The 72,089-nt window shown below is 45.1% G+C and overlaps 2 protein-coding genes across 2 annotated transcripts; both read right to left on the bottom strand.

The window, feature by feature from the left end:
* Nucleotides 1–52,298: 52,298 nt before the first annotated feature.
* On the bottom strand, nucleotides 52,299–53,887 carry LOC119338355. The gene is made up of 4 exons (XM_037610666.1): nucleotides 53,332–53,887; nucleotides 53,161–53,245; nucleotides 52,851–52,978; nucleotides 52,299–52,776 (listed from the first exon to the last, which is right to left on the bottom strand). The coding sequence occupies exons 1-4, from the start codon at nucleotides 53,677–53,679 to the stop codon at nucleotides 52,552–52,554; spliced, it is 786 nt and encodes a 261-aa protein (XP_037466563.1). The 5' UTR covers nucleotides 53,680–53,887; the 3' UTR covers nucleotides 52,299–52,551.
* A 2,881-nt stretch (nucleotides 53,888–56,768) lies between these two features.
* On the bottom strand, nucleotides 56,769–57,825 carry LOC119340540. The gene has a single exon (XM_037612462.1). It carries the CDS (start codon nucleotides 57,781–57,783, stop codon nucleotides 57,076–57,078), a length of 708 nt encoding a protein of 235 aa, XP_037468359.1. The 5' UTR covers nucleotides 57,784–57,825; the 3' UTR covers nucleotides 56,769–57,075.
* Between the last annotated feature and the right edge of the window lie 14,264 nt (nucleotides 57,826–72,089).

The raw sequence follows: 72,089 nt of genomic DNA, 5'->3' as shown, positions 1-72,089 counted from the left end.
TAGCCTGTTTTGCGACAGCTACCACTGTTGCGACTGTCTCAGCTGATTTCTTCTCAACCGCAACCTCAACCTTCTTGTCGATGTTTTCTTCAATTAACCTCCATCTTTCCTTTCTCTCCTCTGTGGTCTCACGGTAGTACTTCTTCCATGTGGCGCCGTCTCTGACACCGTGCACGCATCCATACGACGTCCGGGTGTCCATTGGGAGTCGTTTCAATATGTTCAACACCCGGTTGAATGGGGTGTCCCACTTGGGCCTCGCCAACGCCTCATGTGGTGAGTCGCTTTCGGCCGCAATCCTGTGCTGCTCTCTCTGCAAAAGAAACAAGGATCGTTTACAAATATGACTAAACGTGCAGTCGAATTGATCAGAAACTAAAATTACCAGCAGTCTCATGAACTCCGTCGTGACCGGGTTCGTCTCGAAAACCTTGTTGATTGGGTCCCAATGGTACTAGGCCTTGAGGACATCATACTCCCGCGGGACGGTGAACTCCGCCAAGGGGTCTGGGATGCCCAGACTTTCGCGTTCCGCATTGATACGTCTCCAGCGTATCTAATTTTCCTAATGCTTTCCTCTTGTTTTGGACTCTAATTTGCATGATTTGAATAAAACTAACCCCAGACTGACGCTGTTTTCAGCAGAACTACCATGGTGTTGTTTTTGTGCAAAAATAAAAGTTCTCAGAATGGAACGAAACTTTGCGAGGATTTTTTATATCAATAAAGAGAAATTCTGGAGCCAAGAGATACCTGAGGGGGGCACCTGGGTGGCCCCCCCAGGGCATGCCTGCCCCCCCAGGCGCGCCCAGGTGGGTGTTGCCCACCTGGTGGCCCTGCTAACCCTGAAACCGATGCTATAAAATCACATTATTCCAGAAAATATCAAGGAGAAAGAATTATCACATTTCACGAGACAGAGCCACCGCCGTCTCCTGTTCTTCATTGGGAGGCAAGATCTAGAGTCCGTTTGGGGCTCCGGAGAGGGCGATCTTCGATCTTCATCATCACCAACACATCTCCATCGCTAATTCCATGATGCTCCCCACCGGGAGTGAGTAATTCCTTCGTAGGCTCACTGGTCAATGAGGAGTTGGATGAGATTCATCATGTAACCGAGTTAATTTTGTTAGGGCATGATCCCTAGTATCCATTATGTTCTGAGATTGATGTTGCTATGACTTTGCCATGCTTAACGCCTGTCACTTTGGGCCCGGGTGCCACGATTTCAGATCTGAACCGTTTATGTTATCACCATTATATCCATGTTCTAGATACGATCTTGCAAGTTATAGTCACCTACTACGTGTTATGATCCGGCAACCCCAGAGTGACAATAGTCGGGACCACTCCCGGTGATGACCGTAGTTTGAGGAGTTCATGTATTCACCGTGTGCTAATGCTTTGTTCCGGTTCTCTATTAAAAGGAGGCCTTAATATCTCTTAGTTTCCAATAGGACCCCGCTGCCATGGGAGGGTAGGACAAAAGATGTCATGCAAGTTCTTTCCATAAGCACGTATGACTATTTACGGAATACATGCCTACATTATATTTATGAACTGGAGCTAGTGCCGTATCGCCCTAGGTTATAACTATCTCATGATGAATATCATCCAAAAAATCACCGATCCAATGCCTACGAATTTATCTTATATTGTTCTTGCTAAGTTACTATTGTTGCTACTGCTACAAAATCACTGCTATCACTGTTACCGTTACCGTTGCTACTGCTGCTATCATCAAAACTATCATATTACTGTGGTACTAATCACTTTGCTGCAGATAAGTAATCTCCAGGTGTGGTTGAATTGACAACTCAGCTGCTGATACCTTCAAATATTCTTTGCCCCCCTGTGTCGAATCTATAAATTTGGGTTGAATACTCTGCCCTCGAAAACTATTGCGATCCCCTATACTTGTGGGTTATCAAGATCTTTTTCTGGCACCGTTGTCGGGGAGCATAGCAATATTTGTTGAGTCACTTGGGATTATTATCAATTATCACTATGAAGAATCTGAAACATGCTAAGACTAAGATTTTTCCCTCAAAGACGAGGGGAGATAAGGAACTGCCATCCAACTCTGCTTTAGATTCACCTTCTGTTATAAGTAAACTTGCAACACTACAACATGTTATTAATTCTGATATGTCGCAAGTTATTGATGATGCTACTTCTGCTATGAATGCTACTCATGATGATGCTAGTACCTTGCTTGATGATGATGTGCCACTAGGTGAATTTCTTGATGAACAAATTGCTAAAGTAAGACAACATGATATTGTTGAATCTGATGATGAACTTGAAACTGAAAATCCTGAAACACCTACTAGAACTAGTCCTCCTAGATATGAATTGCCAAAGGTACCGGAAGGTTATACTATGAGTGAGGAGGCTACTTGAGATATTCTTGCTTGTAAGGATAGAGATGATCTAGAGAAATTATTATGCAAGTATAAAGAAAGATCTCTGAATGCTAAAATGAAATGTGAACCTGAGTTTGCTACTTCACCTATTTTATTGATGATAAGGATTATGAATTCTCTGTCGACCCAGAGTTAATCACTTTCATTGAATCTGATCATTTCCATGGTTATGAAACTAAAACTGTTGTGGCACATCTTACTAAGTTGAATGACACAGCCACCCTTTTTGCTCATGATGAGAAGATTCGCTATTACTATACTCTCAAGTTATTTCTGTTCTCATTAATGGATGATGCTAAAGCTTGGTACAATACTCTTGCTCCTGGTTGTGTGCGTAGTCCCCAGGATATGATTTATTACTTCTATGAAAAATATTTTCCTGCTCATAAGAAACAAGCTGCCTTTCAGGAAATATTTAGCTTTGTGCAAATTGAAGAGAGTCTCTCACAAGCTTGGGGGAGGCTTCTCCAATTGCTTAATGCTTTGCCTGACCATGCTCCTAAGAAAAATGAAATATTTGATATCTTCTATAATGGACAAACCGATGCTTCTAGGGATTTCCTAGACAGCTGTGCTGGTTGTGTTTTCAGGGAACGAACTATTGGGCAAGCTGAAGAATTATTGGATAACATATTGAAAAATTATGATGATTGGACTCCTCCTGAAACACCTATTAAACCCACTCCGAAGAAGAGGGTTATCTTGTACCTCAGTCCTGAAGATATGCAAGAGGTAAATAAATCTATGAAGGAAAAAAGGTATTAAGGCCGAGGATGTTAAAAATGTAGCACCTATCGAAGAAATACATGGGCTTGAAGCACCACCACCACCTAAGGTGGTAGAGGTAGAATATTTAATGAAATTCAATGATAGTGATTGAGGGAGTCCTGGACTAGGGGGTGTCCGGATAGCCGAACTATCATCATCGGCCGGACTCCAAGACTATGAAGATACAAGATTGAAGACTTCGTCCCGTGTCCGGATGGGACTTTCCTTGGCGTGGAAGGCAAGCTTGGCGATACGGATATGTAGATCTCCTACCATTGTAACCGACTCTGTGTAACCCTAGCCCTCTCCGGTGTCTATATAAACCTGATGGTTTTAGTCCATAGGACGAACAACAATCATACCATAGGCTAGCTTCTAGGGTTTAGCCTCCTTGATCTCGTGGTTAGGGATGGAAAAAAAGCTCGAAGCTCGCGAGCTAAACGAGTAGCTCGTAACTCGGCTCGAATCAACTCGAACTCGAAGAATAACGAGTTGAGCCGAGCTTTAGTTTAAGATTGTTTATAGACCAAGTTAAACGAGCCAATCTCACGAGTACTCGTGTAACTTGTTAGGCTCGATACAAAAGATCAGCCACTCCCAATACAAAAAAGGATCAGCCACTCAGCACCCTATGTCCCAGGCGCACAACACAAGGTCTAGCCGTTGAAGGCCCAACCGCATAGGAGACTCATGTGTTACAAGGAAATTACTATTGTTTAGTGATATATATGTTTAATATATACATAATCATTTTGTAATATATGAGGGTTTTATGTTCATATCTTTAACGAGCTTAACAAGCTAAACAAGCCAGCTCGCGAGTTATACGAGTCGAGCCAATCTTGGATTTGAGCTCGTTATAATAACGAGTCGAGTCGAGTTAGCTCATTAACGAAACGAGCTCTAGCGAGTCGAGCCGAGCAGGCTCGACTCGGCTCGAATTCCAGCCCTACTCGTGGTAGATCTACTCTTGTAATACCCACATCATCAATATCAATCAAGCAGGACGTAGGGTTTTACCTCCATCAAGAGGGCCCGAACCTGGGTAAAACATCGTGTCCCTTGTCTCCTGTTACCATCTGCCTAGACGCACAGTTCGGGACCCCCTACCCGAGATCCGCCGGTTTTGACACCGACATTGGTGCTTTCATTGAGAGTTCCTCTGTGTCGTCACCGATAGGCTCGATGGCTTCTTCGATCATCAACAACGACGCAGTCCAGGGTGAGACTTTTCTCCCCGGACAGATCTTCGTATTCGGCAGCTTTGCACTACGGGCCAATTCGCTTGGCCATCTGGAGCAGATCGAAAGCTACGCCCCTGGCCGTTAGGTCGGATTTGGAAGTTTGAACTTCACGTCTGACATCCGCGGAGAATTGATCTTCGATGGATTCGAGCCACAGCCGAGCGTGCCGCACTGTCACGATGGGCATGATTTAGCTCTGCAGCCGGACAGTGCCCTGGAGGCCGCACACGAGCCCGGTCCGACCCTCAATTTGGAGCCGGCTGCGCAGATCGAGGACGGGTGGCTAGACACCGCCTCGGGGGATGCAACCTCTACAGCGATGGAGCCGAATACTGGCCTTGTCCCTTGTGAAGCTCGTGACTCCGAGGTGCCAGACTCCTCGCCGGACTCCGAACCTCCCGCGACCCCTCCAATCGAATCCGATTGGGCGCCGATCATGGAGTTCACCGCTGCGGACATCTTTCAACACGCACCTTTCGGCGACATCTTGAGTTCGCTAAAGTATCTCTCGTTATCAGGAGAGCCCTGGCCGGACTGCGGTTAGGACGGTTGGGATGCGGACGACGAAGAAATTCAAAGCCCACCCACCACCCACTTAGTAGCCACTGTCAACGATCTAACCGACATGCTATACTTTGACTCCGAAGACATCGACAGTATGGACGACGATGACGGAGACGACCAAGAACCAGCGCCTACTGGGCACTGGAAAGCCACCTCATCATATGACATATACATGGTGGATATCCCAAAGGATGGGAATGGAGAAGGAACAGCGGAGGATGACCCCTCCAAGAAACAGCCCAAGCGCCGGCGTCAGCGGCGCCGCTCTAAATCCCACCACATCAAGAATGGAGATTCCGGCAGCGGAGATAATAACACCCCAGACAGTGCCGAAGACAACCCCCTCCAGCAAGATTCAGCACAGGAGGACGGAGACGCCAACCCTCATGAGAGAGCGGCAGACGAAGAGGTAGAGGATTACATGCCTCCCTCCGGAGACGAGGCAAGCCTTGACGACAACGAATTTGTCGTGCCTGAGGACCCCGTCGAACAAGAGCGTTTTAAACGCAGGCTTATGGCCACGTCAAACAGCCTCAAGAAAAAGCAGCAACAACTTAGAGCAGATCAAGATCTGCTAGCCGACAGATGGACTGAAGTCCTTGCGGCCGAAGAGCATGAGCTCGAACGCCCCTCCAAACGCTACCCCAAATGCAAGCTGCTCCCCCGATTAGAGGAGGAGGCATATAAACCTGCATCACCAGCGCACGATACGGCTGACCGACCACCCCGTGGCCGCGACAGAGAGGCCTCTAGGCCCTCCACTAGAACCGTACCCCGACATCGCTCAAAAAGCACAAGACCACAGGGGAACACTCTGGACTTGTGAGATATATTGGAGGATAAGGCAAGACAATCAAGATCGATCTACGGATCGCGTGGGCGCCCCATGATACGTGACGACAACCGTCGCGCCGGACACAGCAAGTCCGGCCGGGCCGAACACAGTAGACAAAGCTCTTTTGAGCTTCGTCGTGATATAGCCCAATACAGAGGCGCCGCACACCCACTATGCTTCACAGATGAAGTAATGGATCATCAAATCCCCGAAGGGTTTAAACCCGTGAATATTGAATCTTATGATGGCACAACAGACCCCGCGGTTTGGATCGAAGACTATCTCCTTCATATCTACATGGCCCGCAGTGATGATCTTCACGCCATCAAATACCTCTAACTCAAGCTTAAAGGACCAGCTCGGCATTGGCTTAACAGCTTGCCAGCAGAATCAATTGGGTGTTGGGAGGACCTGGAAGCCGCATTCCTTGATAACTTCCAGGGCACGTATGTGCGACCACCAGACGCTGACGACCTAAGCCATATAATTCAGCAGCCAGACGAATTGGCCAGACAATTCTGGACACGGTTCTTAACTAAGAAAAATCAAATCGTCGATTGTCCGGATGCGGAGGCCCTCGCGGCCTTCAAACATAACATCCGCGATGAGTGGCTTGCCCGGCACCTGGGACAGGAAAAGCCGAAATCCATGGCAGCCCTCACATCACTCATGACCCGCTTCTACGCGGGAGAGGACAGCTGGCTAGCCCGCAGCAACAACCTCAGCAAAAATTCTGGCAGTCCGGATATCAAGGACCGCAATGGCAGGTCGCATCGCAACAAGAACAAACGCCGCATTAACGGCGACAATAATGAGGATACGGCAGTCAATGCCGGATTCAAAGGCTCCAAACCCGGTCAGCGGAAAAAGCCATTCAAAAAAACTACTCTGGGTCCGTCCAATTTGGACCGAATACTCGATCGCTCGTGCCAGATACATGGCACCCCCGAAAGGCCAGCTAACCACACCAACAGGGACTGTTGGGTATTCAAGCAGGCAGGCAAGCTAATTGCCAAAAACAACGACAAGGGGCTGCATAGCGATGACGAGGAAGAGACCCGACTGCCGAACAATAGAGGACAGAAGGGTTTCCCCCCACAAGTGCGGACGGTGAACATGATATACGTAACCCACATACCCAAAAGGGAGCGGAAGCGTGCACTCAGGGATGTATATGCGATGGAGCCAGTCGCCCCGAAGTTCAACCCATGGTCCTCCTGCCCGATCACTTTTGATCGAAGGGACCACCCCAGCAGCATCCGCCACGGCGGATTCACCGCATTGGTTTTAGACCCAATCGTCGATGGATTTCACCTCACCAGAGTCCTGATGGACGGCGGCAGCAGCCTGAACCTGCTTTATCAGGATACAGTGCGCAAAATGGGCATAGACCCCTCAAGGATTAAACCCACAAAGACGACCTTTAAAGGCGTCATACCAGGTGTAGAGGCCAAGTGTACAGGCTCTGTTACACTGTAAGTGGTCTTCGGATCCCCGGATAACTTCTGAAGCAAGGAGTTAATCTTCGACATAGTTCCGTTCCGCAGCGGCTATCATGCTCTGCTCGGACGTACCGCCTTTGCAAAGTTCAACGCGGTGCCGCACTACGCATACCTCAAGATCAAGATGCCAGGCCCTTGAGGAGTCATCACGGTCAACCGAAACACTGAACGCTCTCTCAGAATGGAGGAACATACAGCGGCTCTCGCGGTAGAAGTACAGTGCAGCCTCTTAAGGCAATTCTCGAGTCCGGCCGTTAAGCGACCGGACACGGCTAAACGCGCCCGGAGTAACCTACAACAAGACCACCTGGCACGTTCCGAGCACGCGTAGCAATGCGGCCCCAACCCCAGCCCCTGCAAAATTGCAAGACTGGTCCTTCGCGTACATCATTACGCTCTGGGGATACCATGGGCATAGGGGGAGGGGCACGACCACGATAGGCGCAGAGTGCGGCTTAACCACACCAGGGGCTCTCAAGTGTGTCGTTATTTTTTCTCTCTTTTTCCTTTTTTACCCACAGAACTCCGTTCATCAGAGGCCCTGTCCGGCAGTAGACCTGCCGAACTCATGATGCAACAGCCAGGGAAGGAGAAAGGCTACGACGAATATCCAGGTGGTCTCCATTACGAGCATTAAATCTGTTTTATACACCATTCCGCAGCCTACCCCTGGAGGGGGACATGTTTAGTAGTCCCATCCCTTGCTTACCGCACTATTTGTATCGTTCTGCATTCACGGCAGTATTTCTTGAATAAACAATGCAACACCCTTTTTGCTTATAATTGCATTTCTTTCTTATACATATGTTCATTTATGACATGCTGCATCCGTACACTTTGGTACGGCTAAATACACCAGGGGCTTATGTTTCCCGCATCATGGTGTGATAAGTCCGAACACTTTCACAAGTGCGGCACCCCGAACTTATAGCAATATATGCATCGGCTCCGAATCATGTCTTGGGTCAATAGTTGGGTTTGCCCGGCTCCCATGTTTTGATACCTTACGTTCCGTTGTATCGGCTAAGGTAGCACTGGGAGAACCACTGCGATTGCGCCCCAGTTGAGCTGGGCGAGCGCCTCAGTGGAGAAAGCTAAAACTGACCGTCATGATGAGGCGAGAGCCGGTCGCTCTTCGAGAGGTTTTTTTTCGAGTCCCTAAAGACTTATGCCGCTTAGAGCGAGGAACCGGCTTTGTTCGGCCCAGGCGTGGATAGCGCCCCAAATTCGGCCTTCCGAACACTAGGGGCTTCGCCGAAATTTAAAATTATAGAATTCTATGGCTAAGTGAGAGTGTTCAAGCATTATAAGTCTGGTTGCCTTGTTCGTTGTGTTGAGCGCCTCCCTAAATGGACCCAAAAATGGGAACAAGAGTGCTCAAATTTATCCCGAACACCCCAGCACTCGTGGCATGGGGGCTGAAGCCGACGACTTGCCATCTCTCAGATTTGATAAACGGCCGCACAGAAGGTAATATTTTAAATTAACAAGCGTTGCTTAGCGCATATGAACAAAGTTTTCAGCGCACAGGATAACAAAATGCGAGTCTACTAAAATATTACATCTTTGGAGCACTCACCCGCAATAATGCAGGCACCCTTCAGGACACTCTTATAATACATCTCGGGCGTGCGATACTCCTTGCCCGGCGGTGGCGCGTCCGTCACAAGCTTCTCAGCATCCATCTTGCCCCATTGCACCTTTGCGCGGGCAAGGGCCCGACGGGCACCTTCAATACAGGTGGAGTGCTTGATGACTTCAACCCATGGACACGCATCCAGCAGCCGCCGCACCAGGCCGAAGTAGCTCCCAGGCATGGCCTCCTTGGGCCATAGCCGAACTATGAGGCCCTTCATGGCCTGTTCGGCCACCTTGTGGAGCTTGACCAGCTGCTTCAGCTGGTCGCTAAGGGGCACTGGATGTCCGGCCTCAGCATACTGAGACCAGAAGACCTTCTCCGTCGAGGTACCCTCCTCGGCCCTATAGAAAGCGGCAACATCAGACACGCTGCGGGGCAGATCTGCGAACGCTCCTGGAGAGCTCCGAATTCGGGTAAGTGATAGGTATTCACACTCACATGCTTGCTTTGCATGAAAAATGCCTTACCCGCCGCTATTTTCTTCAACGCCTCGATTTCCTGGAGGGCCTTGTAGGCTTCGGCCTTAGCGGCTTTGGCACTCTCAAGAGCTGATGCAAGCTCGGACTCTCGAGTCTTCGAGTCGCGCTCCAAACTCTCATGTTGTTCCACGAGAGCCTGGAGCTCTTGTTGTACCTCCGCCACCCGCGCCTCCTGCTTCTCTCGCTCGGTGCGCTCCGTAGCCACATTACGTCGGCCACGGACACCGCCTCCTTCAGGGTCGCCACCTCGTTCGTGGCCCCTGCAATACCCACGTTATCCTTGTCATTCTTCTTGCAACCAAATCCTTTTCTGTAAGGTACAATTTTAATAAGGTGTTACTCACCTTCCTTGTCCTCGAGCTGCTTCTTGGCACGGCCGAGCTTGTTCTCGGACCGCTCGAGGCTTTGGTTCAAAGTATTGACCTCCGCAGTCAGTGCGGCAGAGGTCAGCAGCACAGCCTGCAATCCCATATTGACATATTTTTTATGACTCGTGCGTATATCTTTTTAGATCCTCAGTCCAGCTTTTCTTTCCGAACACCGAACCGAGCATCAGGGGCTACTGTCTATGCGGTACTATTTTACATATATCAAAATTCTTACCTCAAAGCCTGTTAAAAGGCTGCCGCAGGCTTCGGTCAGCCCGCTCTTGGCGAGCTGAACCTTCTGAATCACCGCACTCATGACGGTTCGGTGTTCCTCTTCGATGGAAGCGCCGTTGAGCGCCTCCAGCAAGCTATCCGGCGCCTCCGGTTGGACGGAGGCCGCCGGCGTCACGGTCTTGCCCTTCTTACGAAGGGGCCGCCCGCCGGACTCCGGAGCCACTACAGGTTCCGGTGCGGAGTCCGGTGCAAAGTCCGGGAGGTTGCCCTGCGGCACCTCCGGGGCCTCCTCCTCCTGGTGGGTCCCTTCCCGGGATCCCACCTCGGCATCGTCCGTATCACGGGGGGTGGAGGCAGTCAGAAGGGAATCCATATCCGACGCACCCAAGGACCCGCTCGACGAAGCGGGAAGATCATCCTTGGGCGGACTGCAGGGTTGTATGCGGCATTAGAAAGACACCATGTGTCAAAAAGAAAAATCATGAAGTTATTCGGGAGTCTGGATACTTACGATCTCGCCAGGGGCTTGGCCCTTGAAGGCCAATCCTCGTCGTCGTCGCCGGCGTTGGCAGAGCAGTCCGGGGGAAGAGTCCTTCCCTTCTTGGACCCTTCGGCCTCCCTCGTTGGGGAGGCCTTCCTTTTCTTCCCTCCCCCCGCTGGGGGAGAGGCCTCTTTCTTCTCCTCCTCGCCTTCGTGGGAGGAGTCCGCCTGGGAGTCACCGGACGATAAGTCCGATGACACCTGAAAACGGGAACTCTTTCGAGTGCCCGTGGCCTTCTTCTTGGCCTTCTTCTCCGGCACCACGTGGGGTGCCAGAACCAGCAGCCCCGTTGAGCGGGCGTCCGCTGGGTCTTCTAGCAAAGGGGCCGGACAGTTAGTCTGCTCGGCCTTCTTCAGCCAGTCCTGTTAAAGGAGAGGGAGTTTAGATCCCACATAGAGTCAAACTATGGAAAACAAGTGTCCCGTAAAGGGTAAAATCGCTTACCTCGCTAGCCGGACGCTGCGAGCTGAATCCACGATCTTCGGTAGCGGATGCGGGAGCCTCTGCGCCCTTAAACAGCACCCTCTAGGCCGCTTTGTACATAGTGTCGAAGAGCCCACTCAAAGTCTGGTGCTGCGCCGAATCGAACTCCCACATATTGAAGTCCCGTTGTTGGCACGGGAGAATCCGGCGGATGAGCATGACCTGGACTATGTTGACAAGCTTGAGCTTCTTGTTCACTAGCTTTTGGATGCAGGCTTGGAGTTCGGTCAGCTCCTCTGAATCACCCCATGTCCGGCCACTCTCTTTCCAGGAGGTGAGCCGTATGGGGATGCCAGATCTGAATTTGGGGGCCGCTGCCCATTCAGGGTCACGCGGCTCGGTGATGTAGAACCACCCCGATTGCCACCCCTTAATGGTTTCCACGAAGGTGCCCTCGAGCCAAGTAACGTTGGGCATCTTGCCCACCATGGCGCCTCCGCACTCCGCTTGGCTGCCCTTCACAACCTTCGGCTTGACATTGAAGGTCTTGAGCCACAAGCCGAAGTGGGGCTGGATGCAGAGGAAGGCCTCACACACGACGATAAACACCGAGATGTTGAGGATGAAATTCGGGGCCAGATCATGGAAATCCAGGCCGTAGTAGAACATGAGCCCCCAGACAAAGGGATGGAGTGGGAAGCCCAGTCCGCGGAGGAAATGGGAAAGGAATACTACCCTCTCATGGGGCCTGGGGGTGGGGATGAGCTCCCCCTCGTCAGGGAGCCGGTGCGCGATGTCGCTGGATAGATATGCGGCGCTGCGCAGCTTCTTGATGTGCCCCTCCGTAATGGAGGAGGCCATCCACTTGCCTCCCGCTCCGGACATAGTTGGAGAAGGTTGAGGTGAGATGTGCGGACTTGGGCGCTGGAGCTCGAGTTCGCGGAGATGGATAAGCAAAGGAGGAGGAAGGCGTAGGTAAAAGGGTGGATCTTTATCCCCTTATATGGGCGGACGAAACCATGCGTCCCCACCGGCCTGATAAAACTCGCTTATCTCCCAAGCGCCGCAATCAATGGCGCGGTTGGCTTACCCACGTCCGTATTGATGGGAATCCCGGAATAAGGGGAACACGATCTCTGCTTCGACAAGACGTGCCAAGGAAACCGCTTCGCTAAGCGTGCTGAGGTGGTACAATAAAAACAATTTGAGTAACGGCTTGGTGGTGGTGACGTCACGCCACAAAATATGTCAGCAGATTGAACTTTTGTAAATATTATTCTCTCTACGGTGGTATGTGGAATTTATTTTGCAGAGCCGGACACTATCCTGGTGTTCACAATCTTCTATAAACTATTCGGAGGAGGAACCCACCTTGCAATGCCGAAGACAATATGCGTGCCGGACTCGTCGTCATTGAAGCCTGGTTCAGGGGCTACTGAGGGAGTCCTGGACTAGGGGGTGTCCGGATAGCCAAACTATCATCATCGGCCAGACTCCAAGACTATGAAGATACAAGATTGAAGACTTCGTCCCGTGTCCGGATGGGACTTTCCTTGGCGTGGAAGGCAAGCTTGGCGATACGGATATGTAGATCTCCTACCATTGTAACCGACTCTGTGTAACCCTAGCCCTCTCCGGTGTCTATATAAACCGGATGGTTTTAGTCCATAGGACGAACAACAATCATACCATAGGCTAGCTTCTAGGGTTTAGCCTCCTTGATCTCGTGGTAGATCTACTCTTGTAATACCCACATCATCAATATCAATCAAGCAGGACGTAGGGTTTTACCTCCATCAAGAGGGCCCAAACCTGGGTAAAACATCGTGTCCCTTGTCTCCAGTTACCATCTACCTAGACGCACAGTTCGGGACCCCCTACCCGAGATCCGCCGGTTTTGACACCGACAGTGATGATCCTCGTAACAAACATCCTAGTCAATGCATCAATGAATTTGATAATTACATTAGAAAGAAAGATCACTTTAATGCAAATGTTATGAAACAATTGAAATACAACTCTGGTATGATTGCTCGCTTAAGTGACTTGTTATTTAGAATCTAAAATTATGTTAGAGGTGTAGGAAATCATGCCTCTATGGTTCAAACTCAATTAGAACAAGTTCCTAAATCTCAAAGAGAGTTAATTGATGGAATGAACAATAATATAAGTGACTTTGCTGTTAGAGTAGCAACTAGAGGAGGTAAAATGACTCAGGAACCACTTTATCCTGAGGGACATCCTAAGAGAATTGAATAAGACTCTCAAAGAATTAACACTGATGCACCTAGTCCTTCTAAAAAGAAAAAGAAGAAGAAAAATAATAGGACTTTGCCTGCCTCTAGTGAACCTGAAATAAAAAAACCTCCTGATAATGATAATGAAGTTTCTATCTCTGATGCTGAAACTCAATCTGGTAATGAACACTCACTTCTGATAATGAAAAAGATAATGATGAGGTTCATGAAGACACTCAACCAAATGATAAAGAACCAGATAATGATGTTGAGATAGAACCAACTGTTGATCTTGATAACCCACAACCTAAGAATAAAAGGTATGATAAAAGAGACTTTGTTGCTAGAAAACATGGTAAGGAAAGAGAACCATGGGTTCAAAAGTCTACGCCCTTTCCACCTAAGTCAACTAAAAAGAAAGATGAAGAAGAATTTGAACGCTTTGTTGAAATGCTGAGGCCAGTCTTTGTGCGAACTTGCTTATCTGTTATCTTAAAAATGCCTCATTATGCAAAGTATATGAAAGACATTATCACCAATAAGAGAAAAAGACCGGAAGCTCAAAACTCCACTATGCTTGCTAATTATACTTTTAAAGATGGAGTACCTTAAAAACTTGGAGATCCGGGAATACCAACTATACCTTGCTCCATCAAAAGGAATTATGTGAAAACTGCTTTATGTGATTTGGGAGCTGGTGTTACACTGGTACGCGTCGGTGCTATACAAACGGTTTTTAATCCCTTTCCACGATGGCATTTGGAACCGTCACCAAGTGAATGTGGGCGATAGGGGGGTCCTTCCTACAGACACAGGGTCTGTAGGGGATAGGCCCTCTTGGCACACTGGCTCTGGCAAAATGAGTTCATGTGCGATCTGGCGGGGCATCGAAACCCAATTGTTTCTGTTCGTATGTACATCTCCCATGGTGAATCCCAGAAAAACATTTCCGCTCGTATGTATATCACACACAGTTTTTTGTGTGGAAACATTTGTGCAAGATGGCCTAATGCAAACAGTTCTCTGCCGGAAGCCGTGTGTGATTGTTAGTTGATCGAACATGCCTACTTTCTAGAAACTGTGCGTGTTGTTTGAGTTCATCGCCCACGGTGCTGTCTGAGTAACCGTCTGCAATAGAAAACCCCAATAAGCAAGGTAATTAGCCTATTATTGATAATCCATGTACTAATCAAATTTATATTTCTTATAAAACACACCAGACATTTCATATCGGTATAACAACAACCAGGATTTCATAATCGAATTACATTAGATAGCTTCGGCAGTCAGTTCCGCCATTACACAACAGCACCAAGTTTCACATGCAACATCAAAAACCTTTGGAAAGTAGCATCATACACGGTAAATAGACAAATGAATATCATCTAGGAAACTGCAAAAGCTTGATGTGTACTACACAACCTTCTTCTTGTAGACGTTATCGGGCCTCCAAGTGCAGAGGTTTGTAGGACAGTAGCAAATTTCCCTCAAGTGGATGACCTAAGGTTTATCAATCCGTGGGAGGCGTAGGATGAAGATGGTCTCTCTCAAACAACCCTGCAACCAAATAACAAAGAGTCTCTTGTGTCCCCAACACACCCAATACAATGGAAAATTGTATAGGTGCACTAGTTCGGCGAAGAGATGGTGATACAAGTGCAATATGGATGATAGATATATGTTTTTGTAATCTGAAAATATAAAAACAGCAAGGTAACAAGTGGTAAAAGTGAGCGTAAACGGTATTGCAATGCTAGGAAACAAGGCCTAAGGTTCATACTTTCACTAGTGCAAGTTCTCTCAACAATAATAACATAACTAGATCATATAACTATCCCTCAACATGCAACAAAGAGTCACTCCAAAGTCACTAATAGCGGAGAACAAACGAAGAGATTATTGTAGGGTACGAAACCACCTCAAACTTATCCTTTCCGATTGATCTATTCAAGAGTCCGTAGTAAAATAACACGAAGCTATTCTTTCCGTTCGATCTATCATAGAGTTTTTACTAGAATAACACCTTAAGACACAAATCAACCAAAACCCTAATGTCACCTAGATACTCCAATGTCACCTCAAGTATCCGTGGGCATGATTATACGACATGCATCACACAATCTCAGATTCATCTATTCAACCAACACAAAGTATTTCAAAGAGTGCCCCAAAGTTTCTACCGGAGAGTCAAGACGAAAACGTGTGCCAACCCCTATGCATAAGTTCACAAGGTCACTGAACCCGCAAGTTGATCACCAAAACATACATCAAGTAGATCACGTGAATATCCCATTGTCACCACAGATAAGCACATGCAAGACATACATCAAGTGTTCTCAAATCCTTAAAGACTCAATCCGATAAGATAACTTCAAAGGGAAAAACTCAATCCATTACAAGAGAGTAGAGGGGGAGAAACATCATAAGATCCAACTATAATAGCAAAGCTCGCGATACATCAAGATCATGCCAAATCAAGAACACGAGAGAGAGAGAGAGAGAGAGAGAGAGAGAGAGAGAGAGAGATCAAACACATAGTTAATGGTACATACCATCAGCCCCGAGGGTGAATTAATGCCTCCTCATCATGGAGAGCGCCGGGATGATGAATATGGCCACCGGTGATGGATCCCCCCTCCGACAGGGTACCGGAACAGGGTCCCGATTGGTTTTTGGTGGCTACAGAGGCTTGCTGCGGCGGAACTTCCGATCTAGGTTTCTTTCTGGAGGTTTTTGTATTTATAGGAATTTTTGGCGTCGGTTTCACGTCAGGGGGGGGGGGTCTCCGGGCTGTCCATGAGGTTGGGGGCGTGCCCAGGGGGGTGGGCGCGCCCTCCACCCTCGTGGGCAGCCCGAGACTCTTCCGGCCCAACTCTTTCACTCCAACGGCTTCTTTTGGCCCATAAAAAATCATCAAAATTTGGCACGTCAATTGGACTCCGTTTGGTATTCCTTTTCTGTAAAACTCAAAAACAAGGAGAGAACAGAAACTAGCACTGGGCTCTAGGTTAATAGGTTAGTCCCAAAAATCATATAAAAGTGTATAGTAAAGCCCATTAAACATCCAAAACAGGTAATATAATAGCATGTAACAATCAAAAATTATAGATACATAGGAGACATATCAAAGCTGAAGACAAATGTTGAGCCTTAAGTGATGTTGAATGTCCTTGCAACTTTAGGCCACTGGCTATGGATAATTGCCCGCCCAACCTTCATCCTCTTCAGCAAGACTTAAATATTGTACCGTGGGTGTTGAATGAATACCTACCTCGCCTCTTGATCATGCAGGTGGTTTGAGAGGTAATCATCGGTGAACTGCTTTGAAAAGTATTGAAAACAAAGATATGCAAACAGGGTAAAAGAGTTAGTACCATCCTATAGTTGACTAATGGCGCAAGGGGTAAAAACAAGGTAAAAGAGTTAGTACCATCCTATAGTTGACTGATGCCTTCCTGATTGTGCAAACAAAGATCTTGCTGTTATTCTTCGCAAGTTTCTTCATCCTAACAATCTTTCTGAGTTTCTTAACTTGACTGATATTCATGGACATCTCATTTCCCCATATGCAAAATGGGTCGAACAGTGGGTCTAAGCCTCTGATAGAAAGACCTACATGTGCAAGACCAAATTGTAAGAAACCTAAATATTAGAATGATTCCTGCAACTGCACAATAATGTGCAATTAGCCAAAGGACCATGCTTGAACAAACCTCGATGATAAACCTATTGGAAATATGCCCTAGAGGCAATAATAAAATGATTATTATTATATTTCCTTGTTCATGATAATTGTCTGTTATTCATGCTATAATTGTGTTATCCGGTAATCGTAATACATGTGTGAATACATAGACCACAACATGTCCCTAGTGAGCCTCTAGTTGACTAGCTCGTTGATCAACAGATAGTCATGGTTTCCTGACTATGGACATTGGATGTCATTGATAACGGGATCACATCATTAGGAGAATGATGTGATGGACAAGACACAATACTAAGCATAGCACAAGATCGTGTAGTTCGTTTGCTAGAGCTTTTCCAATGTTAAGTATCATTTCCTTAGACCATGAGATCGTGTAACTCCCGGATGCCGTAGGGGTGCTTTGGGTGTACCAAACGTCACAACGTAACTGGGTGACACGGATCGAGACTGGGATTGGTCACTCCGTATGACAGAGAGGTATCTCTGGGCCCACTCGGTAATGCATCATCATAATGAGCTCAATGTGACCAAGTGTTTGGTCACGGGATCATGCATTACGGTACGAGTAAATTGACTTGCCGGTAATGAGATTGAACGAGGTATTGGGATACCGACGATTGAATCTCGGGCAAGTAACGTACCGATTGACAAAGGGAATTGTATACGGGATTACTTGAATCCTCGACATCATGGTTCATCCGATGAGATCATTATGGAGCATGTGGAAGCCAACATGGGTATCCAGGTCCCGCTGTTTGTTATTGACCGGAGAGTCATCTCGATCATGTCTGCGTGTCTCCCGAACCCGTAGGGTCTACACACTTAAGGTTCGGTGACGCTAGAGTTGTAGAGATATTAGTATGCGGTAACCCGAAAGTTGTTCGGAGTCCCGGATGAGATCTCGAACGTCACGAGGAGTTACGGAATGGTCTGGAGGTGAAGAATTATATATAGGAAGTCTAGTTTCGGCCATCGGGAAAGTTTCGGGGGTCACCGGTATTGTACCGGGACCACCGGAAGGGTCCCGGGGGTCCACCGGGTGGGGCCACCTATCCCGGAGGGCCCATGGGCTGAAGTGGAGGGGGGGACCAGCCCCTTGTGGGCTGGTCCACCCCCCTTGGGCCTCCCCCTGCGTCTAGGGTTGGAAACCCTAGGGGTGGGGGGGGCGCCCCACTTGGCTTGGGGGGCAAGCCACCCCCTTGGTCGCCGCCCCCCTTGAGATCTAATCTCTAGGGGGCCGGCGCCCCCCCAGGGCCCCTATATAAAGAGGGGGGAGGGAGGGCTGCGCACCCCTGCTCCTGGCGCCTCCCTCTCCCTCTGCAACACCTCTCCCTCTCGTAGAGCTTGGCGAAGCCCTGCCGAGATCGCCGCTACTTCCACCACCACGCCGTCGTGCTGCTGGATCTCCATCAACCTCTCCTTCCCCCTTGCTGGATCAACAAGGAGGAGACGTCTTCCCAACCGTACATGTGTTGAACGCGGAGGTGCTATCCGTTCAGCACTAGGATCTTCAGTGATTTGGATCACGACGAGTACGACTCCCTCAACCCCGTTCTCTTGAACGCTTCCGCACGCGATCTACAAGGGTATGTAGATGCACTCCTCTCTCTGTTGCTAGATGACTCCATAGTTTAATCTTGGTGAAGCGTACAATTTTTTTATTTTCTGCAACGTTCCCTAACAAAACCGCAGTGTCTCCCATTGTTTCCCTGCAACACACATAAGGAAGATCTTGATCAGGTTAACTGAGAGTTGTCATACTATCAGTAGAATATGTATTGAGTACATCCAAATTTGATTTATTTCACATGCGTAACAATACAAAATTGTACCCACAGCAAATGAAAATCAAATTGCAGAAATTAACCAAACAGTTAAATGGACAACAGACCAAATGAACCAAAATAGTTAACTAAGCACGACATTGCAGAATAGAAACATGTACTAGAAGATAAGACAGTTAACAAAACAAAGAATGCTTGAGAACACTACTACAAAATGTAGCAATTGTTGGACCAAACTGTTAATTGAACATTACATTTTTAGGACCAAAGTGTTAACTGAAGATTACATTTCAGAGGACCAAACTGTAAACTGAACATCACATTGCATATTAACATTACAGAGGACAAGTCACTAGAAGGCATTGGCGGTGGCCTCGAGAAAACAACACAAACTGTATTTTAAAGTAGACAACCGCGTGGCGGTGTCGACGGTGGCCTCGAAGACGAGGTGCTCCTCGAATATCTGGTGGTCGGCACGCATGGCAGCCATAGTGACCTCATGTGCGCGTGCGGCCGCGATTTGCTTCTCCGCTGCCAGATGCTACTGAGCTCCACGTTATACTGCATGCAAAATGGCTATGGGCGGCACTTAATTGGAGGAGGGGGACAGTGATTTCGGCGAAAGGTGTCACGCCATCGGTCGGGGCATGTGGGACAGGAAAGGAGGAGGATAGTGTGGGTGGGGTGTGGATTACCTGACCATATCGACAAGGCCGCGTAGCAAGAAGAAGGCTCGCTGGTGAGGAGGAAGCGTTGCAAGAAGAAGGGTCGCCGGTGAGGAGGCGGCGCTGCAAGAAGAAGGGTAGCCGGCGAGGAGGCGGCGCTGCAAGAAGAAGGGTCGCCGACGAGGAGGCTGAGCTGCCAGTAAGCAGCAGTGAAGGTTTGAACTTGAAAAGCAAGGAGGAACAATGGAAATGTGGCTTTTGGTGGGTGGGAGAGGGCGGGGAGATAGATATTTACGTAGTGGCAAAAAAATTTCGCTCGGTGCCGCAAGAAACTGGTGGCAAGTGTGGTTCAAGCGGGGGCGGTGGACTGTAGACTACGAAGCTTCCTGCGTAAGCCAGACAAGACGGTGCGCCAATATATTTTATATCGCATCCCACACGATTCTTTCTAGTAAACTGTTTGTGGTATACCTGATTTTTTTCATTATGTTTTGAAAGACAAAATGGTGTTACGGAGGGAAATAATGGTGTTTGAATTGCTAGAACATTTATGTACAGTGAACATGCAACTACATGAGTGTCATGTTTAAATTTGGAATTATTCCGGGTTCGTTTGGCATTTTTACGGATTAATTGAGTTTCTCAGCATTTAATGTGCATAATTCAAATTTGAACTAGAAGCACATGCTCTAGTGCCCCAAAGTTTGTTGAAAAATCACATGTGTGTCTTTTGGTGAATTTATAGGTCCCATGCAAGAAATGAGAATGAAACTCAAACATCTCGGCGTCGTGGCTCGATCGGGAACATTGAGAAACTTGGTTTTTAAATTCCTAGAAATTCAAAACTCGCCTGAAAATCCTGAAACTTGGCATGGTGTCATTTCATGGCACCAACATGTTGTGGTAAAAAAATTGGCCGCATTTGGACAAGTTTTGGTATAAGCTTCTTGCAAACCGGAGCTTTTCTCGAGAAGACTCGTGGTTCCCGAGGGGGTACGTGTCACCTTTGTGTTCGAAATAATATACGCTACATCTCCCCCTTATTTTCTTACAGAGGCAACATAGAATTATATGAGTGCCATGTTAAAATTTGGAATTATTCTGGGTTCGTTTGGACTTTCTTATGCATTGATTGAATTTCTGGTCATTTAATATGCATAATTCAAATTTGAACTACAAGCACATGCTCCAATGCACCAAATTTGGTTGAAAAATCACATGTGTGTCCTTGGGTGAATTTCTAGGTCCCATGCAAGAAATGGGAATGAAATTCAAACATCTGGTCATCGTGGCTCGGCCAGAAAGATTGAGAAACTTGGTTGTTTAATTGATGTAAATCCAAAACACGCCTGAAAATCATGAAACTTGACATGGTGTCATGACATGGAACCAACATGTTGCGGTAAATTTTTTGGCCGAATTGGGACAAGCTTTGGTATAAGCTTCTTGCAAACCGGAGCTTCTCTCAAGAAGGCTCGTGGTTCCGATAGGAACATGTCACCTCCGTGTGCGAAACGACATACGTACACTGCTTTCTCCCGCCTTAATTTTTTTACACAGGCAGATTAGACAAAATAGAAGTATCGTGCTAAATTTTGGAATTATTCCGGGTTCGTTTGGCCTTTTTATATATTAATTGAATTTCTGGTCATTTAATGTGCATAATTCAAATTTGAACTACAAGCATATGCTCTAGTGCACCAAAGTTGGTTGAAAAATCACATGTGTGTCCTTGGGTGAATTTCTAGGTCTCATGCAAGAAATGGGAATGAAATTCAAAAATCTGGGTGTCGTGGCTTGGCCAGAAAGACTGAGAAACTTGGTTTTTTAATTCATGTAAATCCAAAACACACCTAAAAATCATGAAACTTGGCATGGTGTCATGACATGGCACCAACATGGTGCGGTAATTTTTTTGGCCGAATTGGGACAAGCTTTGCTATAAGCTTCTTGCAAACCAGAGCTTCTCTCAAGAATGCTCGTGGTTCTGAGAGGGAACGTGTCACCTCCGTGTGCAAAACGACATATGTACACTGCCTTCTCCCGCCTTAATTTTTTACATGGGCAGATTAGACCAAATAGAAGTTGTTGGAAATATGCCCTAGAGGCAATAATAAAATGGTTATTATTGTATTTCCTTGTTCATGATAATTGTCTATTGTTCATGCTATAATTGTATTAACTGGAACCGTAATACATGTGTGAATACATAGACCACACATGTCACTAGTGAGCCTCTAGTTGACTAGCTCGTTGATCAATAGATGGTTATGGTTTCTTGACCATGGACATTGTATGTCATTGATAACGGGATCACATCATTAGGAGAATGATGTGATGGACAAGACCCAATCCTAAGCATAGCACAAGATCGTGTAGTTCGTTTGCTAAAGCTTTTCTAATGTCAAGTATCATTTCCTTAGACCATGAGATTGTGCAACTCCCGGATACCGTAGGAATGCTTTGGGTGTACCAAACATCACAACGTAACTGGGTGGCTATAAAGGTGCACTACAGGTATCTCCGAAAGTGTCTGTTGGGTTGGCACAAATCGAGACTGGGATTTGTCACTCCGTATGACGGAGAGGTATCTCTGGGCCCACTCGGTAATGCATCATCATAATGAGCTCAATGTGACTAAGTAGTTAGTCACGGTATCATGCATTATGGAATGAGTAAAGTGACTTGCCGGTAAAGAGATTGAACGAGGTATTGGGATACCGACGATCGAATCTCGGGCAAGTAATGTACTGATTGACAAAGGGAACTGTATACGGGATTGCTTGAATCCTTGACATCGTGGTTCATCCGATGAGATCATCGTGGAACATGTGGGAGCCAACATGGGTATCCAGATCCCACTGTTGGTTATTGGCCAGAGAGCTCTCTCGGTCATGTCTGCATGATTCCCGAACCCGTAGGGTCTACCACTTAAGGTTCGGTGACGCTAGAGTTGTTATGGGAATTAGTGTGCAGTTACCAAATGTTCTTCGGAGTCCCGGATGAGATCCCGGACGTCATGAGGAGTTCCGGAATGGTCCAGAGGTAAAGATTTATATATGGGAAGTCCTATTTTGGCCACCGGAAAATATTCGGGATTTTTCGGTATTGTACCGGGAAGGTTCTAGAAGGTTCCGGAGTGGGGCCCGCCTGCATGGGGGGACCCACATGAACGTGGGTAGTGGGGGCAAGGCCCCACACCCCTGGTCAAGGCGCACCAAGACCCCCCCCCCCTTAGAAGGAATAAGATCATATCCCGAAGGGATAAGATCAAGATCCCTAAAAAGGGGGATAACAATCGGTGGGGAAGGAAATGATGGGATTTCTTTCCTCCCACCTTTGCCAACGCCCCAATGGACTTGGAGGGCAAGAAACCAGCCCCCTCCACCCTTATATATAGTGGGGAGGCGCATGGGAGCTTCACCCCTTCCCCTGGCGCAGCCCTCTCCCTCCCCAACACCTCCTCCTCCGTAGTAGTGCTTGGTGAAGCCCTGCCGGAGAACTGCAAGCTCCACCACCACGCCGTCGTGCTGCCGGAGCTCTCCCTCAACTTCTCCTCTCCCCTTGCTGGATCAAGAAGGAGGAGACGTCCCCGGGCTATATGTGTGTTGAACGCGGAGGCACCGTTGTTCGATGCTTAGATCAGAATCAACCGCGATCTAAATCGCTACGAGTACGACTCCTTCATCCACGTTCTTGTAACGCTTCCGCATCGTGATCTTCAAGGGTATGAAGATGCACTCCCCTCTCTCTTGTTGCTAGTCTCTCCATAGATTGATCTTGGTGATGCATAGAATTTTTTTAATTTCTGTAACGATCCCCAACAGTGGCATCATGAGCTAGGTCTATGCATAGTTTCTATGCACGAGTAGAACACAAGTTGTTGTGGGCGTTGATTTTGTCAATTTACTTGCCGTTACTAGTATTATCTTGATTCGGCGGCATCATGGGATGAAGCGGCCCGGACCGACCTTACACGTACTCTTACGTGAGACAGGTTCCACCGACTGACATGCACTAGTTGCATAAGGTGGCTAGAGGGTGTCTGTCTCTCCCACTTTAGTCAGATCGGATTTGATGAAAATGGTTCTTATGAAGGGTAAATAGCAATTGGTATATCACGTTGTGGTTTTGGCGTAGGTAAGAAACGTTCTTGCTAGAAACCTATAGCAGCCACGTAAAAAAGTTGCAACAACAATTAGAGGACGTCTAACTTGTTCTTGCAGCATATGCCGTGTGATGTGATATGGCCAAAAGGATGTGATGAATGATATATATGTGATGTATGAGATTGATTATGTTCTTGTAATAGGAATCACGACTTGCATGTCGATGAGTATGACAACCGGCAGGAGCCATAGGAGTTGTCTTAATTTATTGTATGACCTGCGTGTCACTTAATAACGCCATGTAATTACTTTACTTTATTGCTAAACCATTAGCCATTGTAGTAGAAGTAATAGTTGGCGAGACAACTTCATGAAGACACGATGATGGAGATCATGGTGTCATGCCGGTGACGATGATGATCATGGTGCCCCGAAGGTGGAGATCAAAAGGAGCAAAATGATATTGGCCATATCATGTCACTATTTGATTGCATGTGATGTTTATCATGTTTTTACATCTTATTTGCTAAGAACGAGGGTAGCATAAATAAGATGATCCCCCGCTAAAATTTCAAGAAAGTGTTCCCCCTAACCGTGCACCGTTGCGAAGGTTCGTTGTTTCGAAGCACCACGTGATGATCGGGTGTGATAGATTCTAACGTTTGAATACAATGGGTGTAAGCCAGATTTACACAAGCAAAACACTTAGGTTGACTTGACGAGCCTAGCATGTACAGACATGGCCTCGGAACACAAGAGATCGAAAGGTCGAACATGAGTCGTATAGCAGATACGATCAACATGAAGATGTTCACCGATGATGACTAGTCCGTCTCACGTGATGGTCGGACACGGCCTAGTTGAGTCGGATCATGTATCACTTAGATGACTAGAGGGATGTCCATCTGAGTGGGAGTTCATTAAATTAGATGAACTTAATTATCCTGAACATAGTCAAAAGGTCTTTGCAAATTATGTCGTAGCTCGCATTTCAGTTCTATTGTTTTAGATATGTTCCTAGAGAAAATTTAGTTGAAAGTTGATAGTAGCAATTATGTGGACTGGGTCCGTAAACTGAGGATTGTCCTCATTGCCGTGTAGAAGGCTTATGTCCTTAATGCACCGCTCGGTGTGCTGAACCTCGATCGTCGTCTGTGGATGTTGTGAACATCTGACATACATGTTTTGATGACTACATGATAGTTCAGTAGTGTTAAACGGTTTAGAATTGAGGTGTCGAAGACGGTTTTGAAACGTCGCAGAACATGCGAGATGTTCCAAGGGCTGAAATTGGGATTTCAAACTCGTGCCCACGTCAAGAGGTATGAGACCTCCGACGAGTTTTCTAGCCTACAAACTAAGGGATAAAAGCTCAATCGTTGAGCATGTGCTTAGATTGTCTAGGTACAACAATCACTTGAATCGAGTGGGAGTTAATCTTCCAGATGAGATAGTGATGTTTCTCCAAAGTCATTGCCACCAAGCTACTAGAGCTTTGTGATGAACTATAACATATCAGGGATAGATATGACAATCCTTGAAATATTCGTGATGTTTGACACCGCGAAAGTAGAAATCAAGAAGGAGCATCAATTGTTGATGGTTAGTGAAACCACTAGTTTCAAGAAGGGCAAGGGCAAGATGGGATACTTCAGGAAATGGCAAATCAGTTGCTGCTCTAGTGAAGAAACCCAAGGTTGAACCCAAACCCGAGACTAAGTGCTTCTGTAATAAGGGGAACAGTCACTGGAGCAGAATCACCCTAGATACTTGGTAGATAAGAAGGCAGGCAAGGTCGACAGAAGTATATTGGATATACATTATATTAATGTGTACTCTACTAGTACTCCTAGTAGCACCATGGTAATAGATACCGGTTCGGTTGCTAAGTGTTAGTAACTCGAAATAAAAGGCTACATAATAAACGGAGACTAGCTAAAGGCGAGGTGACGATATGTGTTGGAAGTATTTCCAAGGTTGATGTGATCAAACATCGCACGCTCCCTCTACCATCGGGATCGGTGTTAAACCTAAATAATTGTTATTTGGTGTTTCCGTTGAGCATAGACATGATTGGATTATGTCTATCACAATACGATTATTCATTTAAGGAGAATAATGGTTACTCTATTTATTTGAATAATACCTTCAATGGTCTTGCACCTAAAATGAATGGTTTATTGAATCTCGATCGTAGTGATACACATTTTCATGCCAAAAGATATAAGATAATAATGATAGTACCACCTACTTGTGGCACTGCCATGTAAGTCATATTGGTATAAAACGCATGAAGAAGCTCCATGTTGATGGATCTTTGGACTCACTCATTTTTTGAAAAGTTTGAGACATGCGAACCATGTCTATTGGTATGTACGCATGAAGAAACTCCATGCAGATGGATCGTTTGGACTCACTTGATTTTGAATCACTTGAGACATGCAAATCATACTACATGGGCAAGATGACTGAAAGGCCTCATTTTCAGTGAGATGAAACATGAAAGCAACTTGTTGGAAGTAATACATTTTGATGTGTGCAGTCCAATGAGTGCTGAGGCACGCAGTGGATATCCTTATGTTCTTACTTCACAGATGATTTGAGTAGATGCTAAGTATATTTACTTGATGAAACACACGTCTGAATTATTGAAAGGTTCAAGTAATTTCAGAGTGAAGTTGAAGATCGTCGCGACAAGAGGATAAAATATCTATGATATGATCATAGAGATGAATATCTGAGTTACGAGTTTGGCATGCAATTAAGACATTGTGGAAATTGTTTCACAACTAATACCGCCTGGAACACCATAGTGTGATGGTGTATCTGAACATCATAACTGCACCCTATTGGATATGGTGCATACCATGATGTCTCTTATCGAATTACCACAATCGTTTATGGGTTAAGCATTAGAGACAACCACATTCACTTTAAATAGGGCACCACGCAATTCCGTTGAGATGACACCATATGAACTATGGTTTAGAGAAACCTAAGCTATCATTTCTTAAAAGTTTGGGGCTGCGACGCTTATGTGAAAAGGTTTCAGCCAGATAAGCTCGAACCCAAAGCGGATAAATGCATCTTCATAGGACACCCAAAAACAATTGGGTATACCTCCAATTTCAGATCCGGAAGCAAAAGTGATTGTTTCTAGAAACGGGTCCTTTCTCGGAAAAAAAATTCTCTCGAAAGAATTGAGTGGGAGGATGGTAGAGACTTGATAAGGTTGATGAACCATCACTTCAACCAGTGTATAGCAGGGCACAGGAAGTTGTTCCTGTGGCACCTACACCAATTGAAGTGGAAGCTGGTGATAGTGATCATGAAACTTCGGATCAAGTCACTACCAAACCTCGTAGGACGACAAGGACGCGTACTGCTTCAGAGTGGTACAGTAATCCTATCTTGGAGGTCATGTTGCTAGACAACAATGAACCTACGAGCTATGGAGAAGCGATGGTGGGCCCGGATTCCGACGAATGGCTTGAGGCCATAAAATCCAAGAGAGGATCCATGTATGAAAACAAAGTATAGACTTTGGAAGAACTGCTTGATGGTCGTAAGGCTGTTGAGTACAGATGGATTTTAACAGGATGACGGACAATGATGGTAAGTGTCACCATTAAGAAAGCTCGACTTGTCGCTAAGATGTTTTCCTACAAGTTCAAGGAGTTGACTACGATGAGACTTTTTCACTCGTAGCGATGTTAAGAGTCTGTTGGAATTATATTAGCAGTTACTGCATTATTTATGAAATCTTGCAGATAGGATGTCAAAACATTGTTTCCTCGACGATTTTCTTGAGGAAAGGTTGTATGTGATACAACCAGAAGGTTTTTTCAATCCTGAAAGATGCTAACAAGTATGCAAAGCTCCAGTAATCCTTCTAAGGACTGGAGTAAGCATCTCGGAGAAGGAATATATGCTTTGATGAGATGATCAAAGATTTTGGGTTTATACAAAGTTTATGAGAAACTTGTATTTCCAAATAAGTGAGTGGGAGCACTATAGCATTTCTGATGAATATATGTTGTTGACATATTGTTGATAAAAAATGATGTAGAATTTCTGGAAAGCATATAGGGTTATTTGAAAAGTGTTTTCCAATGGAAAACCTAGATTAAGCTGCTTGAACATTAAGCATCAAGATCTATAAGGATAGATCAAGATCGCTTGATAGTACTTTCAAACGAATACACACCATGACAAGATTTTGAAGGAGTTCAAAATAGATCGGCAAAGAAGGAGTTCTTGGCTGTGTTATGAGGTGTGAGTATTGAGTAAGACTCAAGACCTGACCACGGCAGAAGAGAGAGAAAGGACGAAAGTCGTCCCCTATGCTTTAGACTTAGGCTCCACAGTATGCTATGCAGTGTACCGCACCTAAAGTGTGCCTTGCCATGAGTCAGTCAAGGGGTACAAGTGTGATCCAGGAATGAATCACAGGACATCGGTCAAGGTTATCCTTAGTAACTAGTGGACTAAGGAATTTTCTCAATTAGGCAGGTGGTAAAAGAGTTCGTCGTAAAGGGTTACGCCGATGCAAACTTTGACACTAATCTGGATGATTCTGAGTAGTAGACCGGATTCATATAGTAGAGCAGTTATTTGGAATAGATCCAAATAGCATGTGGTAGCTGCATCTAGGAGATGACATAGAGATTTGTAAAGCACACACGGATCTGAAAGATTCAGACCCGTTGACTAATAACCTCTCTCACAAGCGAGATATGATCAAACCCAATGGGTGTTGGATTCATTGCAATCACATAGTGATGTGAACTAGATTATTGACTCTAGTGCAAGTGGGAGACTATTGGAAATATGCCCTAGAGGCAATAATAAAATGGTTATTATTGTATTTCCTTGTTCATGATAATTGTCTATTGTTCATGCTATAATTGTATTAACTGGAACTGTAATACATGTCTGAATACATAGACCACACATGTCCCTAGTGAGCCTCTAGTTGACTAGCTCGTTGGTCAATAGATGGTTATGGTTTCCTAACCATGGACATTGGATGTCATTGATAACGAGATCACATCATTAGGAGAATGATGTGATGGACAAGACCCAATCCTAAGCATAGCACAAGATCGTGTAGTTCGTTTGCTAAAGCTTTTCTAATGTGAAGTATCATTTCCTTAGACCATGAGATTGTGCAACTCCCGGATACCGTAGGAATGCTTTGGGTGTACCAAACATCACAACGTAACTGGGTGGCTATAAAGGTGCACTACAGGTATCTCCGAAAGTGTCTGTTGGGTTGGCATGAATCGAGACTAGGATTTGTCACTCCGTATGATGGAGAGGTATCTCTGGGCCCACTCGGTAATGCATCATCATAATGAGCTCAATGTGACTAAGTAGTTAGTCACGGGATCATGCATTACGGAATGAGTAAAGTGACTTGCCGGTAACGAGATTGAACAAGGTATTGGGATACCGATGATCGAATCTCGGACAAGTAACGTACCGATTGATAAAGGGAATTGTATACATGATTGCTTGAATCCTTGACATTGTGGTTCATCTGATGAGATCATCGTGGAACATGTGGGAGCCAACATGGGTATCCAGATCCAGCTGTTGGTTATTGGCCAGAGAGCTCTCTCGGTCATGTCTGCATGATTCTCGAACCCGTAGGGTCTACACACTTAAGGTTCGGTGACGCTAGAGTTGTTATGGAATTAGTGTGCAGTTACCGAATGTTGTTCGGAGTCCCGGATGAGATCCCGGATGTCACGAGGAGTTCCGGAATGGTCCGTAGGTAAAGATTTATATAGGGGAAGTCCTATTTTGGCCACCGGAAAATGTTCGGGATTTTTCGGTATTGTACCGGGAAGGTTCTAGAAGGTTCTGGAGTGGAGCCCACCTGCATGGGGGGACCCACATGAACGTGGGTAGTGCGGGCAAGGCCCCACACCCCTGGTCAAGGCGCACCAAGATCCCCCCTTAGAAGGAATAATATAATATCCCGAAGGGTTAACATCAAGATCCCTAAAAAGGGGGGATAACAATCGGTGGGGAAGGAAATGATGGGATTTCTTTCCTCCCACCTTTGCTAACGCCCCAATGGACTTGGAGGGCAAGAAACCAGCCCCCTCCACCCCTATATATAGTGGGGAGGTGCATGGGAGCTTCACCCCTTCCCCTGGCGCAGCCCTCTCCCTCCCCAACACCTCTGTAGTAGTAGTAGTGCTTGGCGAAGCCCTGCCGGAGAACTGCAAGCTCCACCACCACGCCATCGTGCTGCCGGAGCTCTCCCTCAACTTCTCCTCTCCCCTTGCTGGATCAAGAAGGAGGAGACATCCCCGGGCTGTATGTGTGTTGAACGCGGAGGCGCCATTGTTCGGCGCTTAGATCGGAATCAACCGCGATCTGAATCGCTACGAGTAGGACTTGTTCATCCACGTTCTTGTAACACTTCCGCATCGCGATCTTCAAGGGTATGAAGATGCACTCCCCTCTCTCTTGTTGCTAGTCTCTCCATAGATTGATCTTGGTGATGCGTAGAATTTTTTTTAATTTCTGCAACGATCCCCAACAGAAGTATCATGCTAAATTTTGGAATTATTCCGGATTTGTTTGGACTTTTTTATACAATAATTGAATGTCCAGGCATTTAATGTGTATAATTCAAAATTGAACTACAAGCACATGCTCCAGTGCACCAAAGTTGGTTGAATAATCACATGTGTGTCCTTCGGTGAGTTTCTAGGTCCCATGCAAGAAATGAGAACGGAATTCAAACATCTGGGCGTCGTGGCTCGGCCGGAAAGATTGAGAAACTTGATTTTTTAATTCATGTAAATCCCAAACACGCCTTAAAATCATGAAACTTGACATGGTGTCATGACATGACACCAACATGCCGCGGTAAACTTTTTGGCCAAATTGGGACAAGTTTTGCTATAAGCTTCTTGCAAACCGGAGCTTCTCTCAAGAAGGCTCGTGGTTCCGAGAGGGAACGTGTCACCTCCGTGTGTGAAACGACATACGTACATTGCCTTCTCCCGCCTTAATTTGTTTATGTAGGCAGATTAGACCAAATAGAAGTATCATGCTAAATTTTGGAATTATTCCGGGTTTGTTTGACCTTTTTTATACATTAATTGAATTTCTGGGCATTTAATGTGCATAATTCAAATTTGAACTACAAGCACATGCTCCAGTGCACCAAAGTTGGTTGAAAAATCACATGTGTGTCCTTGGGTGAATTTCTAGGTTCCATGCAAGAAATGAGAATGAAATTCAAACATTTGGGCGTCGTGGCTCGACCGAAAAGATTGAGAAACTTTGTTTTTTAATTCTTGTAAATCCAAAACACGCCTGAAAATCATGAAACTTGGCATGGTGTCATGACATGGCACCAACATGCTGTGGTAATTTTTTAGTCCGATTTTGCGAAGGTGCACACATTAAAAATCAACATAGTCATTTTGGAACAAGTGTTGTCACGTTACAAATCGGAAACACAACTATTATTGAAACCGTGGGCGTTCTACTTACCAATTACGCGCCGCCACACATCCCTTTTTTTATTGGCTAGGAGGTGTCATGCAGGGTAGCTATTTGAGTACGGGAGGCATGCAATCAAATCCCTGCGTGTGCTCATCGGGAGGAGAGCCCTTTGACCTCTATCCATCACGCACCTCCCTCCCAACGTCTCCATTAATGGCGCCCAAGCCCGTGTTTCACGGTGTGGCTATGTCTCACTGGACTGAGATTTAAGAGAGAAAAATAAAAATCTAAAAAGAAAGTTTTGCACGGATCTTGATGTAAGATCCGATGGACCTATATAGCATCGATTGCGACTCATAGCAAGCATGATGAATATAGGACAATGACAGTGGATAATAATTGTCTTACTTATTTAGGAACATAATTAAAAAAAGCCACATGCGGCAACGTCCAAAATACACAAGGGCAAAAGAAGAAGGAAGACAATGATGTGGCTCGCTGATCTATACTTTCTTGATGCGTTGCTGCAAGCTGCGGGAACTAGTCTCCGCGGCGAGCAGCGATGAGCTCTTTCCTGTCTCAATATGCTGCTTGAGAGCATCCACGGATTCCTCACCAGCCTTTTGCACTTCATGCGTAGCACAACATTCTCGTCCATAAGTTTCTCGACAATGACACTTGTCCTCTTCAACAAGGCACTGGTCTCCTCGTGCTAGTCTGCACTTCTGACGATCTTCGCCCTCAGCAGGTCGCACTCGGTCTGGAGCTTCTCATTGCTCTCCCTTAGTTGCAGTTGACGCCGGTAGCCTGTTCAAACGAGGCTCTCATGTCGTCCTCCATCCTCGCCCAACCAGAGATCTGATCCATCTGGCTATGGATGATCGCATGCATGCACCTATAAGAGTTCTCGCCTGCCCGCGAGACATTTTCCCAGGCCGCCGTGGCACGGGAGGACATCTCTGCTGCTTCCACAGCGTGGCCGGACATCTCTGCTGCTTCCGTGGCGCGGCCGCACCAGTCTGCTGCATTGACACCGCGGCGGACCTCTGTGCTGCTTCGGCGGCGCGGCGGGACCTCTGTGCTGCTAGGGCCATGCGGCGGGACATGTCGACTGCTTTCACGGAGAGGCGGGACATCTCTCGTGCTTCCGCTTCCATGCTCGCCTCTCCCTGGTGGCAATCTCTCGACCCAGAACTCATGCTAGCCATGGCAGGCGGAAGGGAACGATGATGAATGACTTGTTTGTTTTTTGTGGATGAGGAGTTGAGGAGGAATGTGCAGTCATCTTGGAGTAGTAGTATTTATAACCGAGTACTAATATGCTCCTAAGTGGGAAACCATTTAGGTTTTGATCGGTGTGAACAGGTTTGCAATTTGGAAGGTGTCGGGACGCAAGTTCAAAATTTATTGATGGTTCTATAATTTCTAAGTGCGGCACTATTCTCGGACGGCGTAATGTGGGCACGCTTTCTCGGCCGTGTACGTGGCATTTGGTGCACCGCAATAGGCAATGTCAGCACACGTCTTGTCCCAAGAACCATGCGCGCTCGTTATTACCATCGCGCACGCTTCTTTTAATTAGAATGTGTGCCTGTCTAGCGCACACATGTTGATTTGTCTAACTAGTTCTGTTTGTTGTGGCTAATCGCAAATAGTTTATCCATGTGAAGTGTATGCCATCAATCGCACACACCTTTGATCTGGCTAACCGTCTCTGTTTTGTTGCCTAATCGCAGATAGTTAATCCTTCTTAAGCGTATGCACTCAATTGCACACACCTTTATCTAGCTGTCTGTTTCTGTTGTTCAGCCTCATCACAAAGAGTTAATCCGATTGAACTGTATGCCGTATATCACACACGCCTTCATCTGACTGCCTGTTTCCGTTCTTCCTCATCGCAAACAGTTCAGTGAACTGAACTGTAGGTCTTGCATCACACATGCAACTAAAATTTGAACCGTGTTTGATGCATCTATCATCGCAAACATTTTGCACCTTTTTTGACGGGTTTTTTACACCACCATCTGCGATTATCGCATCGCACACAGTTTTGTCGAAGGGTCTCTGATCGTAGTGTCACGTTAGCAGCATCCTACAGTAGTGTTAGTGTTATGCCTTTCTCTTTATACAAAAGATTTGATTTGAATAAACTCACACCTACTGAAATATCCTTGCAAATGGCTGATAAATCAACTGCCATACCTATCGGTATTTGTGAGGATGTGCCCATTGTTGTTGCTAATGTTACTATTTTGACTGACTTTGTTATACTTGATATCCCCGAGGACGACAACATGTCGATTATCCTTGGTAGAACCTTCTTGAATACTGCAGGGCTGTTATTGATTTCAATAAAATCAAGGTCACTTTTCATATCAATGGTAATGAGGATACGTGCACTTTCCGAAGAAACAATTCTAAGTGAATGGTATTAATGTTATTGAAAAATCACCGACAATCACTATTGGAAGTTTTCAACTACCTCTACCTAGTGTTAAAAAGAAATATGAAATGCTTATTGTTGGGGACATTCATATCCCCATTGAGGTAACTTAGTGATTTATGAAAGTTCTTCGGTTTCATGCTAATCGAAAGTGGTTGTTAATAAGACTTGATCAACCTTATTAATGAACCATTTTTTAGAGGTATGAAGTTGATGAATTTAGTAAGCACTACCTTATGTCCCTACCTTTTGTTTTCTGTTTTTATTAGTTAAATAAAATAAAATGCCATGCTTTATCTGTTTTCTGAGTTTTCCATGCAATAAAAAATGACCCAAAAATAAAAGTTCTTAGAATGCTCTGAAAATTTGGTACGTTTTTTTTGAATATTTCGGAATTTCTAGTGCAAATAATATCAAAGGGAGGTGCACCAGGTGGGCACAACCCACCTGGGCGCGCCAGGACCCCCAGGCATGCCCTGGTGGGTTGTGGTCCTCACGTGGGCCCCTCACTTACTTCTTCTTCCCACATCACTCCATTCACCCCAAAAAAATCACTAACACACTCTCTCTCGTGTTCTTGCTCCCGAAACCGTGGATTTTGATCTCTTTGCTCGAAGCTCCGTTTCCGAACTCTTTCAGGGATTTGTTGCTTGGCATGTGGCTCCTCCATGCGTACAATTAGTTTTTGTTTTAGTGGTTTATATTAAGAATAATTAGCTACTCTTGGTGCTACTGTAGATGAGCTTGCATGTTGAACTTTTAGAGTTCTAAGTTTGAATGCTTGCTATGGCCTTTATACATCTCTATGAGTAGTTGCTATCAATTTTTTGTGAAGTTTTGTTAATAAATTTTTGTGACCAAAAATTTCAAGAAATTGTACGCGAACGTGATGAACCTTTTTGGAAGGAGTTCTTCGAGGAGGACGTCCTCAGAGGCATCTTCTAGCAACAGCTCCGTTCGTCGGTCTTATGCTGAAGCAAGTGAAAGTTCCATTCGAAGTGCCACCACCAAAACATGCTTATGGCCGTGCAACAATTATATGGTGAGTGTGGGTATTAAGGAGGAATTTGAGCAATATGTTCACAATGCCGACCTCGGTCCCTACATTTCAGATAAATGTAACCAACACCTCATCCTCACTCAATCATTTGTCAAGGAATTTAAATTCTTTCCCCGTGAGTCTAGGGTGTCTTTTAAACTGTATGAAAATCCATTTACCATTTCTCTAGAGAGGTTTGCTCACCTATGCAAAATCCCATTCCGGGGTTCGCTCGATGAGCCACCTAGGTCTGAGTTTGAAATATTCTTAACTAGTCTTTGCTTTGGTGAAACTAGGGGAGTGACACAAGGTAGAATAAAGAGCATACATTTGCAATTCAGTACTTTGCATTATTTAATGGAAAATGTATTATAGGCAAACAAAATTGTAGTACACTTTGTGCTCCTGATTTGAGCCTCATTCACACCACTCTCTACGGTGATAAAAGTTATAATCTTGGAGCAATTGTTGCACATGGGTTACAACACAACGCTAGTAGTAGATATTTTTATGGTGGAATTTATGCCACACGCTTAGCCGGAGGGCTGGGTGTTTCACCTTTGCCCTATGATCCTATCTTACCCACGTAGTACTCAGACTTTTATGCTATGAGACGTCACAAGATCCTGATGGGTGAGCCCCATAATTTCACTTATAATTTGACATTTAACAAGAACTCCGTGGTAGACACATATTTGCCTGCTCCTGCTCTCTTTGATTTTCACAACAGGAGAAGATATTATGTTCTTGAGAGTGAGACCCAAGCTCATAACGCAGCGGTTGTGGCTGCACGGCAGGCTGAGGCATCCACACCGAGAGCCTTCATGAGCTACCACTCCGACCATTACATAGGCTACTGACCAACGACCAAGTTAGGCCAAAAGCCTAAGTTTGAGGGAGTACATATTTCCACCGATATTACATTCATGTTTACACATTTTATTCCACTTGTCGGTGTCCACAACTTTTCATTGTATCATCCATGCTTAAATTATTTTTCTCGCTTTCTTCTTGTATGTTTGAAAAAACTTTGAGAAAATCCCAAAAATATGTTTCTTGCTTCTTTTTGATTTTTCTTCCTAGTTAAATTGTAGCACTAAAAAGAAAACCCCAAAAAGATTTCCTTATTCTTCTTTTACTTGTTGGGAGCTTTCCCATGTAAATAGTTTTTCTCATTTTTGTTTTTCTCTAAAACTCCAAAAATATTTCAGTGTGTTTCTCTGAATTTCTTTTCTTTTTATTGAGTCATACTGAGGAGAAGACCACAATGAAAATGTTGAGTGGCTCTCATTTGCATTATTGATCTAATAAAGAGTCCATATTACCTTGTCTTCTCCTCTTGAATAAATGCAGATTCCAGCTTAGTCCATGACACTCTTGCACTATTATTATTTTCAAATCATTCGGTTGTGCAAGTGAAAGGCAATAATGGCGATATTAGATGAACTGGCCGTGGCAGAGAGAAACGGGTATGAACTCAACTTGTTCTGTTTTTGTAAATATGTTTAACCTAGTATCCATGATTCATCCTATTATGATCAAACATGTTTGCAATGAAAATTAGAGATTATAGTTTCTCATGCCATGCATAAGTAGCTAGGAGTGAATAATGATTTATCTTAGATATCAACATTGCGTTAAAATGATTGTGATGTAGTATGATGATATGGTATCCTCCTTTGAATGTTCGAGTGGCTTGACTTGGCACATGTTCATGCATGTAGTTGAATCAAAACCAACATAACCTCTATGATATTTATGTTCATGGTGTTCATATCCTACTCATGCTAGTATCCAATGTTACTTATGCATAATGCATGTTCATGACCGTTGTTGCTCTCCAGCTGGACGCTTCTCAACCTATTCGCTAGCCTTCGCCTGTACTAAGTAGGAACTCTACTTGTACATCAAAAACCTGAAACCCAAGTTATTCCAGATGAGTCCAACATACCTACCTATATGCGGTATTACCCTGCCATCCTAAGTAAATTTGCATGTGCCATCTCTAAAAACTTTAAATAAATATCCTTTTTGTGTGCATGTATCATTCATGGAACGACAGGAGGTAGTCGGTATCTTCCATGCTAAGCGGGTTATTCTCAGGTCGAGTGTTTATTCACTCGCCATCGCACGAGAAAATGGCGGTAATAGGGATGCCCACACCCAAACTGCAAAAATAAAAGAGCTTACAAATAATCAAACAAAAACTCCCAATGGAGTCATAACCTTTACATTTCTGCTTGGGAACCGCCACTAGCGTGTTTAGCATGGAAGATATTGATAACTAATGATCGTGAAATAAATGAGAAGAGTGCATGTCTCAAAATATCATTTACCTCTGTTTTAAACTTGAGCTCTGGCACCTCTGCAAATCACTGCTTCCCTCTGTGAAGGGACTATCTATTTACCTTTATGTTGTGTCATCACCTTCTCAAATAAGTGCCAGAACCTGAGAGCACTGTTGTCATGCTGATGCATTGTGTGTAGCTAATGTTGGGTGCATCATGACTGGATCTTTTCTACCATGAATTACAATGTTTAGTCGCTGCTTGAACTTTGGGGGTGCTCTGCATTTATGTTTTGCAGTCTCAGAAAGGGCTAGCGAGATTCCACTATTGTCATATTATATCATGGTTGTTTTGATAACATGTTGCTATTTGAGATATCTTATTATTGCTCTCTAGTTGATTATGTCATTGATATGAGTTAATATATTTTTTAAGAGTTATTGTCGACATGGTTAGTTATAATCTTTGCTGAAAACCTGGGTGCTGTTTAAGCTTATTTATGAAACAAGAGCAAAAGAGTTCGTAAAAGTTTTTCTTTTTCACTTTCAGTTTATCAACTGAATTGCTTGAGGACAAGCAAAGGTTTAAGCTTGGGGGAGTTGATACGTCTCCAACGTATCTACTTTTGCTAATGCTTTTCTTCTTGTTTTGGACTCTAATTTGCATGATTTGAATGAAACTAACCCCGGACTGACGCTGTTTTCGGCAGAACTACCATGGTGTTGTTTTTGTGTAGAAATAGAAGTTCTCAGAATGGAACGAAACTTTGCGAGGATTTTTTATATCAATAAATAGAATTTCCGGAGCCAAGAGATACCTGAGGGGGGCACCTGGGTGGGCACAACCCATCAGGGCACGCCTGCACCCTCCCCCCCCAGGCATGCCCAAGTGGGTGTTGCCCACCTGGTGGCCCCGCTGACCCTGAAACCGACGCTATAAAATCACATTACTCCAGAAAAAATCAAGGAGAAAGAATTATCGCGTTTCACGAGACGGAGCCGCCGTCGTATCCTGTTCTTCATTGGGAGGCCAGATCTGGAGTCAGTTTGGGGCTCCAGAGAGGGGGATCTTCGATCTTCGTCATCACCAACACATCTCCATCGCCAATTCCATGATGCTCCCCACCGGGAGTGAGTAATTCCTTTGTAGGCCCACTGTCGGTGAGGAGTTGGATGAGATTCATCATGTAATCGAGTTAGTTTTGTTAGGGCCTGGTCCCTAGTATCCACTATGTTCTGAGATTGATGTTGATATGACTTTGCCATGCTTAATGCTTGTCACTTTGGACCTGGGTGCCATGATTTCAGATGTGAAACATTTATGTTATCACCATTATATCCATGTTCTGGATCCGATCTTGCAAGTTATAGTCACCTACTACGTGCTATGATCCGGCAACCCCGGAGTGACAATAGTCGGGACCACTCCCGGTGATGACCGTAGTTTGAGGAGTTCATGTATTCACCATGTGCTAATGCTTTGTTCCGGTTCTATATTAAAAGGAGGCCTTAATATACCTTAGTTTCCAATAGGACCCCGTTGCCATGGGAGGGTAGGACAAATTATGTCATGCAAGTTCTTTCCATAAGCATGTATGACTATTTACGGAATACATGCCTACATTATATTTATGAACTGGAGCTAGTGTCGTATCGCCCTAGATTATAATTCTCTCATGATGAGTATCATCCAACGAATCATCAATCCAATGCCTACGAATTTATCTTATATTGTTCTTGCTAAGTTACTAATGTTGCTACCGCTATCGTTATTGCTACAAAATCACTGCTATCACTATTACCATTACCGTTGCTACTGCTGCTATCATCAAAACTACCATATTGCCGTGCTAGTAATCACTTTCTTGCAGATAATTAATCTCCAGGTGTGGTTGAATTGACAACTCAGCTGCTAATACTTTCAAATATTCTTTGGCTCCCCTTGTGTCGAATCTATAAATTTGGGTTGAATACTCTACCCTAAAAAACTGTTGCGATCCCCTGTACTTGTGGTTTATCACGCGGCCTCCTTGGCCCATATGGACCTCTTACCCGCGTAACCACAGCTTCCGAGGTGGTGGCACACATGTTCCTCTGTTGAAGACCCTTCATGTACTTCGACTTTTCTTTGGCAGCTTCGGCATCGCAAGCCGCCTTGAATATTTCAAACTGCTCTTCCGTGATTGTCGGATTATCCTTGAAAATCTCGGAGTAGGGTTCCTTTTTGCTGATGATCCGATGTTTCACCCTTACTTTCCAGGCGGCCAACGCATCGCTAAACTTGGTCATGGCGCGTTTGTTTATCTTCTTCATTGCCGGGTCTTTCTCTGGCTCGGTATATTGGATTTCATCCCGGCCCGGGAATAAGAATATCTAGTGCAGTAGGGTTAGGAGGGAGTGATTCATATTTGGTATCTTCTTTAGTGCCTCATAGTTGATGGTGGCGCACGTCCGTACGATGCAGCCTATTTGATTGTCGTAGCACGAGCGCGCTTCCACAGGCAGTTTTGGCTCAAAATTGTCGTCGTCCACCTCCGTGACCACTAGTCTAGTAGTGAGGAGCTGGTTTGGGCGTCGACATCACCTCTTCGGTTTCGGTTCTATGGATTTGCCAATCTCGGTTCCGGTCTCGGTGCTGGTCTCGGTGTCGGTCTCGGTGTCGGTCCGGGTATCAACACCATTCTCGATGTCGGTCTCGGATGTGACAGGTGGGCCCAGCTACAACAACCGTTGATCGTCGGCAAGGTTCAAAAATTCGTCTGCCGCCAGGTAGACGTCGTCGCAATCACCAGAATCCTGTCCTTCATCGTTGCTAGCCATGTTTCCTACGATTAAATCTAGTCAATTAATTCCAGACCTAATAAAATGAATAATGACATAAAAAGGCCTATGTTTTGCAGGAACGCCGATTCCTTCCCGGTGCGGTAAATCCCGGGCACTCGATATGTCCTAGTTTGTAGCACAAGTCATCCCGAAATTCACGGAAAATTTTGGCATGGCCATTGCTAAAAAGTGGACAAATTGAGCACCTGAAATTTGCCGGAAAAGAAATGAATAAACATTCCGGCAAAACATAGGCCACTCGGCTTCATTCCCTGGAAACAATAAAAGGCCACTTGGGCACAATCGAACCACTTCAATGTTGCATATATATAACAGGACCACTTAAGAACATGTACATGAGAAACTACAACAGTAGATAAACATGAGCAAACACAATTGAGGAATTTTCATATATCATGACCACTTCAATGTTTCACACTTCAAGAAAATCTACACAAATTTCAAATTATGAACCCTAGAACTCAACTCAAATTATGTCCTAAATTTCTGTCATAATAAAAAATCAGTAAAAATTAAGAACCTAGTACACCTGCAACACTAATAGAAATTTATAATTTTATACTGAATTTTTCTCTAAAATAAACCCTACTGCCCTAATTAACATCTAGTTAAACCCTACTTCCCTAACCCTACTGCCCTAGTACTTAAGCATCTACAAGTACTAACTAATTAGATGAACCCTAGCTAGCTACTTAAGCATCTACAACTGCTTAAGCACCCATTGATGAACCCTAGGAATTATACAACTACTTAAGCATACATTGGGTGCAGAACAACTATATAAGTACTTAAGCAACTATATATACAACCCTATAATATATTTAGTTAACTACTTAAGCATATACAAGTTTGTCCTAAAAATAATATTTAGTTAAGTACTTAAGCATATATAAATTTGTCCTAAAAATTCAGTAAACTACTAATTTCATTCATTTAGGTCATTCATTTAACTTCACCTAGTTAACCTAGTAAAACCCTACTTCCTTAACTAAAAACATCTAATTAACATCTACTAGTACCACTACCGCTCTAACCTAATTAACCTAAGTTAATTCCTAGGGTCCTGTTATATGCCGCTGCTCTACTGCCCTAACCTAATTAACCTAAGTTAATCTAATTAACATCTACTAGTACCACTACTGCTAATTCCTAGGGTTCATAACTAAATTCACCTAAGTTAATTAACCTAGAGAGGAGGGGTGGGTCTTACAGAGAGGAGGGCGTTGAGGGTGGCTCGGGGGAACGGTTGCGGGGAGGCAAGGGCGTCGAGGGAGGCAGGGGCGACGAGGAGCGGACGAGGGTGGCTCCGGGGGCACGCGGCTCCGGTGGCGGCGATGGTGCACGGCTCCGGTGATGGCGACGGAGGTAGGGCGATGAGAGAGCAGGGGCGGCGAGGAGCAGACGTGGGTGGCTCCGGGGGCGCGCGGCTCGGGCGCAGGGCGATTGACGGCGGCTCGGGGGAACAGTTGTGGGGAGGTAGGGGCGACAGACGGTGGGGGAGAAGGGGAGAGGGGGAAAAGGACTTAGCAAAATTTTGAGCCCGCGCGTGGTTAATTCAAACTAGCAGTAGCGCTGGTAAGGAAAACACGCTATAACTAAGTTAGGTATAGTGCTTTCCACTAAAACGCGCTACTGCTATAGGAAGTAGCTATTTATTTTCCTTTTTCTTTTCCTTTTATCTAAGGAACTTAGCTATAGCGCGTGAACAGAAAAGCGCTACTGCTAAAGTAGCTATAGCGCTTTGTGAGAATAAGCGCTACTGCTATGCTTTCTCCTCTATTTTTCTTTTTCCTTTTTTCATTTCTCCTTTTTCTATTTCTTTCATTTTCATTTATTTTTCTATTTATTTTTCTACTTATTTTCTTTTTCTTAGCAGTAGCGCTCTACCATAGAAACACGTTGCTACAACGAACTTAGCAACAGTGTGTTTCACACAGGCTCGCTACTACTATTTCTAGCCTACCGGTAACAGTGTGAGAATTATAGTAGTAGCGCTTTTCTGCGCAGACGCGGTACTGCTATAACTATAGTTGTAGAGTGCTTTTGTGACAAACTCTACTACTAAGTAGCAGTAGCGCCTAGTTTTGACCAGCGCTACTGGTATACCTATGTCTATAAGGTTTTCCCTAGTAGTGCGGCGATGATGCAGGCGGTCCTTGAAGACATGGAGCATGCGGAGGAGCATGTTCTCAATTTCAAGGGTTCCACCAAGGGTCATCAAGTGCTCAAACGCAATAGGGCGCGCAACCATTTGCCATTGATGGATGACTACTTTACCCCCAATGCACTCTTCGCTGACCATTTTCACCGTCGTTTACGGGTGCGCAAGACTGTCTTCGATCGTTTGTACCATGGCGTCTGGTCCTATGATGACTACTTCATCTTGAAGGACACCGCGTGGGAACGATTGGGTTCTCTGGTTATCAGAAGTGCACGACCACACTGCGGATGCTTGCATATGGCACGACCGTTGATTCGTCGGACGAGTACCTATGGATGTCTGAGCGTATATGCGGAGATGCCATGGTCAGGTTTGCAACTGCCATGGTCGAGGTGTTTGGACCTCAGTACCTGAGAGAACCAACTGTGGCAGACACCGAGAGGCTCTTGGCAATATCAAACGCAAGAGGGTGGCAAGGTTTGCTTGGATCTCTTGACTGCATGCATTGAAAATGGAAGAATTTCCCAAAAGCTTTACAAGGGCAATATCAGGGTCATGTTAAGAAGCCCACTATCATTCTTGAAGCAGTTGCATCACATGATCTTTGGGTTTGACATGCTTTCTTTGGCATGCCCGGGTCTCACAATGACATTAATGTGCTACAGTGATCACCATTGCGAGGCTGACTGAAGGAAAAACTCATTGCCACTATATTGTCAATGGATGAGTACAACATGGGCTACTATCTGGTTGACGATATCTATCCTTCGTGGGCTACCTTTGTCAACACCATCTCTAACTCAGTTAGTCAGAAAAAGTCTCACTTTGTCCAAAGACAACAAGCAGCTAGAAAGGATGTCGAGAGGGCATTTGGAGTTCTGCAGGCCCGTTTTAGCTAAACAATGGGATCCGGAGACCTTGTGGAAGGTGATGGCATATTGTGAGATCATGCACAACATGATCGTGGAGGATGAGGGTGAGGATGCTGCCACAGCTCTAGAATTTGAGAACATGGGCGATCCTATCGAACTTCGAGACCAGAATCTGGCCACACTCGAAGAGTTTATTCAAACGCATCAACAATTCGGCATCGAGCAACTCATGAGCAGCTGAAGGAAGATCTGATTGGGTATCTGTAGGCGGTTAAAGGGAACAGTAATGTTGGAATGTGATATTTGAAATTTTTTAAATTTAACTACCGCTGCATTCGAACATTTGAACGTGTGGTCTATGTATGCAGCTATTGAATGTGCGGACTTTAAAAAAAATAGGGACACCGGATATATGCGGACAACGTTGGATGGCCGACTCCCGCATCCGTGTATGCGGACTGGTACCCCCTGCGCGGACGGATGCACGAAAAAATTACGGGTGGGCGTTCGAGATGCCCTAAAGCTGTTGTGCTGCTTTGGAACAGCATCTATGTCAGCCACAAAAAAGACAAGAAAAAAGAACAGCATCTATGTGCACAAGCTACGAGAGTTCACTGAGTGTGTATTTTTAACAGCGATCCATCGAATTTAGATCATGTCCCTACATATTAAAGCTACAACAGTTCAGAATTTCAATCTTTCAGGTGACATTTGGGTGGTTCTCGCACACATGACAACCCAATTCAGCATATCCGGCAGAGGAGGAATAAGATGGTAAAATGGTTAGTGCCCTCCATGGCGAGATAATAAAATGGCTAGCATTCCTTAACCTACGAATTTTCACGAAATTTAAGCGTTATCGTTTCATAGCATTCTCTTGACCTATGGAATGTTTGATCACACCTTTGTTCACATGATCAGCTATTCAAGGGCCAGAGGAAGCACTTCGGAATAAGCTTTTTTTTCATACTGGAGGATAAGATTGGAAAATTCAGTGGCCACTCTTCAAGACCTAGGAGCAATTGAAGTAGACATGCAGTTGGATCGAACAAGTGCGTGTAATTGGACCGCATATACCGTAATCATCATATATTAGGGTTGTCAAAGTGACTGATGTGGAGACACATAGGACTGATGGCATGCATCACCATTCAGTTGACATTTGCAGTTAATGGGCAAAGCCTACGACATATAGTTCATAGTAATGACCAAAGGAAAACTTTATAACCGGGCGCGGAGGTAAAACATTTATTTTCCTCAAAAGCAAAGTGAAAATGTATACTCCCATCCCTTTTTGTTCATTTTGATGACAAGTATTTTCGGATTCCTTTTTGTCCATTTTGATGACAAGTATTTCCGGACGGAGGGAGTACAACACTAGCTGCTCTCTACCACAGAAAAGCAGCATGGTATTGCTGAACACAGTTGATGGAGATTCCAACAGATCTGGGGAAGATTAAAAAACAAACAAGATGTGTTATAAATAAGCTATCACAACTCCCACATGCCTTAATCAGGAAATAACCTTCTCAGACACTACCAGTTGCTGGTCAATTTTTAGCAACAACTAGGTTTCCTTTTGCAAAAGTGATGAGATGCGTTAGCATGCAGTACTACCTAGTACCCGGTGATTTGTTTAAAAGCTGAGACCATTGAGTGATCTGTGCACTTCCTTCATATTCTAATAACATCATGGTACCACTTGCTGCTGCATGCATGCTTTGGCCTTAAACCAATGGATGTGATGAGAGAGAAAACAAGTGTATAACAAAGCCAAGATCTTTATAAGGTATACAGTTCAATAAAAGAACCAACTTCACAAGTGTGCAATACCGCCATTTTTTAGAACCGAGGCTCGAGATTAGCTCAGCTTTGAATTAACAAAGCCATCAACCGGCCAGATTTACGATGACCAACAATACAAAGAAGCGAACGCGGTGGCTGAAAGATACGAAGTGTTGTGCAAACTGCTAACAAATATCAATCAGACTAGCAGCAAAAATCTGAAGTCTAGAGCGCAAGCCCAGCTTGAAGTCGACGTGCAAAGACGGAAGCCGGGTCTTGAGGAGAAGAAACAACCAGCAGGTGAAGAAACGCCCTCGTCAGCTCCATGGGCTCAAACGGACTCAGTAATAACCTTCTCCATCTCCAAAGGCGGCTCCCTACCCTCTCGCTCTGGTATGAAGGGCGCCGATCCGTCCATGTGTCTGTACAGAGTTGTATAACTCAGACTAGTCTTTTAGGGTTGTAATCACTCTATCAGTACAGAATATCTGTATAATCCAGGCAAGTCCTTTAGAAGTGTAATTCAGTACAACACACACTTCTAGAAAAAAGAAAACCTTGGCAGAAAGATATCTTATGCAGAGGTCAGACAACTTTTTCTTTGAACATGATCAGACCACTTTGAAATGAACATGCAATCTGGCTGTCTTATTCAAGTTTGTGCAACACCAACTGAACATTAATGCATGTAAAACAATATACGATGTGTTAATGCTTGACTGCTAGGGTGGGAAAATATCAGGAAATTTACAACCATAAACTGCTACAAGAGCTGTCACCAAAAGTTTGGTACATGATGCCGCGGTTTTTAGTAGCAATACAATAGAGTTGCATTAGCATGGACTACTACCTAGTACATTGTGATTTGATTATGAACTGGGACCAGCAAGTGATCTGTGCACATAGTTGGCTGAAGTATTTTAAGATCATAGTACAGCTGCTGCTGCATGCTTTGGCCCTGAACCAAAGAGAAAAAGGTGTACAACATAGCAAAGTTCTTTAAAACTGTACGACGCAAGCAACTTGTCTCTCTCACACAGAGAATGCAACCAGTACAAGGAAAGGGACATGACATCTACTCCCCCGTTCCTAAATATTTGTCTTTTTAGAGATTTCAAATGACTACCACATACGAATGTATATAGACATATTTTAGAGTGTAGATTCACTCATTTTGCTCTGTATGTAGTCATTTGTTGAAATCTCTAGAAAGACAAATATTTAGGAACGGAAGGAGTATAAAATATAAAAGAGAGACCCTGGGCAACAATTGACTATACTATGATTCTTTTAAATCCTTTGTGGCATGAATTTCCAGGGTAATTGCAAATGAAAACACTCAGCGAGGCGAAATAATTGTGCAACGAGCGTGTATCCTGGCTAGCTGTTTGAATCAAGTGTATGCAACACGAATACAGCCATAAGAATGAAACTGGTTAGGAAAATAGATGGCCGAGTACATAGAGCTCCAAGGGAAGTAAGAAACCAAACAATTTACAAACTTGTGTTATTCTTTTTTGAGGGGACAATGGCAGGTGCTCTGCATTTGCATCATAGATTAGGAATGTACAAGAGGAAAACACATTGGAGAAAGAGAGGGGGAAGCATAAGAAAAACGAAGAAGCAGTCACCCCAGGCGCTGCCCGTACATGGATGTTCTGCTAATGTTCTGCTACATTCAGCCGGATCAGCTGCAGCTCATTGATAAGACCACCAACAACAGAGGCTGGACATGAGGCCTTGTTTGTGAAGATGCATCTGTTCCTTCAGCAAAGTATGCTCCTATATTCTAAGGGCTTGCTCAACAATTATTTTAGCCTTGACCAATTTACACAAACTTAATGTTTATATTGAAGGTATTGTGCAACGGTTACAGAGATGGATCCAGTAGACCAGGACCGAGCTAAGCTGTTCCATTTAGATGGGAAACCAAAGTGCCATTCACAATGGATCTCTTTCAACTTTACGTCATCATTGCAGGAAAACTTTCAACAAGCTCACATACACCTCCTCAAGTTTACAACATAGGAAGAGTAAAAAAATTCTAAAAGCAAACTGCTACAGATCAATAGGCCCTCCTCAGAGACAACGGTAAGCAAAAGTTTTTCACGTAAGAGTGAAAGAAAATGCAGGCACAAGTTTCACTGGTGACAAAACAAATATAAGGGAAACAAAAGCTCCCCTAGCGTCGATCGCATGCCTTATGCCTTTCGTAACAAACACACAGAGAATACACCACAGGAGTATCATATACCAAGCTGCAAAGTCCTGGTATGGAATGAAGCAGCATCAGGCCATCTCAGTTTGGTGGACTATTATGGCCAATGCTAGGGCTATGACCTGGAGTTGTCGACTCGACTTGCTCAGCAGGCGCCTCCAGAGTGCTCCTTCCAGTGCAGGGAGGACGCACGCTGATGATAGGCGCCTTCACTTCTAGCCTCCTTGCATCAGCTGGCACAGGAAGCTGCATGAAGGCAGTACTGAGCAGCAACATGAAAACCACGACCGTATTTGATGAAATGGCCATGGTACCGATGAGAGAAGTAGCTAGTGGTAGCTAGCTTGAACAATGGAAGCAGGCAAGAATAAGAGCTGAAGACACAAGTTACTCACTCACTACTAAGATGGCTTACCACTAGAGCCAGCTCCCTTCTTTATATATGCAGATTGTGTCATTATTTTAGTTCAAGAAAGATACTTTTAGAGGAGTCGAGTGATGGGAGGACCAGGGAGGTGATAACAACAATCTCCAGCCCATTGTTTACAACTTGGATGTCTCAACATATTTTTTTTCACGAATTTTATGCTTAAGGGAACACCTTTTCCCAATCCAGTTTTATTCTAAGAAACATATAAGCTTCTTCTACCTGGATAGACACTGTATGAAGTGAGGGTTATTAAAAAAACAATGGCATGTGAATATGCCTCAAGTTTGGCCTGAACTCTGTGACAGCATGACATGTATCAGTGTGATATTGTTTCCATGCCCAGTCAGAGTGATACTTTCATGTGAATTATCCTTCTTACCAGCATGGTAATTTACTAATCTTTTTGCCAGTGCATCAATCAAACAAACAGCTACTACCTTTTCTTTATTTAGTGTTACCAAAGACTGAAGAGGCGGTTATGAATCATCTAGTCACCAGCATATCATCCGTTATTCTAACGAAAGATCTCCTCGACAACCTAAGTTTAACGCACAAGTTGACCCAGTTGTACTAGTATGGCATACTTGGGGGGTCATGGAAGCCTCATTAAGCATGCAACTTGTAAACCTGAACTATCAAAGTGCCTCACTTGACATGTTCCAGTCAAAGTTTAAGGAAGAACAGCAAGTTGGATCTTCTACCAGAACTCATCAAGTCTTAGGTGGAGGGAACAAACATCAAGTTGGAGCTTCTAATTGTGTTGCTCATAGCTGCATATAGAAAAGAGTAGCAAATGCCTAAAGCTATCATATATGTATTAGGATATTGCACCACCAAAAAATGTTCCTTTTCTGTGGATCCCCATTTTCTAAAATTTCGGAAGCTTTGATTTGCATTTGGAAAAGGTGCTTTGAAGTCTTCTTTTGATTTGGAACCTTACTTCCTACTGGTTGGCTTGGAATTTAGCAAATAATTTATTTAAGGTTCTCTCATCCTATAATTCAACTAATCTCATTTTATTCACCTCCTTTATTTAACTCAATAACCCAAAAAGTGCCGTCAACTTCACCATGTGACATAAAAGCATAGAATTTTCATCATCATTGCCACAACGCATTTTTTACAGTTGTTAGCAAACAGTAATAGCAACCTCTGTTCCAAAAATAAGAACTACCATGCCTTCTAGAAAAGGAAGTGCCAACTCCCAGTAGTCATCAAGTGTGCATCCCACAGGATATGATTGAACGATGCTAAGAGTAGCAAATATTTAAGGTGAGAAACACACCTCGCTAGATGCCGCAAAGAGTTGTGAACTTGGGGCCTCTTTGATTCACAGGATTCTGAAAACACATATATATGAAAAATGCTGGATTCCAATGGCATGCCTTCCTGAAACCTGCAGGATTAAAACCTATGGAAGTGACACCAAAGTGTGATTGATTACAGTATTACACCATAGAGTTAACACAATACCGAAAAGGGGTTTCCCTCCGCTTTGTATACAAAGCAACCAACCAAGCCGTACAAGGATAGGTGCTGGGGCGGAAGCAGCACAGTCACGCCCAAAAGAAACGACAGAGAAAGAGCAAAAGAAACAAATGCCGACAACGGCAGATCAACGAAAACGAAGAAGCCTCGCGAACGCTGCGCCCACCGGGATCTTCCACTAGGCTCCAAGACTCCGAAGCTTAGACTTGATGTAAAATTTTCTTCCAAGAGCTTAGACTTGATGTAAAATTTTCTGTGGTATTGAATGCAAAGTGGCTCATACTAAAAATTCTAAAATTTCTCATTCTACAAATCAAACAACCACTACAGGAAAAATTCCTCAGAAATGAAATCCTAAGAATTCCTTTCAATCAGAGAGGCCTTTAAGGTCAGTAACAATGAAACATATCACAAAAGCAAAGCATTCACAATCTGCATCTAATAAAGATGTCTTGGTCTCACAAAAGTTACAGAACTAGTAAATAGTCCATATTAGTATTTTCACCGAATTGTAATATCAGATATTATTTTCCTAGACAAAACTACAGTTAGTGCATAAAGTAACCTAGGGTCTTATTCAAACTAAATATATTGTAGTTTGTTTTGCCATATAGTTACCTGAAATCAGGATACCGCAATTTATCACTTAGTAAGCAATTAGCTTCTGCAGGTTCATTTCATTGACAATACACCTGCACAAGAACAGGATACACCATCACCATACAAGCACCATCGATACATCAAATATGCACCATATTATTTGATACACCTCAACAGGGAGTTGTGAACTTGTGGTCAAATGACAGACCCCAAAAAGTGAGGATGTAGGAGCACTTCCATATCACTAGTGTTAGGAAGACTAAGGAGAAACATATGTGTTGACTTGCTAATGATTTGCAAAGCCAAGCAATAATAGTGATAATGATTTAAAAGCAGGCGACTAATTCCAGTATTTTGCAGAAGACAACAGAAAATGTAACAAGAGGTTCCTTCTGATGTAAAACTAATTAAGTACTCGAGTTCTCCATTTGTGATGTCAACATAAATCTTGCCAGGCTAATCAATTCAGGGGTTGCTATCCCTCTTTTTTTTATTTGGAACCTTGCTTCCTACTGGTTGGCTTGCAATTAAGCAAATAATTTATTTGAGGTCCCTCAGCCTTGGCGACACAATACAGGTAATCTCATTTTATTCACCTCCTTTAATTCAATAACCCAGAAAGTGTTGTAAACTTCACCATATGACATAAAAGCATGGGAATTTTCATCATTACTGCCACAACGTTTTTTACAGTTGTTAGCAAACAGTAATAGCAACCCCTGTTCCAAAAATGGAACTACCAGGCTTTCTAGAAAAGGGAAATACCAACTGGAAAATATGAAGAAGAACCTGGGTACCCGCGCACCCTATATGCAAAAAAAAATTAGTAATTCAAAAAAAGTTCAAAAAATTCCAAATCTTTTTTGGCATCAAACATGATCAAGTATTGTAGTCGTATAAAAAGATTCGTCAGAGAATGACTTCCGTTGCATCCTGGGTCGAAGATTTGGCAAAAAATGCTATATACAAGTACTATACACGCTATATTGTCGTCATAAACTTGTCTTTTTGCCCTGAAGTCAATAGGAATCATTTCTCGTCCAAACTTTTTATACAAGTACAATACCTGATCATCTTTGATTCCAAACAAGATTTGGAATTTTTCAAACTTTTTTTGAATTAATAATTTTTTTTGCGCATACAGGGTCCGCGGGTACCCGAGAGCACCAAGTTCCCGTCCAATACCAACTCCCAGTAGTCATCCATATGACATAAGAGCATAGGAATTTTCGCCATTCTTGCCGCAACGTTTTCTTTTACGGTTTTTAGCAAACAGTAATAGCAACCCCTGTTTCGAAAATGGAACTACAAGCCTTTCTAGAAAAGGGAAATACCAACTTCCAGTAGTCATCAAGTGTCCATCCAACTGGAAATGATTGAACAATGCTAAGAGTCACAAATATTTAAGGCGAGAAACTCACCTCGCTAGATGCCAGTAAGAGTTTTGAACTTAAGACCTCTTTAATTTGCAGGATCCTGAAGATGCAGATATAGGAAAAACGCTGGATTCCAATGGCATGCCTTCCTGAATCCTGTAGGATTGGGAACCATAGGAAGCGGCTCCAAACTGTGTGTGATTACAGTATTACACCATAATAGAGTTTAACGTAAGAGTTCATGAGGTACATGAGTTCTTCCAAGAGTGTTTAGATTTGACGCAAAGTTCCTGTGGAAATACAAAGTGGCCCGCAGTGAAATTCCTAAGTTTTCTCATCCTGCAAATCAGATAACCGCTATAGAAAACATTCCTACGGATTGAAATCCTAGAAAATTCCTTTCACTCAAGGAAGCCTTTAAGGTCAGAAAAATACCTCAAAAGCAAAGCATCAACAATATGCATCTAATAAAGATGTCTAGGCACCTGGTCTCACAAAAGTTTTTGTTTTCCGTTTCGAAAAAAAAAGTTTTTGTTTTATACTGTCTCGCAAAGGTTGCGGAACTGGTAAATCAGCTATAGTCTTTTCACCAAATTGTGATATCAGATTTTTTTTTCCTTGTCAGAACTACAGTTGACGCACAAAGTAATCTAGGCTCTTATTCAGTAATCGCAAACATAGCAACCTCTGTTCCAAAAATAGGAACTACCAGGACTTCTAGAAAAGGAAGTGCCAACACCCAGTAGTCATCAAGTGTGCATCCAACTGGATATGATTGATCGACGCTAAGAGAGCAAAATTTTAAGGTGAGAAACACACCTCGCTAGATGCCGCAAAGAGTCGTGAAGTTAGAGCCTCTTTGATTCGCAGGATTCTGAAAACACAGATATATGAAAAATGCTGGATTCCAATGGCATAGCTTCCTGAATCCTGAAGGATTGAAACCTAAGGACGTGGGACCAAAGTGTGTTTGATTACAGTATTACACCAGAGTTAACACAAGAACACAAGAGGTATATTAGTTCTTCCAAGAGCTTAGACTTGAGGTAAGTTTTCTGTGGTATTGAATGCAAAGTGGCACATACTAAAATTCTTAATATTTCTCATTCTATAAATCCAACAATCACTACAGGAAAAATTCCTCAGGATTGAAATCCTCAAAAAATGCTTTCAATCAGAGAGGCCTTTAAGGTCAGAAACAATGAAATATATCACAAAAGCAAAGCATTCACAATCTGCAACTAATAAAGATGTCTTGGTCTCAAACAAGTTACAAAACTGGTAAATCGTCCATATTAGTCTTTTCACCAAACTGCAATATCAGATATTCTTTTCCTTGTAAAAACTACAGTTAGCGCATAAAGTGATCTAGGTTCTTATTCAAACTAAAATCTGTTGTAGTTTGTTTTGCCAGATAGTTAACTGAAATCAGGATACCCCAATTTATCACCTAGTACAAAAGGATGGTTACAAGCAATTAGCTTCTGCAGGTTCATTTCATTGACAATATATACACGCACAAGAACAGGGTACGCCAGCACCATACAAGCACCATCCATACATCAAAAAAGCAAGAAGTGAGGATGTAGGAGCACTTCCATATTACTGTGTTAGGAAGACCAAAGAGAAACATATGTGTTGACCTGCTAATGATTTGCAAAGCCAAGCGATAATACCGATAATGATTTAAAAGCAGACGACTAATTCCAGTATTTTGCAGAAGACAACAGAAAATGTAACAAGAGGTTCCTTCTGATGTAAAACTAATTAAGCAGTCGAGTTCTCCATTTGTGAAGTCAACATATATCATGACAGACCAATCAGTTCATGGCACAACATATCTGTAATTGATCATGGACACCATCTAGCAGCAAGTTACAATATCAGACGATGTACATCACTATATAGTGCCTAATGTCAATCCATACAAGCAGTACATGAGGCATACACAACCTGAAGTGCCGAAAAGGACACACAACAGATCTATCTCTTATGAAGAAGATTTTCTGTTTCAGGCATGACTCCCTCCTTTTGTGCTACCGAGCTTGGATAGTAGGTAGAGGCAACCTGAAGAGAGGAAGATAGATCCAGCGAAGCAGAAGAGGTCAGTACATGACGTGATGGTCACCCTCTTGCTCTTCTCGGAGATGCCAACCAGCAGAACCAGGACGATTACATGACCCAGCTTTGTCTTGAGGTCACTCACCGAGCGGATTTCCAGCCACTTGGGCCGTTCCTGCCGACAGAATCAGGGATATAAGAACACTGAATCGACCAAATTATCTCTATGATAATTGAGAGGAGACCAACCGGAAGCTTGAACAAGCCAAAGAGGCTGGAGCGGTCATGGGACTGTTTTGCGATGTCCATGTTACTGATGAACAGCTCGTACAGGCCCGTCCCGAAGACAAACATGACCGTGCCGATGAGATACATATCTGAGGTGAGACAAGTAATGCACAATGGTCAGGCATCACAACTACAGTATATTAACTGATGGTATGCATCTAGTGATCATGTAAAACTGGTGACAATTGTGCCACATGTTATGCCAGTGATGAATTTGAAGGTACTAGTGGTGGATTGTGCAAAGACTGATGAGATGAATCAGTTTGGTTACCAATGGCTTCAATCAGCATGAGCACGACCTTCCCATCGCCGCGCAAGTAGTACTCCACGAAGGCATCCATCACAAAAGTGCAGCCCTGCGTAACACCGTGCACGGCTTAAAATCAGATCGGGAGGCACATGAATGAACTCTACGGGCTGAGGAATCAATCAGTTAAAGAACCTTGAGGAAGCAGAGGACGGATCCGGCGAGAGATCCGGCGATGGCGAGGAAGGCCATGAAGCGGCAGGCGTAGATGACCTTCTCGATGCCCGCCTCCAGGTCCGAGCCGAATCCAGCGCGGGGCAGCCCGAACGGGCGGAACCGCTCGCCGTGGTGGGGCTCCGCGTGCACGGCGCTCGCCGGCGCGGCCGCGTGGGGGCTAGGCGCCCCTCTGACCCTCAAGCGCTGCCCCGGCCGCGCCCTCGGCCTGGGCCTCCACGCCCAGCCGCCGCGGCATCCCGCGCCCACCGAAACCTCGGCCGCGGCGGCCGATGCCACACCGGAACCGAAGGGTCTGGGCCTCATCATCACTGCCGCTTCGATTCAGCCCTTCAGCGGCGCGGAGCTGGTGGCTAAGTAGGCAACGGCGAGCGAGGGAGCGCCACAAGTGGGGCGCCACGTTCGGCGCACCGTGTCGGGTGCGGACGCGGAGGGCGACGGCGACGGCTCGCTCGTCGGGTTGCGGGCCGACGAGCCCACGTTGGCGGGGGAGGAGAGGAGAGTCCCCCCTTTCCCGCGCCGTGCATCCCGTCCGGCCGGTTGGTGAAAGGAACGGAGATACTTCCACGCTCGGGTAGATGATCTGGCGGCCTCGTGTCGTCGTCGTCTTCCCCGGCGAGCCTCGGCCACTCCTTTCCGCGGACTATCTCGTCCGCGCCACAGGCGTGCACGGCTCGCGTCGTCACTCGCGAGTTTTTTTTCTTTTTTTTGGAAGCCTCTGACTGGTTGGTTTGTTTGGCCACGCCCGCGGGCCAAATTCCAACGTTGCAATTTGAAGAGGTTTGTTCAGTCAGTCCGGCAAAAATGGGGGAACTCCTTCTTTCGTTTTCTTTACATTTTTTTGTATCTTTTTTCTCTGTTCTTTGAGTAAACTACACTAATTTTTTTTCACATACATGAGCACTGTTTTTTCAATTATGTGAATATTCTTTTTCAAAACATGATCTATTTTTCAAGCTATATGGAGATCTTTTATGTACATCTGTTTTTGTAAAAAAAATGTTTTAAAACATAAAGAGCATTAATTTTATATGAGTGAAAAAAATTCAAAATATAAATTTCTTTATAAATGCATGTAGTTTTTTAGAAAAATACACTAAAACTTTAATGCGCGTGAAAAATATATGAGCTTTGTTTAGCATTTTTGGAGGTGTCGGAAAATATTTAATGCATTTCGAAAAGGTGTTTAAAATGTTCATATATGTCTTGAAAAACATGATTAGATTTTCTAAAATATTAACATGTTGCAAAACAGTGTTAATGTATCTCTAAATAATATACATGCATTACTTATACCAAAACATAAAGAAAATAAAACATAAAATACACGAAAAGGGAAAGGTAACATCAAGGGAAAACAAAGCAATAAAAATAAAATAAAACAGAAAAGGAAATAAAAAGAAAAACTATTATAACAACAGATGGAAATAGGAAAAAGGAAAATAAAAAATAAAAAGAAAGGGCAAGGAAGAAACCCGGCACTACCGGCGGACCAACACCGCGTGATATTGCTCACAAAGAGTGGTGTGCAGAATTGTCTCTTCAAATAGATGATTTCTCAGTGAAAAAGCTGGAGCCTGCTCTACCATCCTTCTCCAGGTTCTCAACAAATCCTCCATCTTTCTACTTTGTGTTAATTAGTGAAATCTCTGAGGTTAGGTTGAAATATGTTGTCAAATTAGCAGATATTTAGATGTTGAAGAAGCTGAAACAAAGACATGTGTTGTATATTTGCAAATTGCTAATAACATTACTCAGGCACGTATTGTCCTGAGTTAATTGCAAAAAATCACCACATTTGAGGCATCGTTTGCGGAAAACCACCAGGTCACTAATTTTTTGCAAAAGTCACCGCGGATTCAGTAAACATTTTGCAGATAGCACTGATCGGGTGATTTGGCCCGTTTGATCACTTTCTGACAAGTGGGGCAAGATTGTAAGGAGCTGACTTAGCAAAAAATTTACACACACACCCCTGGATCTGAAAAAGAAAAGCAATCGACCCCCCGCGCGCGCGTAGGCGGACCTCGCGGCCTCGAGTTCGTCCCCGACCTCACCAAGGCTGCCCCTGCGCCATTTGGGCCGGAGTCGCCTGGGTGTGCGCGCGCAGGACTGGCAGGCTGCGTCCCCATTTGCTCGGCCAGCGAGCGCGGTGGCCAGTGGCGAGCAGCGATACGGGGAGCAAGAGGTAGCAGTCAGCAACAGGCAAGCGCAGCGGAGGAGCGGCCGGGTGCAGGCGGTATGCGGGCGGCAGCGGCAGGCGAGGTAGGAGGAGGCGCGAAGGCGCGTGCAATAGCGGGCGCCGTCTTGGTGGCCGGCCTTGCTTGAAGCTGACACCTGAAGGTTGCTCGGAGGCGGGAGGCGGCCATGCTTGGAGCCCGATGGCGGCCGTGATTGGAGCCAAGGTGGTCCGACCGACTGGAGGAGGAGATCGGCCGTGGCAGCGCGGCAGCGCCATGGTTGCCGCCCCCACCGGCTCCCGTTGTCGTCGTCGGTTGCCTCCTCCCGATTGGATCGGGCGCAGGGGGTTGATTGCTTTTTAATTTTAGATCCAAGGGTATGTATGTAAATTTTTTGCTAAGTCATCTTCTTACAATCCGGTCCCACTTGTCGGAAAGTGATCAAACGGGCTAAATCACCTGATCAGTGCTATTTGCAAAATGTTTACCGATTCCACGGTGATTTTTGCAAAAAATTAGTGACCTGGTGGTTTTTCGCAAACGATGCCTCAAATGTGGTGGTTTTTTGCAATTAACTCTATTGTCCTAGAGTCTGATAATTCTGCTGTTGTCGGAGTCATCAGAAGTGAAGTCTCGTCATGATGACTTTTTTTTGTGAGAAAGATTGGAGAGTGTGATTCTGTAGCTCAGCACCTAGCTTTGTTGGCTAAAAGCCAGGGCATGGATGAAATCTGGTTAGACCATATTCTCAATCCTTTTGTATGAGCTTGTTGGTTCTGACAATGTAACCTGTGATGCAATAAAGGAATGAAAGCACTCTGTTCCCTTAAAAAAAACATGTTGCCACTTGGTTCCTGTTTCACCAGGATGTTTATTAACTACGGTTACTTCATCAGGGGATTCAGATTGTGCCTTTGATCTTTAGGAGGAGCGTGCTACACGGTAAATTGGCAATGCTTTTACATGAAGTATACTTTTGGTGATACTAAGAAAGAAATGCTATAGATAGCTGAATATGACATTCAGGTTAATTTGTTCAGTCAGCTCAACCGGATGGCTACTCACAAGTCAGAATGTTCCGGTGATGGCTTCAGAACCGACAATTCTCATTGGATTATCGCGCTGCACCTTAATAATCTGCGCTTCTTTCACGAAGTTGCACCACAACTCGATCTCAAGTAGTAATAATAAATAAATAAAACTGTAAACGGAAGGAGATGAAGTTGAACTTCGAACTATTCCATACGCAATATATGTACTGTACAGGACCACAAATTAGGCTGGCTATATAGTTCGCAGCTGCGGCTATTTACATACTCTACTACCGGCATTGTTTGCATTTATAAGTAATTTTCTTGTGCGGGGATGCTGTATAAGAATTGCATATGTACGTTCCTGTCGCTACGACGAATGAACCTATAATGAATAGAATAGCAGAGTATACGCCATTGGCGGGCTAAGCAGAGCAGAGCAGGGCGGAGCAGAGCCCGAGGAGGACGATGGGCGTCGGCCGGGCTGTGTCGTGCTACGGCGACCTGGAGCGGCAGGTGTCGTGGTCGATGGGCATGACGCTGCCGGGGGGGTAGCTGAAGCTGAGGGGGCAGTTGAGGCGCGTCCAGAAGGCGACCTTGAGGAAGATGCCCATCCTCCACCGGGTGCGCGCCTTGCCGGACAGGGTGATGGGCACCACCCTGGACCTGAGCGCCTCCTCCATGGCCCGCATCCCGGCGAGGTCCAGCTTGGCCCCGCGCGACGCCCCGCTGTAGGGCAGCGTGAGGGAGCTCTCCCGGGCGACGCTGAAGGTCTCGGCCCTCAGCTGCAGCAGGGTGGTGCCGTGGAACTTGACGTCGATGTTGAAGCTGGAGAAGGAGGCGTTCACCTTGGAGTTGGTGTTCCTGGCCAGGACGTCGGCCCTGACCTGGATGTCGCGGATGACGCCGTCGGCGGGGCTGTAGTCCAGCTGCTGGAGGTACGCGTTGGTCACCACCATGTACGGCATGTGGGGCTTGTAGATGAGGTACACGGCGAATACCGCGGCGCCCACCACGATGATGCCGATGGCCAGCAGCGTGCACAGGATTACCGCCATCCACACCAACGGGGAGCTCCGCTGCCTGTCGTCGTCCGGGTACCGCCGCCTGTTCCTCCCATGGCGGTGATGACCCGCGCCCGCCTCAGCCGCCCTCTCGTGGTGGTGGCGGTCGGCCTCCATCCTGCTGTCTCCGGCCCTCATCTCATGCCGCGGGCGCTTCGATCGAGCTGGGCTGGGTTGATATCGGAGGGATGGAGTGCGCATTAAGGAAGGAAATGGGAGCCGAATGGAGCGGTACATATCCATGGATAATTGTTAAGCTTGGATGAGAGGAAGGGTTTTGGAATCTTCTTTGCTCTCTCTCACCGCCACGCCTCCTTTTTGAGTTTTGTGAGCATGCTCAACAGCTCAAGGCACTCATATGCGTTGCTTTGCTTCCTTGCTTTACAACTGAACTCTACTCTACTCTAGTCTCCTAGCTGGCTAGTCATCTGGTCCTCTCAACTGGCCATCACAAATTAAATTTCAAACCTTCGGTCATAATTAGGTTAGTTACAGCCGTGGGTCACCAAATTTGAAATGCATTCCAGACAACTCCATTCCACAAAAACTGCATTTCATTTCAGATTACAACATTTCCTTCCACACGAAACCCACTAACCGCAACAATGAACGGGCTAAAATCTCCTTGAGGTAGACCTGCTGCCGAAGCCCGGCCCTCCTGGTCAATTCTTTGAAGAACCAATTGTGCCAATTGTGTCAGATATTTTTGCTACATTCAGCGAAGCATTTGTTTGCTACGCCCGGGGCGATGGAGGGCCATAACATAGGTAAGGAGAATATGATTGATCATTTCGTGACCTTGATCACAAAAAATGGGCAGCATGGACGACATGGGAGCATGTGTGCCAGTCGATCAGAAGTCCAACAATGATCACTAAGAGCCAGCCACATGAAAAATGACATGTCAGTGGAGCCCTTTGATTTCTAGGTGAAATCCGATGACGGGGCGCTCCTAATCGATTAGGAGAAGCGGCGCTCGCTACAACGCGAATTGGGCCGGCCCGCGAAGTGGCACCGTCACAAAATGGTCATAAAATGCGCGAAAAGAATAAAAAAATAAAGCTCCCACGGCGAATCGAACTCGTGCCCTACAAGTTGCTAACCACTAGGGCATGTGGTTGCAAGTGACAAAATCCAGCGCTAACACTTTATAAACCATCGTAGCTGCTCATACACGATTTTCTTTCAAAGAAATGAAACTTCACAAATTTCAAAAAAAGTTCATGAACATGCAGAAAAATGTTGCCCTATTCAAGAAAATTCATTGATTCTGAAAAAAGTTCATCAATTTAGAAAAATAGCTCACAGAAAAATGAAAAATGTCCATCAAAATTTTGAAAACAAATCATCAATTTTGGAAAAAAAATCACAAAACTTAAAAAAGTTCATCAATTTTGGAAAAAAGGTTCATCAAATTTCAAAATAAATTCATCTAATTTAAAAAAGAGTTCATTGAATTTGAAAATGTTCATCAAATTTGAAAAAAAAAGTTAATCGAATTAAAAAAGGGTTTATCGAATTTTAGGAAAACATCAATTGTTCAAAATAGTTGACTAAAAATAATTTTTTTTTGAAAACAAACGTTCATCAAATTTGAAAAAAATATCATCGATTTGAAAAAAGTTCACGCATTTAAGAAAACAAAAAAACAAAAATCGATGAGGGAAGAAACCAGGAAGAAGAAAAAAGAAAAAATAACAAAAAATGGAAAAAATGAAAACAAAAAAAGAAAAAAGAGAAGGAAGGAATAAAATATGGTAACAGATGAAGCTTAGCAGAACCCGCTTCGTGGCTGGTTGGTTATACCAGCGAACCTTGATGAGGGAGGTAGCTGGTTTCCATTTGTGGATTTGCCTATAACAATGTCGGTGTACTAAGATATGGGCCCTTAGTACCCCAGACTTATGCACAGGCAGTGATAGCACCCCGACAAGTAAGGCTTGTTGGGAAATCAAGACTCAAGACTAAGCCCAACATTCAAGACCCAAGTTGCAGAGATACAAGGCAAAACACCAAGTGCAGAGATTACTAACTACCCTTGCCAGAGGTCGGCAAGGTGCTGGCCAAGTGAAGACCCGGTTGAAAGTGCATTGTTGCACTAAACTACTTTTGACATCTATGACAACTTCATTTGTGTCTCTAACCACATGCTCTAGTGTGAACAACACTGATTAAGTTAAAATGGAGCATGGATGGTTATTCCCTCTCTTATTGGAAAAAGGAAAAACGGAGTGTATAAGAAAAGCGGAGTACCATAGTGTTTTCTTGTTTCCTGAGTCCTTAGGGCAGTTGCACTATTAAGAGGGGGTGCATCACAAAAACATCTGGGAATTAACTTGTCTTCTCACATTGATCTGAAAATTCGCACGGAGAAAAGCTTTTGTTCAGGCTGGAACTTCCGGGGACCGGAAGGTCCGGCAGGGGTCCGAGAAGCTTCCGGGGTAACGAGAGAAACTGCTCTTTCTGTGCAATCTCTCTGTGTAGCCCGGAACCTTGCCGGACCCTGGCCGGAACTTCCGTCCTCCGGAACTTCCGGGGCGGCCAGAACTTCCGGGCGTCGGGACTTCCGTCCCCTATTTTGACAGCTTCCGGGGTACTACAGAGTTGATGCAAACCCTCTGTGTAGCCTGGAACCTGGCCTGAACTTGGCCGGAACTTTTGGGGTCCGGAACTTCCGTGTGTGGCCGAAACTTCCGGGCTACGCAGAAATCTGCCTCCAACGGCCAGATTCCAGCCCCACCTATTGTTGGAAATATGCCCTAGAGGCAATAATAAAAGGATTATTATTATATTTCCTTGTTCATGATATTATCTTTTATTCATACTATAATTGTGTTATCCAGAAATCGTAATACATGTGTGAATACATAGACCACAACATGTCCCTAGTGAGCCTCTAGTTGACTAGCTCGTTGATCAACAGATAGTCATGGTTTCCTGACTATGGACATTGGATGTCATTGATAGCGGGATCACATCATTAGGAGAATGATGTGATGGGCAAGACCCAATCCTAAGCATAAGCACGAAGATCGTGTAGTTTGTTTGCTAGAGCTTTTCCAATGTCAAGTATCTTTTCCTTAGACCATGAGATCGTGTAACTCCCGGATACCGTAGGAGTGCTTTGGGTGTACCAAACGTCACAACGTAATTGGGTGACTATAAAGGTATACTGTGGGTATCTCCGAAAGTGTATGTTGGGTTGACACGGACCGAGACTGGGATTTGTCACTCCGTATGACGGAGAGGTATCTCTGGGCCCACTCGGTAATTCATCATCATAATGAGCTCAAAGTGACCAAGTGTCTGGTCACGGGATCATGCATTACCGTACAAGTAAAGTGACTTGCCGGTAACGAGATTGAACGAGGTATTGGGATACCGACGATCAAATCTCGGGCAAGTAACATACCGATTGACAAAGGGAATTGTATACGGGGTTGCTTGAATCCTCGACATCGTGGTTCATCCGATGAGATCATCGAGGAGCATGTGGGAGCCAACATGGGTATCTAGATCCCGTTGTTGGTTATTGACCGGAGAGCCGTCTCGGTCATGTCTACGTGTCTCTCGAACCGGTCTACACACTTAAGGTTCGGTGACGCTAGGGTTGTAGAGATATGAGTATGCAGTAAACCGAAAGTTGTTCGGAGTCCCGGATGAGATCCCGGACATCACGAGGAGTTTTGGAATGGTCAGGAGGTAAAGAATTATATATGGGAAGTCGAGTTTCGGCCATCGGGAAAGTTTCGGGGGTCACCGGTATTGTACCGGGACCACCGGAAGGGTCCCGGGGGTCCACCGGGTGGGGCACCCATCCCGGAGGGCCCCATGGGCTGAAGTGGGAGGGGAACCAGCCCCTGGTGGGCTGGTGCGCCCCCCCTTGGGCCCCCTGCGCCTAGGGTTGGGAACCCTAGGGGAGGGGGCGCCTCCACTTGCCTTGGGGGGCAAGGCACCCCCTTGGCCGCCGCCCCCCTTGGAGATTCAATCTCCTAGGGCCGGCGCCCCCCAAGGGTCCATATATAAAGAGGGGGGAGGGAGGGCAGCCGCACCCTTGCACTTGGCGCCTCCCTTCCCCCTTGCTACACCTCTCCCTCCCGCAGACGCTTGGCGAAGCCCTGCCGGGATCCCTGCTGCATCTACCACCACGCCATCGTGCTGCTGGATCTTCATCAACCTCTCCTTTCCCCTTGTTGGATCAATAAGGAGGAGACATCACGCTGACCGTACATGTGTTGAACGTGGAGGTGCCGTCCGTTCGGCGCTAGGATCTCCGGTGATTTGGATCACAACGAGTACGACTCCCTCAACTCCGTTCTCTTGAACGCTTCCGCTTGATCTACAAGGGTATGTAGATGCACTCCTCTCTCTCGTTGCTAGATGAACTCATAGATTGATCTTGGTGAAACCGTAGGAAAATTTTATTTTCTGCAACGTTCCCCAACAGTGGCATCATGAGATAGGTCTATGCGTAGTTCTCTTTGCACGAGTAGAACACAAATCTGTTGTGGGCGTAGATGTTGTCAACTTTCTTGCCACTACTAGTCTTATTTTGCTTCAGCGGTATTGTGGGATGAAGCGGCCCGGACCGACCTTACACGTACGCTTACGTGAGACAGGTTCCACCGACTGACATGCACTAGTTGCATAAGGTGGCTAGCGGGTGTCTGTCTCTCCCACTTTAGTTGGAGCGGATTCGATGAAAAGGGTCCTTATGAAGGGTAAATAGAAGTTGACAAATCACGTTGTGGCTTTTTCGTAGGTAAGAAAACATTCTTGCTAGAACCCTATTGCAGCCACGTAAAAGAAGCAACAACAATTAGAGGACGTCTAACTTGTTTTTGCAGCAATTGCTTTGTGATGTGATATGGCCAAAAGTTGTGATGAATGATATATTGTGACGTATGAGATCATGTTCTTGTAATAGGAATCACGACTTGCATGTCGATGAGTATGACAACCGGCAGGAGCCATAGGAGTTGTCTTAATTATTGTATGACCTGCATGTCAATGATTTAACGCCATGTAATTACTTTACTTTATTGCTAAACCGTTAGCCATAGTAGTAGAAGTAATAGTTGGCAAGCAACTTCATGGAGACACGATGATGGAGATCATGATGTCATGTCGGTGACGAAGATGATCATGGAGCCCCGAAGATGGAGATCAAAGGAGCTATATGATATTGGCCATATCATGTCACTACTATTTAATTGCATGTGATGTTTATTATGTTTATGCATCTTGTTTACTTAGAATGACGGTAGTAAATAAGATGATCCCTCATAATAATTTCAAGAAAATGTTCCCCCTAACTGTGCGCCGTTGCGACAGTTCATTGTTTCGAAGCACCACGTGATGATCGGGTGTGATAGATTCTAACGTTCACATACAACGGGTGTAAGACAGATTTACACATGCAAAATACTTAGGTTAACTTGACGAGCCTAGCATGTACAGACATGGCCTCAGAACACAGAGACCGAAAGGTCGAACATGAGTCGTATGGAAGATACGATCAACATGGAGATGTTCACGGATGATGACTAGTCCGTCTCACGAGATGATTCGACATGGCCTAGTCGACTTGGATCATGTAACACTTAGATGACTAGAGAGATGTCTAATCTGAGTGGGAGTTCATTAAATAATTTGATTAGATGAACTTAATTATCATGAACTTAGTCTAAAATCTTTGCAAAAAATGTCTTGTAGATCATATGGCCAACGCTCATGTCAACATGAACTTCAACGCGTTCCTAGAGAAAACCAAGTTGAAAGATGATGGCAGCAACTATACGGACTGGGTCCGGAACCTGAGGATCATCCTCATAGCTGCCAAGAAAGCACATGTCCTAGAAGGACCGCTAGGTGAAGCACCCATCCCAGAGAACCAAGACGTTATGAACGCTTGGCAGTCACGTGCTGACGATTACTCCCTCGTTCAGTGCGGCATGCTTTACAGCTTAGAACCGGGGATCCAAAAGCGTTTTGAGCAACACGGAGCATATGAGATGTTCGAGGAGCTGAAAATGGTTTTCCAAGCTCACGCCCGGGTCGAGAGATATGAAGTCTCCAACAAGTTCTATAGTTGTAAGATGGAGGAAAATAGTTCTGTCAGTGAGCACATACTCAAAATGTCTGGGTTGCACAACCGCCTGTCCCAGCTGGACATCAACCTCCCGGACGAGGCGGTCATTGACAGAATCCTTCAGTCGCTCCCACCGAGCTACAAGAGCTTTGTGATGAACTACAATATGCAGGGGATGGTGAAAACTATTCCTGAAGTATTTTCAATGCTGAAGTCAGCAGAGATAGAAATCAAAAAGGAACATCAAGTGTCGATGGTCAATAAAACCACTAAGTTCAAGAAAGGCAAGGGTAAGAAGAACTTCAAGAAGGACGGCAAGGATGTTGCCGCGCCCGGTAAGCCAGTTACCGGGAAGAAGTCAAAGAATGGACCCAAGCCTGAGACTGAGTGCTTTTATTGCAAAGGGAAGGGTCACTGGAAGCGGAACTGCCCCAAATACTTAGCAGACAAGAAGGCCGGCAACACTAAAGGTATATGTGATATACATGTAACTGATGTGTACCTTACCAGTGCTCTTAGTAGCTCCTGGGTATTTGATACCGGTGTCGTTGCTCGTATTTGTAACTCAAAGCAGGAGTTGCGGAATAAGCGGAGACTGGCGAAGGACGAGATGACGATGCGCGTCGGGAATGGTTCCAAGGTCGATGTGATCACCGTCGGCATGCTACCTCTACATTTACCTACGGGATTAGTTTTAAACCTCAATAATTGTTATTTAGTACCAAGTTTGAGCATGAACATTGTATCTGGATCTCGCTTAATACGAGATGGCTACTCATTTAAATCCGAGAATAATGGTTGTTCTATTATATGAGAGATATGTTTTATGGCATTCTTAATTAATCTCGAACGTGATGTTACACATATTCATAGTGTGAATACCAAAAGATGTAAAGTTGATAACGATAGTCCCACATACTTGTGGCACTGCCGCCTTGGTCACATTGGTGTCAAGCGCATGAAGAAGCTCCATACCGATGGACTTTTAGAGTCTCTCGATTATGAATCATTTGACACATGCGAACCATGCCTTATGGGCAAAATGACGAAGACTCCGTTCTCTGGAACTATGGAGCGAGCAACCAACTTATTGGAAATCATACATACTGATGTGTGCGGTCCAATGAGCGTTGAGGCTCGCGGAGGATATCGTTATGTTCTCACTCTCACTGATGACTTAAGTAGATATGGGTATGTCTACTTGATGAAACACAAGTCTGAGACCTTTGAAAAGTTCAAGGAATTTCAGAATGAGGTAGAGAATCAACGTGACCGAAAGATAAAGTTCTTACGATCAGATCGTGGAGGAGAATATTTAAGTCACGAATTTGGTACACACTTAAGGAAATGTGGAATCGTTTCGCAACTCACACCGCCTGGAACACCTCAGCATAACGGTGTGTCCGAACGTCATAATTGCACTCTATTGGATATGGTGCGATCTATGATGTCTCTTACCGATTTACCGCTATCATTTTGGGGATACGCTCTAGACATAGCTACATTCACTTTAAATAGGGCTCTATCTAAATCCGTTGAGACGACACCGTATGAATTATGGTTTGGGAAGAAACCTAAGCTGTCGTTTCTAAAAGTTTGGGGATGCGATGCTTATGTCAAGAAACATCAACCTGAAAAGCTTGAACCCAAGTCGGAAAAATGCGTCTTCATAGGATACCCTAAGGAAACCATTAGGTATACCTTCTACCTTAGATCCGAAGGCAATATCTTTTTTGCCAAGAACGGATCCTTTCTGGAAAAAGAGTTTCTCTCAAAAGGAGTAAGTGGGAGGAAAGTAGAACTCGATGAAGTACTACCTCTTGAACCGGAAAGTAGTGCAGCTTAGGAAAATGTTCCTGTGGTGTCTACACCAACTGGAGAGGAAATTAATAATGATGATCAAGGTACTTCGGATCAAGTTGTTGCTGAACTTCGTAGGTCCACAAGGAAACGTTCCACACCAGAGTGGTATGGCAACCCTGTCCTGGAAATCATGTTGTTAGACAACGATGAACCTTCGAACTATGAAGAAGCGATGGCGGGCCCAGATTCCAACAAATGGCTTGAAGCCATGCAATCCGAGATAGAATCCATGTATGAAAACAAAGTATGGACTTTGACAGACTTGCCCGATGATCGGCGAGCGATAGAAAACAAATGGATCTTTAAGAAGAAGACGGACGCGGATGGTAATGTTACCATCTATAAAGCTCGACTTGTTGCTAAGGGTTATCGACAAGTTCAAGGGGTTGACTACGATGATACTTTCTCTCCCGTAGCGAAGCTGAAGTCCGTCCGAATCATGTTAGCAATTGCCGCATACTATGATTACGAGATATGGCAGATGGACGTCAAAACGGCATTCCTTAACGGTTATCTTAAGGAAGAACTGTATATGATGCAGCCGGAAGGTTTTGTCGACCCTAAGAATGCTAACAAGGTATGCAAGCTCCAGCGATCCATTTATGGGCTGGTGCAAGCATCTTGGAGTTGGAACATTCGCTTTGATGAGATGATCAAAGCGTTTGGGTTTATGCAGACTTATGGAGAAGCCTGCGTTTACAAGAAAGTGAGTGGGAGCTCTGTAGCATTTCTCATAATATATGTAGATGACATACTTCTGATGGGAAATGATATAGAATTTTGGATAGCATTAAGGCCTACTTGAATAAGTGTTTTTCAATGAAGGACCTTGGAGAAGTTGCTTACATATTAGGCATCAAGATCTATAGGGATAGATCGAGACGCCTCATAGGTCTTTCACAAAGCACATACCTTGATAAGATATTGAAGAAGTTCAATATGTATCAGTCCAAGAAAGGGTTCTTGCCTGTATTGCAAGGTGTGAGATTGAGCTCGGCTCGATGCCCGACCACGGCAGAAGATAAAGAAGAGATGAGTGTCATCCCCTATGCCTCAGCCATAGGATCTATTATGTATGCCATGCTGTGCACCAGACCTGATGTAAACCTTGCCATAAGTTTGGTAGGAAGGTACCAAAGTAATCCCGGCAAGGAACACTGGACAGTGGTCAAGAATATCCTGAAGTACCTGAAAAGGACAAAGGGCATGTTTCTCATCTATGGAGGTGATGAAGAGCTCATCGTAAAGGGTTACGTCGACGCTAGCTTCGACACAGATCTGGATGACTCCAAGTCACAAACCAGATACATGTATATGTTGAATCGTGGAGCAGTAAGCTGGTGCAGTTGCAAGCAGAGCGTTGTGGCGGGATCTACATGTGAAGCGGAGTACATGGAAGCCTCGGAGGCAGCACATGAAGCAATATGGATGAAGGAGTTCATCACCGACCTAGGAGTCATACCCAATGCGTCGGGGCCGATCACTCTCTTCTGTGACAACACTGGAGCTATTGCCCTTGCCAAGGAGCCCAGGTTTCACAAGAAGACCAGGCACATCAAGCGTCATTTCAACTCCATCCGTGAAAATTTTCAAGATGGAGACATAGATATTTGCAAAGTACATACGGATCTGAATGTCGCAGATCCGTTGACTCAACCTCTTCCGCGAGCAAAACATGATCAACACCAGAACTCTATGGGTGTTCGATTCATCATAATGTAACTAGATTATTGACTCTAGTGCAAGTGGGAGACTGTTGGAAATATGCCCTAGAGGCAATAATAAAAGGATTATTATTATATTTCCTTGTTCATGATAATTGTCTTTTATTCATGCTATAATTGTGTTATCCGGAAATCGTAATACATGTATGAATACATAGACCACAACATGTCCCTAGTGAGCCTCTAGTTGACTAGCTCGTTGATCAACAGATAGTCATGGTTTCCTAACTATGGACATTGGATGTCATTGATAGCAGGATCACATCATTAGGAGAATGATGTGATGGACAAGACCCAATCCTAAGCATAAGCACAAAGATCGTGTAGTTCGTTTGCTAGAGCTTTTCCAATGCCAAGTATCTTTTCCTTAGACCATGAGATCGTGTAACTCCCGGATACCGTAGGAGTGCTTTGGGTGTACCAAACGTCACAACGTAACTGGGTGACTATAAAGGTATACTACGGGTATCTCCCAAAGTGTCTGTTGGGTTGACACGGATCGAGACTGGGATTTGTCACTCCGTATGACGGAGAGGTATCTCTGGGACCACTCGGTAATGCATCATCATAATGAGCTCAAAGTGACCAAGTGTCTGGTCACGGGATCATGCATTACGGTACGAGTAATGTGACCTGCCGGTAACGAGATTGAACGAGGTATTGGGATACCGACGATCGAATCTCGGGCAAGTAACATACCGATTGACAAAGGGAATTGTATACGGGGTTGCTTGAATCCTCAACATCGTGGTTCATCCGATGAGATCATCGAGGAGCATGTGGGAGCCAACATGGGTATCCAGATCCCGCTGTTGGTTATTGACAGGAGAGCCGTCTCGGTCATGTCTACGTGTCTCCCGAACCCGTAGGGTCTACACACTTAAGGTTCAGTGACACTAGGGTTGTAGAGATATGAGTATGCAGTAAACTGAAAGTTGTTCAGAGTCCCGGATGAGTTCCCGGATGTCACGAGGAGTTCCGGAATGGTCCGGAGGTAAAGAATTATATATGGGAAGTCGAGTTTCGGCCATCAGGAGAGTTTCGGGGGTCACCGGTATTGTACCGGGACCACCGGAAGGGTCCCGGGGGTCCACCGGGTGGGGCCACCCATCCTAGAGGGCCCCATGGGCTGAAGTGGGAGGGGAACCAGCCCCTGGTGGGCTGGTGCGCCCCCCTTGGGTCCCCCTGCGCCTAGGGTTGGGAACCCTAGGGGAGGGGGCGCCTCCACTTGCCTTGGGGGGCAAGGCACCCCCCCCCCTTGGCCGTCGCCCCCCTTGGAGATTCAATCTCCTAGGGCCGGTGCCCCCCCAAGGGTCCCTATATAAAGAGGGGGGAGGGAGGGCAGCCGCACCCTTGCACTTGGCGCCTCCCTTCCCCCTTGCTACACCTCTCCCTCCCGTAGACGCTTGGCGAAGCCCTGCCGGGATCCCTGCTACATCCACCACCACGCCGTCGTGCTGCTGGATCTTCATCAACCTCTCCTTTCCCCTTGCTGGATCAAGAAGGAGGAGACGTCACGCTGACCGTACGTGTGTTGAACGCGGAGGTGCCGTCCATTCGGCGCTAGGATCTCCATGATTTGGATCACGACGAGTACGACTCCCTCAACCCCGTTCTCTTGAACGCTTTCGCTCGATCTACAAGGGTATGTAGATGCACTCCTCTCTCTCGTTGCTAGATGAACTCATAGATTGATCTTGGTGAAACCGTAGGAAAATTTTATTTTCTGCAACGTTCCCCAACACCTATAAATAGTCTTCTTCTTCCTTGCGAAGAACTCGACGACTCCATTTCTCTCACCTCCATTTTCAGACCTCAATTTCTTGGAGATCTCCCTCCTTAGCCACCAAAAGCTCTTGATCTTTTGGGAAGCGAAGGAGAAGTGCTCGATCTACACATTCACCAAAGTGAAAGTTGATCCCCCCTTGTTTTTGTGGTGCATTTTGTTAGTCTTGGAGGTTGAAGACTCCTAGGCGGTAGGAGTGCTCCGGCGAGGAATCGACCATTATGATTTCCCCCGAAAAGTTTGCGAAGGTTTGGAGACCACCTCAAGGTCTACCACTAGTGGTTGAGAAACACCTTCCTGGTGTTGTCTCAATGGGAGAATATGGTGAGCCTTCATGGCGTTGGTATGCCTTCGTGGTAACATCCACCTCTCTAACGGTGACGTAGCTTCCCTCCAAGGAAGTGAACATCGGCATACATCCTCGTCTCTTGAAGTTGCGGTTATCCCTAACCCTAACTTCCTACTTGTGGTTACTTGTGTCTTAATCTTTACTCATATCATATTGTGCTTGCTACTCACATACTTGTGTTACTTGTTTACCTTGCTTAGCTCTTAGCATCATACTTGCAATTGTTAGGCTCACTTTCATATTCCGCATTATTTCCTAAAAATTGTTAAGTAAAAATTAAAATTTGTAATTGTACCTATTCATCCCCTCTAGGTCCATCTTTATCCTTTCAATTGGTATCAGAGCTGAAGGAAATATGCCCTAGAGGCAATAATAAAGTTATTATTTATTTCCTCATATCATGATAAATGTTTATTATTCATGCTAGAATTGTATTAACCGGAAACATGATACATGTGTGAATACATAGACAAACATATAGTCACTAGTATGCCTCTACTTGACTAGCTCATTAATCAAAGATGGTTATGTTTCCTAACCATAGACATGTGTTGTCATTTGATTAATGAGATCACATCATTAGAAGAATGATGTGATTGACATGACCCATTCCGTTAGCCTAGCACTTGATCGTTTAGTATACTGCTATTGCTTTCTTCATGACTTATACATGTTCCTGTAACTATGAGAATTATGCAACTCCCGTTTACCGGAGGAACACTTTGGGTACTACCAAACGTCACAACGTAACTGGGTGATTATAAAGGAGTACTACAGGTGTTTCCGAAGGTACATGTTGAGTTGGCGTATTTCGAGATTAGGTTTTGTCACTCCGATTGTCGGAGAGGTATCTCTGGGCCCTCTCGGTAATGCACATCACTATAAGCCTTGCAAGCAATATAACCAATGAGTTGGTTACGGGATGATGCATTACGTAACGAGTAAAGAGACTTGCCGGTAACAAGATTGAACTAGGTATTGGATACCGATGATCAAATCTCGGGCAAGTAACATACCGATGACAAAGGGAACAACGTATGTTGTTATGCGGTTTGACCGATAAAGATCTTCATAGAATATGTAGGAACCAATATGGGCATCCAGGTTCCGCTATTGGCTATTGACCGAGAATAGTTCTAGGTCATGTCTACATAGTTCTCGAACCCGTAGGGTCCGCACGCTTAACGTTACGATGACAGTTATATTATGAGTTTATGAGTGTTGATGTACCGAAGGAGTTCGGAGTCCCGGATGAGATCGGGGACATGACGAGGAGTCTCGAAATGGTCGAGACGTAAAGATCGATATATTGGACGACTATATTCGGAGTTCGGAAAGGTTCCGAGTGATTCGGGTATTTTTCGGAGTACCGGAGAGTTACGGGAAGTCGCCGAGAGAAGTATTGGGCCTTATTGGGCCATACGGGAAAGAGAGAGGGGCTGCCTAGGGCAGGCCGCGCCCCCCCCAAGGCCTAGTCCGAATTGGACTAGGGGGAGGGGCCGCACCCCCTCCTTCCTTCCCTTCTCTCTTCCCTTTCCTTCTCTCCTACTCCTACTACATGGAAGGTCTCCTAGTTGGACTAGGAAAGGAGGGAGTCCTACTCCCGGTGGGAGTAGGACTCCTCCCTGGCGCGCCCTCCCTTGGCCGGCCGCCCCTCCCCCTTGCTCCTTTATATACGGGGGCAGGGGGCACCCCATGACACACAAGTTGATCTACGGATCGTTCCTTAGCCATGTGCGGTGCCCCCCCTCCACCATATTCCACCTCGGTCATATCGTCGCGGTGTTTAGGCGAAGCCCTGCGCCGGTAGAGCATCATCATCGTCACCACGCCGTCGTGCTGACGGAACTCATCCCCGACACTTTGCTGGATCAGAGTCCGGGGATTGTCATCGAGCTGAACGTGTGCTGAACTCGGAGGTGCCATACGTTCGGTACTTGGATCGGTCGGATTGTGAAGACGTACGACTACATCAACCACGTTGTCATAACGCTTCCGCTTATGGTCTACGAGGGTACGTGGACAACACTCTCCCCTCTCGTTGCTATGCCATCACCATGATCTTGCGTGTGCGTAGGATTTTTTTTTTGAAATTACTACGTTCCCCAACAGTGGTATCAGAGCCTAGGTTTTATGCGTAAATGTTATATGCATGAGTAGAACACAAGTGAGTTGTGGGCGATATAAGTCATACTGCTTACCAGCATGTCATACTTTGGTTCGGCGGTATTGTGAGATGAAGCGGCCCAGACCGACATTACGCGTACGCTTACGCAAGACTGGTTTCACCGCTACGAGCACTCGTTGCTTAAAGGTGGCTGGCGGGTGTCTGTCTCTCTCACTTTAGCTGAATCGAGTGTGGCTACACCCGGTCCTTGCGAAGGTTAAAACAACACCAACTTGACGAACTATCGTTGTGGTTTTTGATGCGTAGGTAAGAACGGTTCTTGCTAAGCCCATAGCAGCCACGTAAAATTTGCAACAACAAAGTAGAGGACGTCTAACTTGTTTTTGCAGGGCATGTTGTGATGTGATATGGTCAAGACGTGATGCTATATTTTATTGTATGAGATGATCATGTTTTGTAACTGAAGTTATCGGCAACTGGCAGGAGCCATATGGTTGTCGCTT

Source organism: Triticum dicoccoides, chromosome 7B, assembly GCF_002162155.2.
Source record: "Triticum dicoccoides isolate Atlit2015 ecotype Zavitan chromosome 7B, WEW_v2.0, whole genome shotgun sequence".
In the NCBI taxonomy this organism is placed as follows: domain Eukaryota; kingdom Viridiplantae; phylum Streptophyta; class Magnoliopsida; order Poales; family Poaceae; genus Triticum; species Triticum dicoccoides.
The sequence above is the reverse complement of the archived record's forward strand: the minus strand, read 5'-3'. Positions and strand labels throughout refer to the sequence as shown.

What these genes read in the sequence shown, in the direction of transcription:
- LOC119338355 (XM_037610666.1), bottom strand. Translation starts at nt 53,679, where the DNA reads ATGATGAGGCCCAGACCCTTCGGTTCCGGTGTGGCATCGGCCGCCGCG. An exon ending in CCGTCCTCTGCTTCCTCAAG is followed by an intron (nt 53,246 to 53,331) that starts GTTCTTTAACTG and finishes GGTGTTACGCAG; the next exon opens with GGCTGCACTTTTGTGATGGA. An exon ending in TTGGCTTGTTCAAGCTTCCG is followed by an intron (nt 52,777 to 52,850) that starts GTTGGTCTCCTC and finishes TTCTGTCGGCAG; the next exon opens with GAACGGCCCAAGTGGCTGGA.
- LOC119340540 (XM_037612462.1), bottom strand. Translation starts at nt 57,783, where the DNA reads ATGAGGGCCGGAGACAGCAGGATGGAGGCCGACCGCCACCACCACGAG.